Genomic DNA, 72,089 nt, shown 5'->3' on the forward strand with positions numbered 1-72,089 from the left:
AAGAAAACAAATTCGTCCCAAAATTAGATGGTTTGAAGATTAAAAACCCAGAACATGCTTTCTTACTAAGAAGCATCTTCCAAAATCCGATGATTTCCGAGGATAATGGTGAGCCACTGCTGGCGTTTCCACTTCAGTGCTGATGTGGCACTAACAGTATCTTTTATTGTGAAGAATGCTGCTGATGATTAACAGTGGGTTTGTGCATTGTTGGCGGGTGGACTGACCTTGCTGGTTGTTGACCTTGTAAAGGACTGGCAGACGTCCAAGCCAATCCACCCTAAAAGCATGTCTGAGATCCCTGTGATGCTGCACTTGTATGTATCCTTTTAGGTTAATACCAAGCACATTAACACAAAAACCCTCTCTGTGAGCGTAACAGAATATAGTTAGTGTCTAAAATTGTCTCTCAAGGAGGATCTTCTTGTCTAATGACTTATTCTCGTTTAAAATGTAGCACACAAGGGGGGGGGAGCGTCAACGTGTTTAACTTTTTTTTTAAGGTCTGCCAGAATCTCAGCTCGTCATTGGACAGATGCTAACGAGCGGAGAAGTGTTCGGGATGAGCATGAGTCACATCGGGGCACAGAGAGTCCCACCACACGCATGGGCCGACCTCCTGTGGAGCTCCCTAACCCCACCCAGGACGGATGTGAACCAGCAGAGCAGTGATCGGGATGCATATGAGCTCCATCAGGTACAGAGCGTCCCGCCACATGCAGGGTCGACCTGATGCAGAGCTCCCTAACCCCACCCCGAAGATAATCATAGGCTCGACGTCAGCCCTAAGCTGCTTAAGGCACTAGGCTGGTTGGGCTGAAGACACTCATAGTGTAAGCTTCTTTCCCTGTTCCTCACTCTGCTCTACCTGCAGCAGAGGCTCTTCGGCGTCCCCACCTTAAGGTGGACGCCGGCATTCCAATTCTCACATCCACTGCAGCTCTGAAGTGACTGGTGGAGGGATCATAACAGGAGGAGTTTCCACCAGAGGCTCCGCTGGATATTGTCGTGATTTTATGATGCGCTGCTGTGAAGTCGCCCATCGATCTCTGGCTCCTTTTGTTTCCCTTTTGTGCCTCTGTGAACACCCCGTGTTCTTAATGTCACACGGCGACTGGATTTTAGAGCGGGTCTGAGCCCGACCCTGGCCGACGTCTACCTCCGGTGCGTCACCCTGCTCTGTGGGACAGCCGAAGGACAGCAGGGCACCATGCCCACTCTGCCCAATCTCAACAGCCTGGGCAAGCTGTGCAGCTCCAGCCGCAGCCACGGAGTCGACCGCGTCCGGGTGAAGCGCAAGAGCTCGGTCAAGCGCATGTCCATCATTGAGGATGGGCACGTCGCTGAGGTCCTGTACCTCATCCCGAAACAATACATGCAGCAGCTGCCCTTCCTCGACCCGAATGAATATTATCTGAGTGAGAGGCTGAACGAGGTCGCTACAGGTAGGACAGGAGCAAAGATGCATCTGTTTGAAGAATGCATTCACCATCCCAGCTGGGGCCGACTTTCAACACCAGACAGCTTTAATGATGATTGCTTAATCATTGAGATGTAAAAAAACGATCATTAAAATGCAAAACAAAAGTTTTTGCATGGATTTACAGGAAGTATTTTGTTCTACTTTTAGACGCACTTTATTCTATTCTGTCCCTTTTTCTCTTTTCTGCTTTCCCCTTGTCAACAGTTTGTTAAAACCACGAGGGGTTGTTGTTTTGGTCTCGTCCCCCCCCCCCCCGCTTTGCATTCTGTTTGCGAGTAGGTGTCTGAAAGTGAATTGATTAGTCGTTACTAAGAGATTACTTCATTGTAATTGGATGACAGTGAGTGATTACACCTCTTGAGGCTTTCCACATCTGACCGATGCATATGTGTGAGTGCCCCTGTCCACAAGTTATGCAACCACAACTCCCCGACGCCAAAACAGTGTTGCTGCAAATGTTGAAAAAAATTTAAATCAGGAAATTAATCACCGCCCTCTCCATGGTTATATAATATAATGCAAACCCATACTGCTGCTTTTTGCCAAGCAGCAGTACATGGGGAAGCTACATGGTGGCTTACATCAGGATTACAAGATGGGCATGAGGACAAATGGAGATTTTTAGACCTTATGTATTCGTTGACTGAGTGCCAGGCACAGTAGTAAAATCATCATTGCTTGGAACTTGTTTGCAAATCCCACAGACGTCAGCAACTCCGTTGGTTTTGGAGTGGACGTTTGATTTTGGCTAATGGCTCCGGTTCAAGGAAGCTGTGTGTCTGCAAACTGACCCTGGAGACAAAGGTCACAGAGGTCAAGGCTTATCCATTTAACTCCTCTGGTGACATCTAAAATCAATCAAAGTGACCGTGGCAGTCAATATAGCTGCTTATATTATCTGGAGGCCAACACTGGGTAATTTCCTTGCTGCTTTAAATGTTTTTGGACAGGAAAAAGTCTTCCATGACTTTCCTGAGACCCGATAGCTGTAGAAAAACAAAAATAAATTCAAACTCACAAAGAAACAATAGTCCCCATTTAAAATAATCTTTTCTTACATCTCTCTAGTGTTGAAGTGCCAACCCAACAACGCTGTGTTGTGTTCATTGTTTCCACCCAGTAAGCAAGGCTGCAGTATTTCACCAGTTAAGTGCTTTTGAATATGAGTGGCACTTATTTGGCTCCTCGAGAGGTCACCATCTTTGACAATTCCTCAAAGAAACATAAAAAAATGGAATTGATGTTGCAGTGAAAATACATTTTGGTGTATTCAGAGTAGCTGCAACATAGGAATGCTAATGTTGCATGGGTGAAAGTAGGCTTTGTAGAACAGTGCACAGGATTGCTGCTCAAAAGGTTCTTGCTGTTTTTTCTTCAAGCTTGTGAAGTGTTTTTCATTATCCAGAGAATACAAGAGCAGGTCTGTCGATGCTCCAAAAGAGTTGAGGGGTTCATCCTGGTCAATTTAGATGCCAGGCGACGTGTCTGGTGGATTTGTAAAAATTGGCAAATCCTCTCCTCGTGCACAGGGTGTGCAGCTGAGAGTATTTACACATGAGTGTTCATCTACATTTGTGTGTGTGTGTGTGTGTGTGTGTGTGTGTGTGTGTGTGTGTGTGAGTGTGGTTCCGCTAATCCTTATTTTTAATCCCAGGGATAACTGCAGTATATCCACACAAACCACTGTTGTTTACTGTAAATGTGACCTCAGTCTGGCTTCAGCACTCACAGGCAATACTCTGTAAATCAAATGGGCTTTATTATGGTCTATGACATGCTAAATGCTAACAGTGCACTGATATCAGGGCTGTGCAGGGTAATCAATGGATCATCCATAGGTGAGCCATATACAGTAGAAACCTTTTGATAATAGGCTTTGCTGCTCTGGAATTACTCTTGGCAAGCCTTATGAAGCATGGATGTCCAGCAGAGATCATTAAAAGAGGCAACCTGATAACAGCTCCATTACTGTTTTATGAGAAGACAAAGCAGTGGTGGGCCGTGGATTTTCTACCTGCGTCCGCTCTTCGCGGTGTGGCGCGAACAGCTGGCGTTTAAAAAATGTAATTATCAAATAGCTATAACTTTGTGATTCTGTTTAGGCCAGCAGAGAAGGCTTAGCAGGCCCTGAGACGAGGTAACTGGACTCTCTTTGCATTGCATTCAGCAGTGAATTGCCACACTGTAAACCCCTTCTTTTTTTATTTTCTGACTAGCCTACCTTTGGCAAAAAAAGTGCTTTTTGAGAATCCACTCAAATTCATTCCATATTTCTCTCCCTTCATAATAAAAAAAAAAAAAGAAGGTAAAAAATAAAAAATATCTGCCGTGTCTGTCTCCACTTCCCGGTGAGAAGGAAACGCCCCTGTGAAAACTGATGCACGGTGTTGGGTATCCAGCAGGTGGCACAGTTGACACTGCAGTGGATGAATGCCATTTGAATGCATAATGGACCGCCTGCATCAGCACTTACAGAGGTGGTGCTGATGCAAAAACGGTTCCTCCCCCTTAGCCGTACGAGAAGGTACAGCGAGGCTCCAGCAGGAGACAGAAGGAGCATTTGCTCCCTAGCGAGTGAAATAGATTTCATAAATATCCGTTTGTGGGGACGATTGAGATGGATGAGGTTGAGCATACACACCGTTATCGTGAAGAATGTGTTGTCTCTTACTTCATAGCATACAAAAACAGTGCGATAATCTACGCAGCATCATAAGCAAAGCAACAATCATACGGACAAACATCATTTATGAGCTAACTTTCTGAAGTTGTGACAAGAAATGTCCATGTGATCGTTCCAGTGGCAGCTGATGTAAGAGCGGTGTCTTCATCAGGCTCAGCCAGGAACCTGCTCTCTCGTGCTCTTTATAATTGGATTTCAGAGGATCCACTCAAGATATTAGTACAACGATCATGCTATAGGTTATGGTAGGTCTGATCTTCCACCGCCAACGACCTTATCAATCAAGCCACTGTTTTCAACTGTGAATAAAGTGTTTAACACAGCTTTTATTTCATATTAATTATTCATTTGTGTGCTATAACCACCTCCGGTTACTCTCACGAAGACCAACATTTCCAGAAGAAGTCAGTCTTTCACTCATTTTTTATTTATTTTACATCTTTTTTTCCCCCACGTGTCAAATATACTCAGTTGTTTTAAATTTAACCAATCTTTCAGCTCAGCAGACTAGGTACTGTCCTGAAAACAGTAATTGCCCTTTCAGAAAGTCTTTGTCGAGGTGTGTGTTAGATAATACAGTTATTCCCAGCTAAATTCAGTTTATTGCACTTTCTAGTCATGGCATAGAGTTTATCTACGTTTTTGGAGTGACAAACTTCACATCGTACCACACAGAAGAGAAAGAAAAGAAACAGATGTTCTATGTGTGTGTGTGTGTGTGTGTATATATATATATATATATATATATATATATATATATATATATATATATACATGTCAGGAATGTATGTGCTTGATGGGGTCTGTTTTGAGGATTTTGGGGTTACTGTTTTTGGTCACACAGAAGCAGCAGCAGCAGCGACCTGGTTGCTGCAATGAGGCGGCTGGCACAACGGAGGGGCTGGGAGAGGGAGCAGAGGAGGAGGGGGAGGAGGAGGAGGAAGAGGAGGAGGAGAGGGATGGGAGGAAAACAGGCAGTCAGGAGGCAAACCCCACGCTATAGCGCCGTTTTCGGGAGGAGAGCTTAGCAGCGCCTGCACCTCTCTCTCTCTCTCTCTCTCTCTCTCTCTCTCTCTCTTTAGTATCTCAGCTCGTTTTTTTGTTGCTCTTCAGTCTTGACTTAAGAAGGAACTAGCAGCTCATGTGTTACTGGTGATCGATACCCGGAGCCTTTTCTGGTGCAGATTTACCTCAATTCCAATGGTCATGGTCAAAGAAAAAGGTATTCCAGAGTGTGTGTCCTTCTGTGATTTGTTTTGCTTGTTGTGCTGTTGATTGTCTGCAGCGTGTCCAGTTGGACTTGCACTGCCGTGTCACGCGGTTTGAATTCTATTTAGTTTGAATGAATTCTTCGTCTACGATTTGAGAATTTTTAGATGTACAGTTACAGTAACGTGGACATGTTTCGTCTTCATGTGGTCGTGTGTTGCTTGCCAGAAGCATGACTCATGATACATGACCACGTTCTCTCTACTTTAAAGACTTGAACGTGCTACGCCCTGCTCAATACTCCCTCGCAGCTGATGCTAGGGTTGGAGTCTGCTTAATTTGGCAGCGTCAGTCTTTATGTAAATCTATGTTGGAACAAAGCATCTGGCTCGCTGTGTGGCAGCCTGACACCAGAGCGCCCACGGTGATAATGTAAAGGTTAAAAACCGCAGGCTGGGTCTGTGAAGGTAACATGTAGAGGGAGGAAAGTGCAGCGCCGGTGTAGGGATCCACACTGCGCACAGCTATGGACCTGCACTCTCTGTCGCTCTGTCTGCAGCGGTTGCCATGGTGACCATCTAAAAGGTACGCTCCATTGTTGTCAGCTGTGGCCTCATTCATAGCGCCCTGTTAAGAAAGAAAAAGGTTTCCACCTTCAACTGAGGTCGCCCAGCTGCGGGGGATGAATTAGGTGAAGTCAGGGGGCAAGACATTAACATTCCCAGCAATCTGCCGGAGCACGTGGTCGTGAGGGTGACCATTGTTTGTCAGTATGAATCACAGCAAGCAGCTACAGGCACAGTTTTCTATCATAAAAATGTCTGGTTTGAATTCATGGCAACCGTTTTCTTCTTTTCCTTTTGACTTTGAACACTGAATTACAAATATTGTATTTATGTAACTGGCATATACTGAATACATAAATATAATGAAAAGCATACTGCTTTATATATTTTCCCATATTCATGACAGATGGACTCGATCTGAATATCAAAGTAATGAATTACAGTAATAAGTCACTCTTAAATGTGTCTCAATTGAATCGGTTTGAGTTGATCCTCCAGCTTGTGGAGACAAACAGTGTTCTATGTGTGGGCATGTGCTATTTTTAGGATTTGTCTGAAAATATTTGACAAAAAAAAACATGTTTTCAGATTGTGTCTTGACTGGTGTGTAGGTTTGTTTATATATCTGACAGCGCGCTGGTGGCTGGAGGCGGCGACCGGCTCTGCGGCTGCTTCCCTTGATGTGGATTTGACTGCCACAGAGGAAAAGGCCTTTGCCATCATCTCGTCCCCCGTGCTGGCAGAACTCCCGTAACCTCTGGCTGCCACATGTTCATCTCCCACAACCCCTCTGAAAGTTTTTCCGTCGAGTTAACCCGCTGCCTCGCCTGCCAACTCTTGGGATCGGTTTGTGGCGGGAGGCTTGTCTGGGTTTGCCGTCCACATTAAAAGGCCTCTAGCTTTTCATTCCTTGAAACAGAAAGCGATGGCAACTTCTTGTATCCTCCCGGGACCTCATCATGCCACCTGTCTGAGGCCAGGTGGGCTCTGTAACAGCAGGATGCACAGCTGACCAAATACCGGATTATACCGTATACTCGGAATGATGAATCACAGTAACAGGATTGCAGCGTTAGCGTGTTTCGGTCCACTTTGCAGGTGGTTGTCCTAGTTTCAAAGCCCAGAATACCCTTGAAATAGTTTACTATTTATCAGGGCTGTGTGTACCCGAGGCAGTCTGATCTTAAATCTACACGCGCTTCTGAGATCTGTGCACATTTGTACAACAACTTGATTAATTTAGGCTCTTTCTCTCTGCTCTGCTCGGCTGTGCGTAAGAGGCCCCCGCTGACCGCGCTCTGTGTAGTCAGACGAGCATCTTCACGTGTACGTCACCAACTCTCAGAACATCCACAATCTGAACATTTTCCTTTGACATGAAAGTCTGATATCATGTGCCTGTGTTGCCGCTCCTCGGGATTTCGCAGAGTGCTGCAGACAACTGCAGTGGTGCCTTATCTTCGAAGCTCGCCAGTGTCTGCCCCCTGAAAGAGGAGCTAGACTCTTTCGTAGACACACTCTGTTTGTACAGCTGGCACACAGGTCCAGAATATACAGACGAGATAAGTGGTTGACCGGGACGAGGCGGTCAACGGCCTAAAATATACGGGCTGTAACAACAAGAGCAATGTGAAAGTCACATAAAAGAAACACAGACTGCAGCCGTACATTGTGCCAGCCAACAAACATCCTCCCTGTCTGGCTTCAATCGGCCCGATTATCACAGGAAATAAGGCACAGGAGTGTGGGGTCGTAGTGGGCCGTCGCTCAGAGGCAAAGAGCCAAGGCATTCATCCGCTGCACTTCTACACAATGGCTACTGCAGTTCATGAAGCCGCCATTGTCTCCTCTCAGATAAGTGGCCATGGGAGTCCCTCTCTCTGTTTATCAGCGTGGTTTTATTATTTTGTACCTGCCCAACTACAAACGCTCCGCACTGTGCAGTTCAACCATTCAGAACAGGTCATTAATTCCACACACAGGTCCCTGAGGATTAGTTATCCAAGGTTAGGGGCCTGGTGGAGGACGATAGGGTCTCGCCCCCCCAATTTGTGCCCCTGTTTGAAGTGCTTTGTCTGGGACGCTGGTGGTGGGGCAGAGGGGCGGGAGGCAGTGAATACAGCCATACATATTCATGGAGGGGAGGGTTAAGAGCTCCTTGTTATGTCTGGATGATGAAGAGCTCCCAATGCCCTCCCCCATCTGATCACCCTTTGGGATTTTATGGTGGGCATATTTTGTGCCCTTTGATATTCATTATGGGTCAGACCCCCTCGGAATATTTCATCCCAAACTGGTGGGGTTGGAAACACATGGAGTAAAAAGTGTGTTGCTGCACGTCTGTGTTTTGTTGTCTATGCTCATCTTGGCCCAAACGTATTGACATGGATGCCAAGAATGGAGCTACTTTGTTCATCTGTTCCTCTGTCTCTCTTTGCAACACACACACACACAGGCACACACACACACACACACACACAGGCACGCACACGCACACACCCTACTTTGGGGCTGTCTGTACTAACTCTTCTGTCTGTGACTCTTACAGTAACAAAGGCGGTGAACGTCTGAATATTTTATTAGACCTTTTCGTCTCTCATCTATTGTTTAATTGAATTCCCCTTTTCGTAGCGCAAACACAAGCCACTAGTACACGGCTTCGCGAGGCTGTTCCTCTGGGTTCACACGAAAAGGAAACAAAGTCTGAATCTTTCGTAGCAAATCGCGCACTCTCTCCGTCCATAACCCCGCTTTTTGTTATTTACCAGCGAGGCCGGAGCACGTGTTCCAGGGAAATCTGTCCTCGGGGGATTCAAGATGGCCTTCTTCATTTCCCTCCAGAGAATCAACTGCAGCCTTTATTATTGCCAACGCAGCTCGGCTGTGCTTAAATGGGGGGTGGGTGGGATGTCGGGGTGGAGAGAGCAGTCCCCTTTCCTCTACGCCGGGCTTTGGGATGCTCTGCTGGTTATTGTTCCCTCAGTGTGTGTGTGTGTGTGTGTGTGTGTGTGTTTCAGTGCATCTTCATTGTGCGTTCAGACTCATATCAGTCACTTCATCCCCTGGTGATGAGGCAGGACAGATCACTCTGTCAGTACAGCTAAACACATCCAGCCCAGAATGAGGAATGTGAGCAGTGGTCGGAAATATTGTACTACTACTGTATATTTCACAGCAAGTTGCTCTGTGCTAAAGTTGCTTTATGTACCGCGTGCTTACTTATTTATAGCCTTACATCATATACATTCTAACAAACCGAGCGCCATTTTGCTGCCATCACAAGAACCCCTAAAGACTCACTAATGGATTTATTTCAAAACCATGTTATTGCAGGGAAATTGTCATACTTTTGTTAACAGGCATGAGTGTGGAGGCCTGTTAAACCTTTGAAAGAGACCTCACTTATGGATTTATGGCCAACAAGTCCCATAAATAGTTCAATCTAAGCAAATTGAACATCCCTTTTCATGTTGGCTTCCTTATTTTTTTATGAAACACCATGGAGAGTGCTCATCTCGGCCTGACTTTGCCACAGTCTCCTTCCCTTTGTGCAGCCACTGCTGAGGCAAACACTCTCCAGTGGAAGAGGCGGGGTTAAGCTGGAATAACACGCAGTGCTCATAGATTCCCAAAGCTCACTTTTTTTAGGTCCTCTGTGCATGGGATTCAAACATCTGTCTTGGATTTTTGTCAACTTGTTATGACGTTAGCAGTGTTGACTTTTCCATGCTGGGCTGTCCCTGCTGACAACATAACACTCTATGAAATGGTAATAAACGTAAGTCGGAAATACAAACGGGAACAAAGAGAGAAAACAAATTCTACTTTAAAGCTGCTTTATTTTATATTTTAGCACTGGATAAGGTTTAGCGTGTAGTGACAAACCCATAGAGAATGATCACCACCGCGCTCTGCTGTTCACCTCAGATCTTTGGAGCCTGTTTGGTGTCTCTTAATTAATGTATTTCTTTGGTTTCACGGCTAAAACTGTTTTAGTTTTCTGTCACCGCTCTTATCAGCGTTGTTTTCAGACAGCAGGCTGCTGTTTTATGCAAAAAGAATCTAAAAACCCTTTTCACGCAACCAAATCAGCACCAAGCGGCAGTGAAGATAGTGGAGCTAGAGGAGAGGGAATATTGGACTTTCATTAGCCAGGTTGCCAGAAAAACAAGTCTCTCAAAGAGGAGAAATGTAATTTCCAGCAATTCCAAAGTTGTCTTATTCACAAATAATAATGGAATCAATTCAAACTATTTTGTATAGCCCAAAATCACAAATTTGCCTCAGAGGGCTTTACAATCTGTGAATCAAGTTGTCAATAAAATATAATTTCACAGTTTTTCTTGGATGAAAAGTGTGCATGAAACAACTCGTTACATTGGGTATATTTGCAGTTACCCAGATGGCCTGTTTGTTTCTTTGGAGGTGCAATGTCACACACAGAGCTGCTGAGACTCACACTAGCCTGGTTCACCTAGAGATGAGTCTTTGTCCTGCTGAATGCAATCACATCAGAGACAAGAGAGATCCTTCACCCTCTCGCACCCACATTCCTTCCAGCATCTCTCTCGTTATCCCGTCTTCTTCCTTCATGGTTTTTCACAACTTCTCTCACTTCCCTTTCAACCCAGATTAGGAATAGACTGATGCTATGTGAATCGTATCCTTAAAGGTTTTGCACGTTTTTACTGTCTTTTACTGCAATTAAACCCAACCGCCACTGCAACTGTAGAGGTGTGATGCAGGGTAGGCCAAGCTATCAATAATCCAGAGTAATGTCTCCCTTTGGTCCACCATCGATTGGTCATGATGCTATTTCTGTGCTTTTGGTGGTGTCTTATTTTAGCCTTGCAGACTAATGATTTATTGCAGAGCAGAAAGAGCAAAGATCCTTTCATGTGTATTCTAGGTGTGTGGGCGTGTGCGTGTTTTTGTGTGTGCGTGTGTGTGTGTGTATGTGTGTGTGTGTGTATATCTTTCTTTGAAAAAGAAAGAGATAGAAGAAATCAGAGGAGGAGAGAGAGAGAGAGAGGTGCTGCCTTGCTAGTTAATGTTCCTGAATGTGAAATAATCTGCTGGTTTCACAACAGCTGATAAACTGTGTGCAGTGCGGCACTGCAGCAGTATTTACATCCCGTACAGTAGTGCTGGATTAGTGTCCGTCTGTGTCAGCTACGCCCAAACTTTCTCCTGAGGAGCGCCACAGGCTGCAGTAGGAGCAAGCTCAAATCGTGGCACCAGCACCTCGTATAGGTTTCGTATAGTTTTTGTGGCAAGCTGCCACAAAAATGTGGCAGCTTGCCACAACAACTAGTTGTAGTAGTAATATTAATGATATGTGCACTGCCACCCTGTAAATTATATGAAATCAAACATTTTTAGTTTATGTTCCACATTTGAATATGCTTATTTGTCATTGTCTTTTATGACTGTATGTAGAGATAATGACATTTGTTTACAACAACTTTTTTTTTTATATATTTACTGTAACAACAGTAAATATTTCTCTGATATTATTAAGTTATTTTTTTAATTGGCCTTGCTTTTTAATCTTCTTAAGCATTACTACCAATGGGCTTCTAATGGGGCTCAGTGTCTCCCTCCAACACTCTCAACAGTACAGCGGACAGTAGGTGTGGATGGAATCACAACCTTGAGTTGCCCTGGTGAAAGAAATTGCCCGTACATAATATAACATTGCCTTGTTATGAATCATCTGATACAGTCTATGAAAGTGTCTAGAGAGTTTGAATTATACGATATGTCCATGAGCTACGTTTTATGACAAACACTATTTACATAATCAATATTTAAATGGTTACGAGATTAGTCAGTGAACATTGATGTGTATATCTTCACAATATAGCCTAATTAATAGACCTGTGTTTAAGATTTGACCAAGGTAGGTTGATTGACATTTTGATTACAATGGTATTCAACTAATTCTTAACTGAAACCTAACCTATATTGTTAATTATTAGAAGGAGATCAAAAGCTGGGTAGAACGCGCGCCTGGAAGGAACTCGCGCTGGAAGGAACGCGCCTCGGTCCAAAATCATAAATTTTTTTTACCGTGAGAAATTGGTTGTGTGGCGTGAGTGCGTGTGAAAACATGCAAAAGCGTGTGTCACACGGCGAAGCCGTGAGAGTTGGTAGCTCCAGGACCTTAAGCAAGTTGCGTCACCGCTCTCTCTAACACAGGCAGATGCCTCAAAAACTAGTGGCTCACGAGGGGCAACTCGTAAGTGCCCCACCACATGAGACGTGCCATCGGAAATGCTGCCTCTAAAGTAGTGGCAGCTTCCGGAACAGCGGCATCTCCCTCAGGCACCGCGGCATGTGCCTCCAGCACTGTGGCAACTGAGCTGTGCCACAGGAAGTGCCTGTACAAGATGCTGGTGCCGCAATTTGAGCTTGCCCTCTCTCACAGGCTGACATGTAAGGGATCTAAATATAATTTTGGATGCTGCTTGTAGAGATAAAGCAAGATGATAATAGTTTCTCGGTCTTATATAATTATGATGGCTATCACAATACCGAACATTAGGAAAGTGATGTCTAAATCTTTACTCAGATTAAGATCTATGCATGCTGTGCAACCAGCCATTAAAAGTGAGCTATTTCAAGTCATGTTGGCACCACTAGTGGGCCTTTAGGAATACCAATGTCGGTATGTCGGGCCATTTCTTTGGTTTGGACTGGAATATCTCAACAACCATTCTATTGATTGCTATGATATTAGGTACACACATGCATGTTCCCCAGAGGATGGAGCCCACTGACTTTGGTGATCCTTTGACTTTTCCTATAGCACCACCAGCCGGTGAAAGTGTTCATGTATCCAAATGAAATATCTCAACATCTACTTGATGGATTGGCAAACTTGGTAAAGACATGTTTCTCAGATTATGGATCCTAATGACTTTGGCGATCCCTTTGTTTCTCTCCAGTAGGGCCACGAGGTTGACATTTGTGGCTTTGTTTGAACTGTCTCAACAACTATTGGATAGAATTTGGTGTGGATACTCCCCTCATGTAATCAATAGGTCAACATTTTAACTTGATTATTTGTTATGAGCAAACTCATGATATTCCTATCAGACTCTCTGTACTTTGTGTGTAATGGCAATTTTTTAAAGCATGCTAGCGCAGTAAACTAAGATTGCTAACATTGTAAACAATACAGTATATCTGCTAACATCTTCTGTAAATCCTACCAGATCGCCAAAAAACCTACACTCCTGTATCCAAAAAAAACACGGGCCACGGAGTTCAACCACTTCTGCCTCATTGACCTCCTATCCATAGCAAGGATATGTCTGGAGAAGCTGCTGCTTTGTTTCGATCCTCCTTCTGGACTTCAGTATAAGCCAAAGCGGTTTTCAAATACCTCAGAATGAACATTGGCAATAGGCTCAACATCATCAGCAATGACATCCCCCAAAAAAAGAGCTCAGAGATCAGTCATCCGTGAGCTGAAAGGACTCTTGCCCCAACTCCTCCTGTTGTTGAGCCATGTTCAGCCCATTCTACTGTACTGTTCCAGCTGCTTCTTTAACATGTAATCCGTTTCTAACCAGGCCCAACTCACACACATAACCAACACCGCCGCCAGGATAATTGGTGTCCTCCCACCCAACCTCGCAGAGCTTAACAATAAGGCCATTGCACGCATTGTAATCTCAATAGAATAGTACTTCTGCCCTCCGGGCGCAGCTACAGAGCGCTGAGGTGCAGAAGGGCTCTCTTTGGGAAAACCCTTATCCCTGCAGCCATAGCCGCCTTAACAATGGGCCTCGCTGAATAGCCTTGAGTGTGTGCGGTTGTCTATCCGCGCATATGTTGTTACTGTTGTGCTGTAGTATGTATTATTGTCTGACGTGTACAGTGCTGTGGAGAGAAGTTTCCCCTTGAGGACGATAAAGTCTAAGGTAGCATGTTAACGTTGTTGTGAGCAAGTTAGCATGCTGACGTTAGCCCTAAGCGCAGCTGTGCCTACGTACAGCCTCACAAAGCTGCTGGCGTGGCTGTGACTTAGTCTTGTGCAAAGTTGTCTTTTCTACGTTACATTCTTACCTTATTCTTATTCTTGTTGCCCTTGTATTTGCCCACACAGCAGTGTAGTTGGAAATATGAAGGCCTTCACAGGAAGGAATTGAACAATTGAGATATTCATATCACAGCAAACATTTAGCCTGCCCTGTTTTATCGTTATCTGAACTGAGTGCTTTGCTCTGCTTACTGTCAAACACTTAAGGGTCTTCCACAGGGAAGAATGGAACACTTAACCAGCCCAAAAAGCAAGGGACAGGAGATAATAAAAGACTGTCTGACATTACAACTTCTACACATGGCAATAAGAAGCCATATATTATGCATTACAGCATGCATTGGGAAAATAATCAAGGCATAGATGGCAAATGGTCCACGATATTTTCCTTTGAGAATGAACTTACAGGAAACTGATATTATCAATACCCTTTTAGTGTGCCATTTACCAAGCCCTGCTCGCCTCAGCATTTTGGCTCTCCAGCCTCCATTGATCAAGACAGACTATATTTAGGTTGTTGCTCTCTAGAGAGCCTATATGGGCCGTGAACCCAAAGTTGTGCTGTCCTGCTCAATGTTGTTCTTTTTTTACCCTGACAGGCTCTCAGCAGTTTGTCTTTATCTCTGGAGTCTGTGTGATGTTGCACATTCAGATTCACAGCGTGTCGTCGGATGAAGACAACTTAAAAAAACAACAACCTGAAAGCAATGTTACAAGAAACTGCATCGAGCAACCACGATGACTCATCAACGTTACAGCCCAATAGTAATGTTAATGTCTCTTTCTCTTCTCTTGCAGTGGCTCATGCGCAGGACACACACCACCACTCCACAGAGAAGCCCCTGATTCAGTGCTACAAGTGTGGCGAGCCATGTAAGGGAGAGGTGCTGCGGGTGCAGAACAAGCACTTCCACCTCAAGTGCTTCACCTGTAAAGGTACTGTCATTTTATGTAATTAAAGACAGTTGAATGGGTTTCACTGCATTGCTGCTTGTGATTTTGCTCAGCTTTACTCCATGTGAGACCACCCTAAGATTATGATCAAAAGGCCGGTATTCGGTAAATACGTTATGCGTTTACAATTTAAAAACGAGTCCACAGACTGCTTATTTCTTTCTCAATTGGAGAATACTAATGTGGGGGTTGTGTGAACATTGGCAGCTAAGGTGTTAGGTTTTATAATTCATCGCTAATTTCATACTGTAACAATAGTAGGACATTTGCTTCCTTTCGCTCAGTACATGCAGCCTAATGCTGACTTTCTTTTCTCACCCTATGATGTAGAATGACAGGTAATAGAGTCAACAATCTGGTGACCCTTTAGGTAAAATGACAAACAAATGCTAAACAAATTATTCTTTTTCCACGACTGTCCCAAAAAGCATCCCAATCACATGAAGTTGGATAGGAGCTGTTCCTAAAAGCCACAGTGTCCTCTTCCATCCTCCTCTAACAGCCGGTGGCATGACTCATCTTGTCTTCTCAGACCTGCATACTTTTATTGTACCATTCAGACTGCTCTGACATGTGACGGTGCAAATCCTCCGGCATTTATCCTCATTACTGATGGATTTCTGGCATTCTGGCCTGATTACGATGTAGCAGCCCACAGCCGACCCAGCAGTCTTACTCTTGCAGGCTGAACCTGCCTCGCCGAAGCACTTGTAGTTAATCTGTAACTGGAGCACTGTTATAGAGTTCGCTTAGTTCTCCAAGGGCCCAGAATAACACAAGCAAACACTGAGATTAGCACCTAATTCGGTCCTTTACACATGGAGATACATGCCTTCAGAGAGTCAATGGTTCTAAAAGTGTTTGTGCACACTAGACAGTGTTTGCCAAAGCAGACACAAGGACGTCATTATTAGCCAACAGACACACTGTCTTAGTTCGTTCTCTAAATGTATATGTGCTGTTTTAAGTCTCCAACTTGTAGAACTAGTTATACAATCATTGTTAGGCTGAGTTTATTGATATTCATACTGGCATATCCCCTTGGCATACAAATCCCAAACAGATGTTTTTTGCATGTGTTTATCTCATTGCCTGAAAAGAAAAACCTTTTCATTTCCCTGAATTCACTTTGATTTCAATTTCATAAATTGACCCTCTTGAGTTTCCAAAAATGCATTTAATGTAATGGCATGCATCTGTTGGAAAGCGGAGGTGGTTGGACATCACAGTCAAAGGCCACCAAATCTCCGCTGGGGGTTTTCTCTTGACTTGCATAGTTTACAAGCTAATCTCATCACTGGTGAGCCCTAATGCAATTAAATCTGATTCTCTGCCCCACTCGCTCCCATTCATCTCCAGGATTTAAAGTGGCTTATTGCATAAGAATGATTAGGTGCAGTCATCTCAAACATCAAAATATTTTCCCTCCCAGCTGTGGCATTTCCAAAGGGTTATTAAATTCCCAGGCTCACTCTGTGGTGCTGGACTGGTGGGTTTCACAGTTCATGTGACCATTATGCGGTGGAAGTAATGCAAATGCAGTAAGTCTGAGTCGTGATCAAAACATATGTTGTCAGTGAGTCTTGATAAATGGGGAAATTATGTGACGTGAAAAATAAGGGTTTTTTTAAAGCCATGATTTCTTCAATTAGCCAGGACACCGTAAAATGTAATCAGTTACAAAGTCATTGGAATTAAAACATATTTGAAAGTATGGGACAACATGGATATCATAGATTTTTAAATGTGGCATCACATTTGTCCGGACTGAAAAAACAACTGTAAAATGGATTGGCATGAAATTTGGTCCAGACACTCATGTCCCCCTCAAGATCATCTGCAATAACTTCGGTTGTCCTGTAACTTTTTTTCATCATTAGCTCAAAAATTGAATTTATCAAATAAAGCAAATACGCAAAACTAATGACATCCTAATCAGCCTCAGCTGCACTATGCGTTTAGTGCCAATTATCAAATGTTCATGCATGCTGACGCGCTCAACCACGGTTAGCTTCATCAATGACAGTTTTTCGGAAATGTTGAAGTGCCCCATCATTACATGCCAAATGACCTCTTTCACAGCCACTGGCAGTTATTTGGTTATTTACGGATGTTTTTATACGGATGGCAGTCTTATTGTATAGTACTCTCATTTATATAATAACAATGTGCTGATTAATATAAATATGCACGTTGCCCATATGGATGGAATAAAATGACAGATCTGTTGGAGATTTACATTTTGATATGGTGTCATAATTAAACTTAATGTTTACCTTAATGTTGATATGACACACTGATTAACAAGAAAATGAAAAAAAGGCTTGATTTACTGTACACTTTTGATATAAGCATATCACAAAAGTGTTTAAAGCATGTCAAGTTGAAAACTGCCATGTTTCATGAAGGACCAACCAAAAAGTGAAAAGTCATGAATCCGTGTCTCTGCTTGAAATCTACTCCAATATAGTACATCTTTCATTTAGTCAGAAGTAAAACCCGACAACAGCGTCGCACCAACAATAAAATATCTCCAAACTCTCAATTGTTCCCCAATTACTATTTCTGTCTCATCCTGTCTTTCATGTTTGTGTAGATGACGAGGTTATATTTGAATTGAAGGAAGCTTGTTGGAAAATGGCAGTGTAGTACATAGTACTACACTGCCATTTATCTTCAGAAACAGACCAAGGCCATTTCCTGGGCGAGACAATTATAGAATTGTTGTTGCACTGAACACTTTACCTCCATACCGACAATGAAAAGACCTTGAGGTGGTAGTGCTGAATTATCGACCCGAGCCCTCAATGCAGAGTTTCTTCAAAGTGACAAGGTCCAGAATTTATTTTTATTACGACTGTGAACGCTGACGAAAGGATTTGACGTTACGCTTCACATTGTAACGCACACAGCTGTTAAAATGAATTTCTCAGCATCCATTTCCCGAATTCAGCGAGCCACTCAGGATTACACGGACTAGCAAGGCTTAGCAAAGCCGCCGATGCGTGGAGGAGATGGTGACATGGCCAGAGCACTAAATGACCTGTCTCGCAGAGTGACGATGTGTGTGTGTCCCATACAGTGTGCGGATGTGACCTCGCCCAGGGGGGCTTCTTCATGAAGAATGGAGAGTATCTGTGCACGCTGGACTACCAACGCATGCACGGCACCCGCTGCAATGGCTGTGGGGACTTTGTGGAGGGGGAAGTGGTCACCGCACTAGGAAAGACCTACCACCCTGCTTGCTTCGTCTGCACCATCTGCAAGTAAGGCACACAGACTCATTGTACATTAGCTGATAAAGAGTTACCTTGAGCTCAATGTGGTGCATTTGAGTGCAGCTTTCCAGAGCAGCAATCACGTGAAGTGGCAGACAAAAACAATCAGATGGCAGGGATTCCAATAGACGATGTACAGTGCAATGCAGTGTGTCACGTCTGAGTCGTCGGACTAAACGTCCACCTCGGGGACACAGTGTCGACACACATCCACATCATCAAGTCCTGTCATCTTCAGCCCCATCAGACAGCCCGCAAAACCCACAGCTAATAAACTACACTTACGCTCACCTCGGGGGCCACAGCTCACGTCTTGTCGACCGATTGTTCATGTCACCCTTCTCCCAGACGACCGTTCCCCGCCGGCGACAGGGTGACCTTCAACGGGAAGGACTGCCTGTGTCAGTACTGTGTCGAGCCCATGTCTCCGGGACCAAAGGACATCCTGGGCTCCAGCAGTAAGTCGCCGTTTTTTAATAAACACACACACACACACACACACACACACACACACACACACACACACACACACACACACACACACACACACACACACACACACACACACACACACACACACACAGGTTTAATGCACAGGAAGGCAATTTGCTTTCACACAATGGCCTTTTGGCTCCAGGGCAGAATTGGGAAGTTTGCAGTAGGATTCATAGTGAAAGTGGATCAGTTGAAGGATTTAAAACATTTTCAGAAAAACACATTTTTAGTCAAATCTGGTGCTTTTACGTTTGATTCATGCAGGACATTTAACGTAGCTTTTTGTGCTGTGAAGAGTCATTTTCAGGTTTACATAAATCAAGCTTGCTCACACATTATTAGCATGAATCTAATTGACCAAAGAAACGGCCGTATTTATGGCATCTTGAATGTTAATCCTCTTTACAAGCTGCAGCCTGTTGGTTGGTAAGTCAACTTGTGCTGTGCAGCCAAACATTGTTCAAACTAATACAACTTTACCTTTAATACTATCCAGAAGTTTCCAGACTAAAAATGTCAGGCTGAATTTTGGGGAAAAAAGAGGGAAAATGTTCAGGAGGAAGTGTGTAGAACCGTTGGTACTACTCAAGAACTCAAGTTCCACATAGCAGTAAATAAAAGACCTAGACAGGACCTTTCCTGCAACCCAGTTCTGCCTGAATCCATTCATTCTCTCCTCTCCTCCGTGAACACAGCCCTGTGTTGGACCAGCCATGTTTATGAATAACACCAAGACAGGGCTTGCTAAATTATGCATGGCCATGCATTTCCTTTCCCCTGGAACCGGGAATGTGCAGCCTCCTCTTCCAACTCCTCTCATCCTCCTCCTTTCTCTTTCTCTTTCCTCTCTGTTCCTGTTCCTGTCCCCCCCAGTGGTCTATCAGTTGGTGTTTGAAGAGATTTAGACAAGGTCACCTATAAATAAGGCATGCTGATTCTCCTCACGTCATCATCGCAGCCTCGTTATGCCTTACGTAGTTATCGTCCCCTGTGGTTGCAGTGGGCTCTGTGTTGCTTTCATCCTCTATTCATTAAAGAAGAGATGACTGGAAGATTGTTTTAGAAACCAACCTCCTGCACATTTTAAGCCTCAGAATCCCTCTTGGATATGGATGGAGCTTTTAGAGCTTTGGTAGGAGAGATGTGGATGATAGAAAGAGGCAGCTGTCAGAACACTGCTGGTTACACTCTGTCACCATCTAGTGTCTTAGGTCACAACTGAAAAGAGGTCTTGTTTCCTTGCAATCATTTCTCCTCTAGTTAATATTTCGAGCCTATTAAAGGCTGTGTTTTAAATTCACTCAAGCATTCCTTCTCTCTACAGGCATTTCCTTGCACTCTGTTTTTACTTTGTTGTGTTTTTTTTGCGACAACGCTTCACTTAATGCTTCACTTTTGCTTTTTTTTCAGATTGTGCAGGATGTGGTCGAGACATTAAGAACGGACAGGCTCTCCTAGCATTGGACAAACAGTGGCATCTGGGCTGCTTCAAGTGTAAGGCCTGCAGTAAAGTGCTGACTGGGGAGTACATCAGCAAGTAAGCATCTCATATCCACTGAAATTACAGGCTGCTTTGCCAAATTCCGGCTTGCATGAGGTTCACGCATGAGGTTCACACACAATTTGATATTTTACTGTCAAGTCCCTGCTGCAGAGATCTGTCTGTCTTCACTCAGGGACGGCGCCCCCTACTGTGAGAAGGACTACCAGATCCATTTTGGAGTTCAGTGTGAGGCGTGTCATCAGTTCATCACAGGGAAGGTGCTAGAGGTAAGACACACACACACACACACACACACACACACACACACACACACACACACACACACACACACACACACACACACACACACACACACACACACACACACACACACAGACGCATCCCATTCTTCAGCTTCAACATCCCTCTGAGTCGCTCACTATTACAGGCAGATGTCTCTCTGTGCAGCCAGATGTGGAATTTTTAATATACTTTTGGAAACAGATTCAATATTGCACCTGGATTTCATGAGAGTCCTGCCTAAGGTACGTTTGAAAGAGTGAACAACTAGTTTCACTTGAATTTGAGTAATTTTAATTCAAGTACTACCATTACAGCAGATGCATTTGGGAAGTATACCAATAGTTTCAAATGAAAGTTTGCGTTGGTTGTAATGTCTAAATTCTGCTCATCATTAAGACAGAGGATGAAGCCTTGGAATGGAATTGTGAAATGTAGTTTGATAATCTCTGGTGTAATCTCTTCGTCACAGAGCCAAAGAGACTCTGGACATGACTGTATTCAACTAAAAGATTAATTCTTAGCAGATTTATATGTCTTTCCAATTCAGCCTGAATACACTCCATTGCACAGGCTCATACAAGTTCACTTTGCCACAAATTATAAAAATATTACATAAAACACAGAATGTGATCTGACGTTAGGAAGCGATCCGTATTCAGTAAGACTGTACGCCATGCAGATGTTATGAAACTCTTGTTTAAACGTCCGTAACGCTGTCCGAGTCGAGTTCATGTAAAACGTTATCGACGCTCTTCGTGATCACTGGCCTCTTGAACAAATGCTAGCCTGTCTGTTCTGCAGACAGCAAACCACTCAGACGTTGAGTTACGTGTCATTAATGGTATGAAAATGTCACTGCTTGCCAGCCAGCCAGGTTTACAGTAATCCAGCACTAAGGCCGGTCTTTATGACAATAGGAAAAGGCCTCGGCATCTCACTCCTGAGCCGCTGCCAATAGATCAGTGGGGCCAAAGCCACAGCAGTCTCTCTGATAGTCCAATCCCCAACCCGAGAGCTGGGTCTGATACCGTGTAACCATTGGTGGGTTTGCATACTTGCTGCTCCTCTGGGTGTGCAAAGTAAATGGCTTATTATTAATGCAGGGGTAATTAATGCAGCTATTAAAATCTGAGAGAAATATGAGAGAGAGAGAGAGAGAGAGAGAGAGAGAGAGAATTGGGTGGGAGGTGCTGTGAAGGGCTTGCTGCTCTGTAAAATGTGAAAATGCAAATGTTAAGTCAATGGCCTCATATCTCTCGGCCTCGACGATTGGCCACTTGCCAGCTGAAAGGTTACTGAGGGTTGTTATACAGCAGGCACAATTTATTTCGGGTATTTTATCACCCTCGGTCAAAGTCCCATCGGCTTTGCATGCAAAGTGCCTCGTCAATGTAGACGGAAATTCGGGCGCTCTAGCCATCAGATAATTTTATTGGATCACATTATGCCGGTTATCACAAAGAGGGACGCTCAGGGAGAGAAGGCAGATGGGCTGTGTCAAACAGGCAGGTGTTCATATTCATATGGTGGTCATATTCTATAATAACTGAACAATCTTTCAATTTTTTCCTGACTGAAAAAAAAAAATATGACTGGAATACATTAAATGAAATACATTAAATGAAGAAAAAAAACCCACAATATTTACATTAACCCTGCAGACCAGTCTCAGGGAGACACATTCACCAACAGATGCCCACTGTGCAATTTCATCAGCAGTCAGTCTCGGAGGAAGAGAGAGACGTTTTACTGGAGCTGATGACACTATCCCTTGCTCTAACAGGGCTTGGGTGTTAGAGGAGGGAGATGCAGCTGTGAGCCGGTCGAGTTTTGGGTCTATTTCCTGGAAGTGGCAGCTCCACGCTCCACTAGTTTTATTTTCCTGTGATGACAAGTCTGTTCTGTGCGCTCCGTGTTTTCCAGGCAGGAGACAAGCACTATCACCCTAGCTGTGCGAGATGCAGCAGGTGCAATCAGATGTTCACAGAAGGAGAAGAGATGTATCTGCAAGGTGAGCGGACACATCACATGATAACTTTGTTACTCCTCTTTGGTTGACAGAATGTGGAATGGCAGGCTTCTCTGTAGTTTGAGTATGGCTCAGGGGTATGAAACCCGACTTTTTCCTTTCTTATTATCATTTACTGTGTGATTTGTTTGCTTATGCGCCGCGCTGCTGACTCACTGAGTGCTGAGAGTTAATTTCCATTCTGTACTGGAAACAAATTCCCACAACTCTAGCTACGTAGCAATTGAAATGAAGTGAGGTGAAGTCTGTGGTGGTCTGGCCACCACAAGCTGACAGACATTATTCTAAACTCCTTCTTTAAATCTCTGAAACTACAAAAGAGATTCACACAATTCTTTCAAAAGACATATTTGGAGAATGCTGTTGAACATGTCACTTCAAAATCTCCCATAGGTGTTAAGCTGGGTTGAGATCTGCTGACTGCAAAAGTCACATAGCATTGTATCACTTTTTGTTTTGCATTCAGTGACCCCAGTTGTGTAGAAGCATGTGCATTTGTGTGTCCACTCGTTTACGGAGGTTTTTCCATTCGCTCTCCAGGTCCCAGTCCACACTATTACTGCAACATTAGTCCATATAAAATAGTCTTTTGCACAGTCATTTTTTTCCTTATATACTATGTACTAGGTGTGTTTTAGACAGCCTTTAATCAAGTTTGTCAATAACCCATGTGTCACTCATCTGTACAGCATACGGATATTAACGTGTCACCTTTCAAACACACTTTTGGATAACATTTAGTCATATTTGCAAAATGTCTTAATGTGCGATAATGTGAATATATTTTATTTCCATAAGTAAATGTATTTTCTCTCCTTAGGATCAACAGTGTGGCATCCCGGCTGCAAGAACACCACCAGAACAGAGGAGAGACACAGGGAGCGGGTAGGAATTTGGGCATCTCTGACTCCATCGTCCATGACTTTGCCTCGACTGAATGCACCTTTCTTCCTGGAAAAGATAGAAATTCGGAATATGTAACGAAACAGCATGGGCTGTTCCACTCCCCCTGGGAACTGTTAAACCCTAACCTACCGTGGTTGACATAATTTGCCTATCGAGGCGGTATTATGAGTGTGTGTGCGTCTGTGTGTGTGTGTGTGTGTGTGTGTGTGTGTCCGTGTGTGTGTGTGCCTGCCTTTGCATGCGTGTTTAAGTGTTTTGCATTTGCATATTCACATGTTCGCCTTGACGTATATGTGAACTGTGAGTCGGGCTAAAGAGGCGCAACCCCTTGTGTGATGTCCTGTGAACCCCCCTCTCCCTTCCTCCACAGCTATTGCCTCCGTCCCTCTTATTCCTCCAAAAAACAGAAAGGCAGGTACTGTATTCGCTATTGGCTATGAGATGGCATCATCCTGTGTTCCACCATGTACATAGGACACGATGCACTGTATGCTGCCATCTGCTGGAGACAGCATGCAGTGCAGCCTCTGTGTGTCACACGGAGCCATTCACTCTTGTCCTTTTAACACTTTAGTCAGCGCTCATATCAAAGGTGCATGAGACAAAGATATGAGTACATTTGGAGGAGCAGAAACAATGGACGCAATCATAGATGACTAATTTGTCTTTTTCAAATTCCCCATTTACCCATTGGGTGAAAAGCTCATTTAACACTCAGACCTGCTGCTGCCATCCAAACTTTCCATTTCCCATCAACCAGCATGAGGTTCTTAAGAACATAGAATCACAGAGTGAAGCACTCATTCACTTTGCACATTGGCAAATGAATGACCTAATCATGAAATAACATGTTAGTATTTCAAAGTACTTCATGTTATTAATGGAACGTAAATACAGGGTTTGTCAATCCCCTCTCATCGCTCATACAGTATAAAAGCCAAACGTGTTTTGAGTAATTGCCACGGTGATGTGCAGATGGCAGGTGGCTGTGGATCACGGGAGACTGACTGCTTGACAGACGTTGGGACTAACAGCCACTTGTGTGTGTTTTTCTTTTCTTGCAGCCTACGAGGTCGTCGTCCGAGAGTATTTGTTCCAGACCTGGTTCAAGCATACCTGGCTCACCGGGTCACACGATCTATGTAAGAAATGTCACAAATTCCCTTTTTTATAAAGGCCTCTTTTGACAGTTGAGCCTTGCTCAGTGATAGAATGTTCTACCTTAGTAAACCCCATTTACCCCTGTGTGTTTGTGTGTATGCATATTTGTCTTTATTTGTCTCCCTAGGCAAAAGTAGACAATGAGATCCTTGATTACCGAGACCTAGCTGCCATTCCAAAAGTCAAAGCCATTTATGACATTGAGCGTCCTGATCTTATTACCTATGAACCTTTGTACACCACCTCCCTGGATGAGAGAGAGGAAAGAGGAGAGAGTGTGGGAGAGGTAATCACACAGACCGCATGCATCTGTTCCTGCATGCATGCCATCTTTATGCACATACAGCTCTGTGCATTAAGATCAAATTATCCTCTGTTTTGCTGTTGGCTAAGTTTTCCTACAGAAAGACTTTTTCTCATGAAAAAAATAACAAGGAAAGAAACAAAAATAATGCGGTGTTTAAAGCCTGTATACAGTACTGAACTTCTTGTGTCCCTCACAGCTCCACACTGCCAGGAGGGAGCGTTCCCCCTTGCCCGATGACAGAGTAAGATACGTCACCGTGTGCTGATGATGACAAATGATCCTAAATCAACAATGATATTCATGTCTGGCTTTCTGAGCTCTTTTGCCTCTATGGAGCAGGCTAACATTAGCAAAATAAACTGTCACAAAAAACGCTTAGAATTGTTATAATTGTGACTTGTTTGATTCTAGTGCTCAAGAAATATGTCGCCAACTCCATCTGGTGAGGTGAGCATATCATTTTGTCATATTCACTTTTCTCTGTATGCGATGTAAATGCAGCATGCGATGTCTCATTATTCCCTTCAATTTGTGTGATAACCTGTGTGTGTGTGTGTGTGTGTGTGTGTGTGTGTGTGTGTGTGTGTGTGTGTGTGTGTGTGTGTCAGGGCTCTTACGACAGGAGGGAACGCATCCTCCAAAGGTCCACCAGTCAGGGCTCCCTAGGATCACCAGTTTATAATCGACATGGTTACACCCCCACCTTGTCAAGGTCACCACAGCATTTTCACAGACCAGGTAAGCGTGTGTGTGTTGTTCCAGAGTTTGTGATACAATTCTGTGTTTAAAAAAAATAAATTACAAGGTGGATTGGTGAGATCTTTACTGGTCAGGTAGATGACAGTTAAAACACAGTGGATGAGTTCACTGACCCTCCACCTTAAAACTCCCTCCTTCTGATCACATACTTCGCCAAAATTGACTTATGATTGTTTTGTTCAATACATTCTTTGCTTTAATGGTCAATCCATCTTTTTTGCAGAATAACAACCGTAAAGTCAATCTTGCGCCTTTAACAACACAGCTACTGTTTCCATTAAAACATTTGATTTTAAAGTGTAACACTCTTCCTCGTTTCTGACTGTTCATCTTAAATACTCCTTTCCTCTCACTTTGGGTGACTTTTATTTCCTTTTTTTACGACATTTGATTCCTGTATATCCTCCTTTTCTTTTGTCCCTCACCTTCTCACCTTCTATCTCCTCCCAACACTGACCACCTCTGCTGCCTGGCCCTGGGGTTTTGTCCCCTGTCCCACACCCTCCCTCCCTGCAGAGGCTCTGACAGGCATGCAGAAGCTCTGCTCCTCCTTGTGCAGTAACAGTGTGGGCTCCAGAAATAGTGACTCCCGCCCCACCTCCCCTTTCAGACACCACTTCCTCCCCCATAGCCAAGGTAAGGGCCCCACTCCACTCCTCTCCGCTGTCCCCCCGAAGGCAACATTTCATCTCCATCGTCACCTGAAAAGCCACCTCCCCGTCAGTGCCACCATCTCTCATTCTGGATCCAGCGCCATTTCTCATTAGACTATATCTGCCATCCTGAATGGTCAAACACATGCAGCCAAGGCACTGATTCTCACTAACTAGCATGCACCTCTTCAGCTTTGCCTTTCACACCGTCTGCCAAAGTATCTGACAGGCTCTTTGCGTTTGTGTTTTGCATGCACTTGACTCGAGATATATTAGTATATATATACTAGTATAAGACAAGTATATAAGACAAATCCAATATCCAAACTTCCCTGATATTTGGATGATGGATGATTTTTTGCATTGTCAGAATGAGTCTCCACTAAATTGTAAGTCTGAGATAAAAGGAAAGGGTTTTCCGTTGCATGCGGGGGGTTATTAACTTTTTAACCGTGATTGAACCGTGAATTCATATTATTCAACAGACTAACAGACATTGTAGTTCATAACCCATAGCACATTTCCCATTCTCGTTTTTTTTAACTCTGCTCGTTTTCTCCGCTTTTGTATCTTCATCATGCACATAGCATACTGCTCCATTAACTGCATTCCTCAGAAGCAAACCGAATGTCTCCCATTCGCTCAAAGTAGCCTCGGCTGGTCCCGTTGGGTCCTGTGTGTTTCACCGTTCAGACTGTGGTTCCCCGTTAGCATCCCTGCTTATGTTCTGTTCTTGGTTCTTCTCACTGGAGGCACTGACCCGCCGAGTGGCCGGAGCTCCCCCCTCCCGCTCAGGCCCGACAGCCGGCCGGTCACCCCGCCTCTATCTCAGACCCCTAAACATTTCCACCTCCCAGGTAGGAGCTGGAGCGCACCCTGTCACTGCTCGTCCCTATTTTCTCTCTCTCTCTCTCTCTCTCTCTTTCTCTCTCTCTCTCTCTCTCTCTCTCTCTCTCTCTCTCTCTCTCTATTTCTCTCTCTCTCTCTCTTTCTCTCTATCTCAGTGGTTCTCAACCTTTTTTCACTGATTGTACCCCCTGTAAAATATATCTTTTTAGCCAAGTACCGCCTAACCAGCGCAAAGCATTCTTGGTTGAAAAAAAGATGAAATACACAGCGCTGTGCCATCAGTGTATGATTTAATATAGAATATATAAAATTCAGTTTATGAACTTACACTTACATTTGATATTCAATGGTTATTGAATATTTATTAAATAACCATTTCAAAGGATTTTTGAATGGATGCTACTTTTACATATATTTTAAAAAAATCTCACGTACACCCTGGAGTGCCTTTACGTACCCCATTTGAGTCCCACTGCTCTGTCTGTCTGTCTGTCTGTCTGTCTGTCTGTCTGTCTGTCTGTCTCTCTCTCTCTCTCTCTCTCTCTCTCTCTCTCTCTCTCTCTCTATCATTATACTCAATTTAGGATCAGCTTTTACTTTTGCCCTCTCTTCTTTCATATTGCAGGAAAACCGTTGAAATTCAATGTAATCCCGTTGTGCAAATGCTTGACAATAGATTTGATTTTTTTTTCACTGGTAGAGGCACTGTATAACCTGTAAATGTTATTTCTGTCTGTATTTTAATGTTTTCAGATCAGGGGATCAACATCTACAGAAAACCACCTATCTACAAACAACACGGTACCTCTCCTCCTCTAGTAGAGCCTGTTTTACTGTTAAAGGAGAAAGGAAAATAAATATCTGAGTACAAATCCAGGGCAATACTCAAGGTAGTTACGTTACTGAGCTGAGCTCTTTCCTGAAGGAGCTTTCGCTAACCAACTGAAACTGTGTATTCATCTAGCCATGTAGTCACCCCCAGTGTCGGTGTATGAGCACTGTTTGAAGTCTGTCTCCAATCCTCTTCAGTCTGAACTGAAGCTCGTTTTAAACACTGCACTTTCTCTGTCTCAAGTTACAGGAGCAACGTTGTAATTTTCTGAAAGCGAGACTATGTAACTTTTGTACATAATAATGGCATTTGGTTTCCCAGGAGTCATTTCCGTTAAAGGCAACCTGAATGGCAGGACAACAAAATGTCTCCTGCTTAGCTACAATGTGTTTCCCTAATGTTTCACATTTGTGATGCAACGTGAAATGTGTTGAAATGCTTATATCTGCGGCAGGCTTTAATGTGATTTAACAGGAGAGATAAAGTCAGCAAACTGACTCGGTAATGTCAGTTACCCTGTAATATCAACCTGAAGTTGACTAACGCTACCTAACATTAGCCACTACAGTGGTCATACCAGACCAAGTAAGGCAGTAGCAACCAAAACCTTGAGCGCATTGAGTTGAACAAGGGTGCGTTTTATTGCTTCGGGAATCAACTTTTTATTAGTTAGTTGAAGAATCCATCTTCTATTTTTTTCAAAAGTTACATAGTCTGGCTTTAAATTGAGTCTGAACAAATACGTTAATGTAAGCACTTGTGTAGATGCACGCCAGCTGGTTTTGAGACCTTTCTATAACTAAATGGTGTTTTACACTACAGGTGTAGTATTGAGATGTCACTAAAATCCTCCTTGAAACATCCTTAAAACCACATTGACTCTTATCCACTGGCAGTTCATCACCACTTATTTCAGAATATTACATTTAGGGCTCAATCCAAACTTCAGGAAAGACATTTTGTGGAAAGCGTACATTTTAAACCTGGACTACCAAGGATTAAATGAACCTTGAATCTGACGATCAGATGGTGTTAAGAATGTTTACCTGTGGTTAAAACCGTGGCTCCGACACTGATAGATCAGTTCCCATGGTTACCAACCTAGATACAGATGCCATAGCTCGTCAAAGCCAGTCTGCTGATGACATCATCAGATCCGCCACCTTCCCCGCTGCCCATGCTCCCTCTCTGGATGACAGCTCACGGAGTGAGGGCGACCGTTGGCCCTGCTCTCTCGCTGTATTAGGTACAGTAGGCTCCTGATGGGCATGCTTGCACTGCGACCTTCCAGCGGTACAAAAGACACCTCGCCACAACCTAACTCTTCTTGTTTCTCCCTTCCAGCTGCCCCAAAAGCTTTAACTGCATCCCTGCTTCGCTCCGAGCTCACGCTTTTATTCGGGCGTTTCAGTATTTGCCTTTACGTTTTGCTTGCACAAAGCAGAAGCGTTGTTTGGTTTCCGTTGCTGCCCATGTTATTTTCTGCTTGAGGTATAGCATCAGTTTTGCCATTTTATGATGGGTGCCACCAGCTTTACACAATAGTGCCACAAATGACTTGGACAGAGATCACTGAGACTGACTTCAAACTGACTTTTGTCTGTCTGTCTTACATTGTGCTGTTCTGTGTATTTAGCATCCAGTAAAATCTTGACATGAATGATGAAGCGGGAACATCTGTCATGTCAGTGTAGCCAAATATTCCAATAAGCCCCCCTGTTTGTCTGTCTCGTCAACTCTGTCTCACATTTGTGTTCTTCCGTCCTCCTATTGCTCATTGACTGTGCGTAATCCTCCCTGCTCTACAGCCAAATGAAGCCGCCACATCTTTCTGTCCTTCACTAAATTTGAACTGTGGATGGAGCATTTCATCTGGTTGTACTCATAAAAGTACATGTGAAGCATGGTATCCTCCAGAGAGATGTGTGTGTGTGTGTGTGTGTGTGTGTGTGTGTGTGCGTGGGCGCGTATACGTGTTTTAACTTTTGGGTCTTGTGTATGGCACCCATAGGTTCAGAAGGGAGGAGAAGATCCAGAGAAGAGGACGAGGAAGAGGTCTTGAAAAAAAAGCAGCTCCACGAGGAACATCTCAGCAAGGTCAGTGAGATAACCTTAAATCTTCATTTTAACATCTGTTTCTTTCACCGCCATGTGAGTGAAATGAAAGCCATACAACGCATGCTTTGTGTCCTTAACGCTTGTGTCATAGAGTGATTGAATTATTTGAATGTGTGTAGATTCAGTCTGGTTTGGGAAAGCTCATCCTGAAGGAGGAGATGGAGAAAGAGCAGATCAGGGAACGTCATGCACGTAGCCTCTCTGCCCAGCGCTGCGACCCCAAGCAGACCAACTGTGACGCAGGTACGGAGCAGCTTCATCAGCGAATACGCTCTTGAGTTGTCAGCAGTGTACTCTAACAGAAGGACTGTGCTATATTACACTTGTAGATCGCTGCATTTGTTCTGCTGGAACATGTCTGGATGATGAAACGGCTTTTTAAACATCTCTGTTCATATTAATGTTTCTCATTCGGGTCAAGATATTCTTTTATTTAAATTTGAACATTTTGTTACTTTTGTTTCAGATCCGACTTCTCCGACCAAAACTAACTCTCTGCCTGGCTATGGAAGGAATGGACTGCATCGGGTGAGAGCTCACTCATATTCCCAATAATGTTGTTATTATGTAACACAGACATTTGAGTGCAGATAAATGACCATGGGAAACATTTGAATCCCCAAGAAGCAGACATTGCATGTTAAATGCAATATATGTTGTCACCATTGCCGGAAATGCTAATTATACACATGTTTAATACATTTACTAATATGTACTAATATAAGCATAATTCAATCAGCAACAAAATCCCCATGTGTCAATGTTGATGTACTGTCGCCTGTGTCCCCACAGCCCCAGTCAACAGACTTCACCCAGTACAACAGCTATGGCGACATGTGTGGAGGAGGCAGAGGTGAGAGCTGCCACCAGAATGTGGCCACCAAGCAAATCTCTTGCCAATGTCACCAGAGCTTTTCAGCATCAGTAATCAGAAATGGCTTGCCACGTGTACATAAATGGACAAATATTTGCATAATGATTCACACAATGTGTCATCAGGGACAACAGTGTTGTAGATAGTAGCCTGGCAGGGGATTTGACAGCAAAACCATTAACTGTGAGTCTCATTTTCTGTCCTATGTTGTCCTGCAGAGTTTCAGGTATGTCTCTCATCTGCTTTTCCACATGGCATGCTTCCTCACCTTGCATCATGTATTTGCTTGCTCATGGGTTTGCAAAAGGCACCCTGCCCTGAATGCACACCGCCCACTCCAGCCACATGCTTGCATCACTGTCTGATTTAAAGTCAACTACAGGGCATGCAGTGCAGTGATTTAAAATGCCCAAACATGCACTGCCCAGTAGCTGATCCAGTGTACTGTAAATGCAATGTACAGTCATCGCCTCATGTCTTGTTTTGTGTGTTGTTTACCAATGTAATGACTCAAGCTAAATGTCACATTTAATCACATGATTTTAAAATTCACCAGAGAAAAAAAACAATACTGCAGAGACATTCAGAAAACATGTCAACGACTGCCCATCTCGATTACTAATTAAGATACTGAACAATATCCAAGCTACTTGCTCCATCCAGTGAAAACTGTGCCCACAGCCATTAGTGGACATATTCATGCCATTAACCCTGCAGTCCCCTTCCACTATATTACATTTGTGTATGTTCTATTCTTTAGCACATTAAGGATGGCCGTGCAGCACTTGCAAGGATGGACAGGGGAGTATCTATGCCTAATATGTTGGAACCAAAAGCAAGTATCTTCTTCTTTTTGTACTGATAACAACAATGTAATTACACTGAAATATGTTACAACATCTATACATTGTTCACTTGCTTTAGTTCATTTTAACTTGTGAATGAGGACACATTGTGCGACTAATATAGAAATAGTCTAACCTCGACATTTCAACTAAGAAAAAAAAAAGAGGACCAGCACAAAAGAGGAGGAGGAAATTAAATAATTAGCATGTTGTATTCAGCCTCATAGTACGGGGACATTGGTGGAAGAAATAGGGAACTAAAAGAGATTTTACTGGAGGTGAAAGACTCACATTAGCCTGATGATTTAGCATGCTGCTTCTGGAGCTGCCGAGTCACGCTTAGCATGCTGGCTTCTCCATGCTCATCTGCACATAGCTTTGACTCAAAGGGGCTGGATACTGTATGCAGCATACAGTGGAGAATCCAACACCCAGATTGTCATCCAAACAACTCATCTCACTATATACTGCGTAGTATATAAGGCATTGTACATTACGGTGTGGATATGAGTTGGTCAGAAGCCTCAAAGAACTTCTAGTTGCTTATTAATGAGCATTTCAGCCCAAATAACAACGATCATTTGCCTGTTTCTTCTGGTACAGAGGGGATTAGTTATTTAGAAAAGTAGAAGCACCTCAGTTTTCCGGGACGATCATTCAGACGTGGATATATATTGGCCTACATTACTGCTGTTAGTTTTTTTTTCTGTTTGCACTAAATTACTCTCAAAGTACAACCCTTTACATAACTCTGTTTTCATGTGTTTGCCCTTACCTAATCTATTGCACGTTGTCTACACTGAAAAATAGTGTGCACATCATTATGGCACCCTGCATTTGCCCAACGACCTAAAAAACAATTCTCACTCCCAGTCAGCCTCCTGTCACATACCTGTTCTCCCACCCAGTGTTCCCTCTGTCACAGTCAGAACTACCGAAATATCAATATTTTAAAACTATGTTGGATAAAAAAACGATTTGCAGGTTTGTGTAGCTTAGCCCTAGCTCGTAGGTTTGACCTGTTTCACTGACGAGTGTCTCCCTCTGAAGGTGTATCCCTATGAAATGCTCTTGATAACCAGTAGAGGGAGAGCTAAACTGCCCAGGGATGTGGACAGAACCAGACTGGAGGTATCAGATTTCCACCTGACTGCCCGCAATTGATACTGGATTTCTCTACTTTGTGTAAATAACATGTTACACAAATACAACTGTAGCAAGGAATGTGCAGTATCCATTGCTTCTTGTCATTTTTGCAGTGACCCCTTTTGTGGCTTTGGTGCTAACCACGAACAACCCCCCCTCCCTCCTTTGTTTTCTCCACCTTTGTTCTCAATTCTAGCGCCACTTAGCACCTGAAATGTTCTTTGACATCTTTGGAATGGAGATCCAGGAGTTTGACAGGCTTCCCCTGTGGAAACGCAACGACATGAAAAAGAAGGCCAAGCTCTTCTAGCACTCAGAACAGCATGCACATACTGTACATTCATTCAGATAGCACACGACAACTGTAATCTAGATGTAGGTTTTTTGGTTTATTTCCCTTTCTTCTGTTTTTTTTGGGGGGTTTTATCCTGGCATAATCAAGGAAGCCGTGAAATGGACTATTTTTTTTTTTGCTCTGATGCTTCCTGAGAATGATTTGTCCAGAAAGACTTGCACAGAAAACAAGGAATGGAAATCTATTCCATGTTCAAAAATGACAAAGAATGAGAATGAATGATAAATAGGGTCTTATTTCTTTTGACGGCGCTTGTTTTACTTCTTGCTTTGCTTTGAGTGGAACTGCTTTCCTTTCTTTCTTGCTTGTTTCTTCCTACTATTTGTTGCTGTTGATTCCTGTGGAACTTTGTAAGTACAGTAGAACCTCATGGCGTCATTACGAAATGTCCATGCTCGTAGCTTGAACATGTGTCAGCTTTCCTTCGCTTGGGCTGAAACGGTCTTAGTCCAAAGTTTGCAAGAATCGGCTCAGTGAGTCTTTGAAATCATTTTTTTTTTTTAAGCCGCTGGGAAAGCAGTCAGCAGACCCACTAACTGTTTTACCGGATCTACATGGAAACGAATCATCCGAGTACCTACACATCTCCTTCCCTTGGCTACTGTACACGCCAAACATTCATCTGACCCTCACAAAAAGAAAATGTCTCTCTTCTCAGGCTCTCATAAACATGGCCAGACACTTCCCCTTTACATGTATTGGAAGTACAAATATATTTTAATGCCGTATCCGACATACAATAGCCAACACATAGATAAAACACCTAATGTAAGAAGCAACTGTATTTGAAAGTACTGTTTTATAAATGAAAACCCACACTGCCATTTGTTGTATTGAAATCTAAGCCAATAAAGCTTTAAATCACCATGAACCATATGATCCTCAGCTATACCAAAGGTACCTATCGCCTCTTTTCTGTTCTCTGTTTTCTTCTCTGGATTTCACCAATAAACACACAGCGTCTGTGATAGGGTGAGAGGTTTTCTGAGGACTGTTTGACTTTCATGTGGGGGAGTCTACACAAACTCTAATCTGTCCTGTGACGAAATATCTTCTTACATGAGCTGGGCCTTTTACTATGATACAAATATATAAAGTTCAGTTTTTAAATGCTTCTCAGTTTATTGTTAAATATTCCTCTGATGTAAATACACAGGCTAGTGAACAAAAGCTACCAAGTAATTATTTTGTCACTATTCACTATTGAAACTTCATTACAGATTGTGCCTTGAAAGCCCATTTGCAGCACATCATGTACTGTATAAGTGAGCCTTTCCCAGGCATACCACCGTTTTTTTCTTTGAGAATAAATTATAAGGTTTTATTTAATTCAAAACAGCTATTTGTGTTCATATTTCTATATCAATTTGGTTTAAAGTTACAATCTCAAAGATCTCCATTTTGTTTTCTTTGGTGGCGCCCATGGTGACGGATCCCTCTTCTCAAAGATACAAACAAATTCACAGAAATGTTGACACAGACACCCAGTTTGTAATAAAACTGCAAGGCCAATGGTAAGCCATAGATTCGGTCACTACAGGCTCTTTTCACAGCAGCCATTTTACATGTAATTGCTGGGTAAACACAGGTGTGAGGATACTAACTATGGCAATGCTCTGGGATGGTGCAATAAATAGAATGTGAGCATTTGGTATTATATCAATTACACCTGTGTTTACTCTGCTATGACATGTTAAAAGGGCTGCTTTGAAAAGGATGCATTGCGTTACCTCATTCGGCAATAGATAGTGACTTAACAGAAATATATCTGAATTAAAATATTCAAGATCATTTCTTAGAAAAAAAATGTTTAAATCCTTCTTGGGAAACACAACATGTCACTGTGAACATTAAATAGCAATCTGTTTTGTTAGTTTTGTGTGTTAATGCAGTTGCAAACAATGATTATTTAAACACTCTCTCAGATTGATGCATTCAAGTGCAATTGGGAAAAGAGATACCTAAAGACCTGGCAGCTGAAGCAACCTCTTTAATGCAATAAACTACCAAATTATATTTATCCTGTGAATATCCATGTTTTCCTCTTGTCTGTCTCTGCATTTCTGTTTTCCTCGAAAGGTTTATGAAAGCTGTGCAGTAAAGCAGCTACCTGTGAATAAATATCCAAAGTCAGTCTCTCACCTGAAGATTATTTTAAGACACTACTCTGAAGACATTTCAAGGTCAAACTTGTTATTGACTTAATCACCCCACAACGATAGAAAATACAATATTCAGAAAGTCAATTTAATAAATAACTTACCTAGAGCATTTTCAAAGTCTCATACATTTTAGTTTTCACACTATACTGAAATTAACTGAATAATGTCTCCCTGGATGGCAGAAGAAACCATTAAAGATCCCCTCCAGATTTATTTGAAGATAAAATACTCTGCTTAGAATAATATTTTTCCCACAAAAAATAATGAATAAAGATGCATCTGCTCCTTCTGCCACCTAAAATACAGAATAGATGGCTATTGTGGAAGGAAAATGTTTATATAATCACGGACAAATACATATATATAAGGAAATGTTTTATCCACTTAATATCAAATCCAATAAGTAGTTGTAAATCTCATAAAACAGCAGCCCAAGTATTGTTCATTTTAAACAACGAACAGAGGATATCTCCTTCACTGAAAAGATCATCCTCACTGTGTGTGCGCTGGAGGTTTCAAGTTTTCACACAACACTTGTGTAAGTTGAATACTGGAATACGACCGGCTTCCAAACTTGTTGTGATTTCATAAAATCCTACATAATATCCACATAAGCATATTATTTAAGGTAATCTCAGAGAAACTTTCTCCTTCACCAGATGAGTGTCAAAACAGCCTTCTAGAGTCAAACAGTGCTCCTACCTACCTCCTTCTGTACAGTGAAGCACCTACTTGTGGTAACATGTACAGCATGTGTTTTTGGGTGGACGGGGGTGTGTTTTGGAAAATGTCTTTGATGGTATAACACATTTAGCAATGTGTACTGTAGAACAAAATACACAAAAATACCAGAATGGGTCTTCAAATGCTAGACCCGCATCAAAAAATATATCACTTGTACAGTGAATGCTTGTGAAAGCTGCAGTGTGGCCTCATTCAGTCACAGGGGGAATTATTGTGGGACAAATGTGAGCGATTGTGGACATAATGGTCATAATTGCCCTGCTGGACGAGGCAGCACTGACAATAGACATAACTATCAGCTTGTTTAGGTGGCAGCAACACAACAAATGCCTTTTCATAAACCAATCGAAGAGAAAGACTGAAGACAAGGTGGTAAACATACTCCTGTCAGTCACTCAGCTCTGTTGCTGTCGACATCAAATCTCACAATGAACTGCTTCTGCAGCTGCTCTACACCACAAAGAATCTGTCTGTCTGCAGTTGATATGAGCTGTGCTGAATATTTATGCAACTCTCTCTGCAGGATACATTAGAAAAGCACCAAGAGTGTCTAGAGAGGCAAAGGGAAGCAGTGAAATACAGACTGAAAAAACTGGCAGCACGACAATCAGAAATCGCAGTAAGTTGTTGAAATGTTGCCACAACATGCAATCTTTCTGTCTTTATTGTGATATTACATTTGAAAATAAGCTTGTGACCTATGATCAGGCAGTATAATAAACTATAGCTGCTTATGCCGGACTCAGAAAAAGTCTGCAGTGATGAGGGAGAGCATCATACGGAAATATCAGGAGATTCAGGCCGTCCTGGACGAGGACCTGAGGAGGACCCTGTCCCACCTGGAGATGGAGGAGCGGGCTGCTGTCTCGGCCCTGGATGGGCTGATGGAGGAGAACTGTTCTCTGATCCAGGAGATAGAGCAGGACCTGGCCCGACTCACTGTGGCAATGGATCAGACCGACACAGAGCCTGATACACCGGTGATTAAACTTAAAGTCTAGTGGACCAAATATGGTTTGAAATGTAATATTTACCTGCTCATTTGTGTATGGGAACAAACATGTTTACGTTATGCTTTCAACGTTCCTTTAATCTAGCTTCTCTGCTTTTCTTCAGTCTTTCTTTTCATACCCTGAGCAGCAAGACTTGGAGACAGTGGACAGGTATGGAATCAAATCAAAATTGATAATAATGAAGGCGGAGCAACAGCAGGTGATGTTTCTCACCGTGGTCTTCCTCCTCCAGAGTGGTGGATCTGCTACACAGAACAGACCCGAGCAGTGTGAGCCTGGACGAAGTTAAAGCTGACCAGATCCTCAGCCTCACCAACAGCATGCTTCTGCTTATCAGCTCACAGACCCCGATAATCAAGAAACTCACCAAGAGTTGTCAGTTCACACCTTATTTCTATCGTGTTCATAACCACAACTTGACCTCTTTTTTGTAACTTCCTGTATTAAGGTTGTTGAATATGTGTCTCCAGATTCCAGCGAGGTGTGTCTGGACCCAGAGACGGCCCACCCAAAACTGATCATCTCCCCGCAAGGGGACAGCACCACCTACACTGACACCTGGCAGCAACTTCCTGACCTCCCTGGCCGCTTTGACACCACCCTCAATGTCATCAGCTTGCAAGGATTCAGCTTTGGTCGCCATTACTGGGAGATTGATGTGACTGGGAAGACGTACTGGGAGCTGGGCGTCACCTATCCAAACATTCCCCGCAAGGGCACCACTGAAGACTGCTGGCTGGGCCGGGGTGACGAGTCCTGGTGTGTAGAGTTCTTTGATGGGGAGTATACAGCCTGGCACGGAGGTGTTCCCCATCAGCTGCCGTTCACAAAACGCTTCTGTCGGATTGGTGTGTTGTGTAGTTTCCCCGCAGGGTTGGTGACGTTTCTTGAGGCAGACAACATGACACCACTGTTCTCCTTCTGTGCAGGAACCTTCTCAGACTGCCTCCACCTGGCCCTGTGTCCTGGTCATGACCACAATGGCACCAATGCTGAGCCTGTTGTGATCTGTAATGCTCCATCTCCTACTAGTGATCTTTGATTAATATTAGAAAAGTAATTCCTTGCTATAGCACCATTTTCTAATAATGCCCCAATTGTAAAGGTTTATAATTAAACAACACTAAGAATCTATGCTAGCAGCTCTGTGAGGCTTAACACACGGTGGTGTTTTGAGCTATTTGAGCTCACGCTAACATGCTGATGTTTAGCAGGTACAATGGTAAGCATAGTTTTGGTATAGGATAAGACACAATTGCTAATTAGTACAGCTAAAGCTGATACAATTTTGTTATTCAAGTATTCGGTCATAAACCAAAGTACAGGACAAATGAATAGTCTGATCTGATGATGGTGCTACGAGAAGTCAGCAGAGCAGGAAAGTTGTTGAAATTCATCCTGACGGGGACATGAATGTCTCTTCCAAATTTCACGGCAAACCATCCAAAAGATGTTGAAACATTTTGACTTAAGCCCACAAATGACAAACACATGGTGGTGCCACATTAAAAATATGATTCATCCTCTGGGGACCATGAATGTATGTGCAAGTCAATACACTCAGGCAGTAGAGGAAATGTCATAACACCAAAATTCATCCTTTGGACACTTTGGATATCTGTACAAAATTTCACGACAATCCATTTTTGTTCACATAATTCTATGAAAACCAAAAGTGTCATCTTCATGGTAGCTCTACAAAAAAAGTGGGATCACCAAAGTCAGGAGGAATACTCTTCTGGGGACCATGAATGTCTGTGCAAAGTGTTATGCCAATCATGTTTAAGATATTTCTGGTCTATTTTAGTGAAATCTGTCAGCTTGTGAAATATCTTTCTCCCTTGTCTTTGGTAATAATACATTATAAATGTTATCAATCCCATTTTACAAATACTCTTGTGTTTCCCACTTTCTAATAATCTACTCAGACTAACACTGAAAATAGTAATAAACTGGTGATAAATGGGTTTTGGACCAGATGCTCTGCAAACATATCCCACAAATGGTCTAACGGTCCAGTAGCGTCTTCCACATTCATTTGTAATACTCACTTATATTATTAAGAGTTTACTAAACAGACAAAGTAGACGTCATGCTGGAGGAAGATGAATATAATCCTAATAATACAGGTCACTTAATATTGTTTTTATCTGATCAATAAACCCATTACTTACAACTGATAACGCCTTTATAAAGGGTGCCTTATAAGAAAATGGTACCCTTATTAAATACTGTAGTACTGAATAGCTCCTCTTTGAAATGATGGAACGCATTCCAGGTGACATAGAGGCACAATATGATGAAAATGTCTCGTGGGAAGATCTCAGAAGAAATCATGTTTAAGGAGAACACTACACACTTCTATCAGCTGCTGCATCAAGTATATTGAACTTTCAAACGAATGTACAGAAATATTACAAGCAGTGTGGCCCGTCATTAAGTTCCCTAAACTAAGAAAAAGGACCATGAAAACAGTGCTTGACGCATATTGAGTTTCAGTTTTACTAAAGCATAAACAGTTACTGATACTGTTAAACAAGTACTGCTATTGTATATTTGAATGAACATACTAGTATTACATCTGACTGATTTAGTAAATGTAGAGATCTAAAGAGCACACAGTACTTTATCATGAAATGCACCCAGTATGTTTGGATCCAAAGTCCATATTCAAACAAACAATTGGCTTTGTAAATATGCTCTCTGAGCCGTTGTGTTACATCTGAGCACAACGCTCTTCCAATTACATCAAAATCAATTTCAATGAATTTCAATAAGAAAACAGTTTCAATCATGCCAGAGACATTAATCTTGATTTTGCAGCATTTATTTGTCCATTTAAAGTGTTCCCGAACATGACATATTATCTAAAAAAACATCCCAGAGCACAGTTAAAATCAATAAAGGTTAGTCAACAGCAGAAAAAAGCCTCTGAATCAAAGGTTAGTGTACTTACACAAATGTTTTAAAAAGTGTGAGTGATCGGCCGGGCTGCGCACTCTCCTGGATGTCCTGTGATCCACTGCCATCATGAACCTAAAGCTCCTCTTCTTATGCCTCGTCTTGGCGGTGCTCCTCGTACCTGCTGAAGTATGTATTCACTTTCTTTATTATTGTGCAGCAATAAGCAAATGCATTGGCCCTTATTTACATTGTTGCAATGATTTTTTTTAAGGCATTTTGCTGAGATAAAACTTCAGTAGAGCTTGTTGTCCTTGTTTCTGTTTAAAACCCCAAATGTACTACATTTGCAACTTTACATTATCTTTTATTATTATGACTCTTATGTGGTGTCATCAAATTATTATTCAGCTGAAACGTAAAAAGCACAAACACAAACACCATCCTGATCGTGATCGTGAGGGTCATGGACCTGGCCATAAACACCACAAAAAGAAAGGAAGGGTTGAGGAAATATTGAGAGGTAAGTGCTACTTTTTATTCATTTTAAAATATTTCATACATAGATCAATATTTGACATTTAGTTGTAAAAGGAAAGAGCAAGAGGGAGACAATAATGCTATATATATATATATATATATATATATATATATATATATATATATATATGTATATATATATATATATATATATGTATATATATATGTATATATATATATATATATATATATCATTAAGGGAAATTATGATTTCAGACTTGTTCTTTGGGATCCTGGAGAAAGCTAATGATGATGATGATGATGATGACCAAGGTAATTCAGAATGGGTTTTCGAACTTCAAGAGCCAGAAGGTGAGCGAGTGAACACTCTGTCAAACTATGTACACATGTCTGCGTAATATCACCTGTTTTCTCATAAACGTTAGCATTCCATTGGAAAGCTCTAATCTAAAGCTCACGTTCCCCTCTTCACTTCTCTCATTTCTCAGGCCTATGCGACCCAAACCCTTGCCGCAACAATGGAGTTTGTGAGCAGAAAGGCAAGAGGAGGTTTGAATGTGACTGTCCCAAACCTTTCAAGGGAAAGAAATGCCAGAGAGGTTTGAAGAATCCTTATTTGTTATCTTGTTGTGGTTGTCAGACTGGTCATATATGTACAATGAGCAAAAATTAATGAAAACTACCGCGTCGTCACCTCAGGTCCCAAACACTGTAGAAAAGGTCGATGCGGGCGTGGTGAATGTGTGCTGACTTCCACTCCCCCGTTCTATGAGTGCAAATGCAAGGAGCCCTTCCAGCCTCCACGCTGCACACACTGTAAGGAGTATTTATTTCTCCAAATAACATTGAATACCTCTTTTCCACAAATTTATTCAGATCGCAAAAGCAAGCTTTCACTGTTAACCATTTTTCTCCAAAGTATCACTCTGTGAGCCCAATCCATGTAAGAATGGTGGAACATGCATTAAGGACGGCAATGACTTTGACTGCATGTGCCCGACGGGGTACAGAGGACGTTTCTGCCACGTTGGTAAATTCTTCGCCCTACATTATTGTTGTCCTTTTCCCAGTCCAACATATGCATCATCACAACTCATATACTGACTGAGTGAGGTACATTTCTTAGGCCCGAATGACTGCTATGTGGATGACGGAGAGTCATACCGCGGCAATGTGAGTGAAACTGATGACGGCCAGGAATGCCTCTACTGGAACTCTCACTTCATCCTGGAGAACGGAGCTGATCCCTTCAACTCCTTTGAGGACAAAGACGGACTCGGCCCTCACAACTTCTGCAGGTCAGGAGAAAATACATAAGTGCATTCAAATAGCAACGGAAACCTACAAGAGGATGCTCACTCACACATTCTCTATGACACAGAAACCCAGACGGAGACGATATGCCCTGGTGTTTCTTCAGACAAGGCAGCAGGTTGTCATGGGACTACTGTGATGTCACAGAGTGTCTTACACCAACAGGTCAGCTGCACAGCATCAGGCAACTTTATGATGAAGAGTCAACAAAACCAATTGTTATCTTCTCTTATCTTCTTGTGCATGTGTTTTCAGGTGTGGTGCCAACTGAAATTGACCCTACAGGCGCTAATCCCACTGATCCCTCGCCTGCCACACCTCAAACCACTGCTCCCTCGCGCCAACCTACCACATCTCCACCCCCAGCGACCGCCAAACCGACAGCTTGCAAACCCTTGACGACTGTGAAGCCCACCGAGGATCCACAACCTTCTCCCACACCGGCTGTAGGTACTCCCACTACCACCGCTCCACTGCAACAGTTCGCCACCTGTGGGCAGCCTCAGCCAAAAAAGACTGTTACCCGAATTTTTGGGGGTTTGAAGGTCTCCCCCGGGGCCGCACCCTGGCAGGTGTCCCTGCAAGTGAGACCGAAGAACTCCAACAGCCAATTCAGACACACGTGTGGAGGAGTACTCATCGAGAGCTGCTGGGTGCTGACAGCTGGACACTGCATGTAAGCACTACTAGCTATCTACATTTGTATTATTATAGAATAGCTTTCACATTTTGTGTTAATGATTATGGAATCCTGTGTTGTTTGCACAGTGAACAAATGAAGGACATGCAGGTGGTTGTGGGAGGTCTGTCGCTGAATATGGACGAAACAACAGAGCAAACCTTAAAAGTTGAGGAGGCTATTCGACATGAGAACTACAGAGAGAGCCTTGCAGCTGTTTACAACGACATAGGTGATCCATCTGTCTCTCTCATTTATTATGAAAAAAGCAATGATAATACAATATTAGAACCCTTTCAGCATTTTTAGTTAACTGAGGATGGGATGTGAGAGTAAAATAGCACCATTTGTATTGATAAGAAGAAGAAGATGTGATGTACTGCATTCATAGTCCATGAAGTACATTTTTTATTTGATTTTTAAAAAGTAATGAGATTGTGATGTAAAAATACAAGAGGTGAAGTACTTTATCATTTAATTTTTGTGTGACTTTTATCCAAACTACATTCTCAAAGCCTTATTGAGGCTGAAAGGCACTGATGGAGTTTGTGCCAATGAGACCCAGTTTGTGAAGACAGCCTGTCTGCCCGATGCCCAGCTGCCTGATGGGATGGAGTGTACAATTTCTGGATGGGGTGCCACTGAGGACTGTAAGGCTACATTTGCATAACCACTGAAATTAGAGATAACTTTCTGTAATACAACTTTTTTGTTAAAACTAACTTTTTTCCACCTTCTCTCTGCAGCTCAATATGGCTCCAACCACCTGCTGGAAGCCAATGTCTTGCTGATCAGCCAGGAAAAGTGCTCTGAACCCCAAGTTTATGGCAGAGTGTTGGATAATTCTATGTTCTGTGCTGGCCACCTGCAGGGAGGGGTGGACTCCTGTCAGGTTTGTATACAGGAAATATGCATGCTATCATTCAAAAAACCTGCACGTCTTAAATTGTGTGCATTTGCTATCTGTGTTTTCAGGGTGACTCTGGAGGACCACTGACTTGTGACCAGAACAATGCCAAAGTTATTTATGGTCTGGTGAGTTGGGGGGACCAATGTGGAAGGAAGAACAAGCCTGGGGTCTACACACGGGTCACTCACTTCCTGGACTGGATCAAGTCAAAGACTCAAGCAGCATCTCCATAAACAACTAGGCAGCATCCCGCCGGTGGAGCAAGTCTTACTCGTCATGATTCAGCATTTGGGTTTTGTGCAGTTGTACCTGGTATTTAGCTTTTCAGTACAACATAATTTAAAAACCAAATGCTAAATACTGCCTTCTTAAATAATTTGGAAAAATGTGCATTGTTATTGAAGATGAATGTGTTGTTGAACTGACCAAACTGACTGTTCTGTGCCTCATGTCTTCCCTGTGTGTCCTCACCCGGGTCAGGATCAGGATAATGAGACTCCTAGTGTTGGAATGTTTATTTACAATTTTTTTCATGAATATGCCTTTCAATAAACAAGCACACAAATGTCAATGAAAATGTCCTATAGGTGACTTCACCAAAGAACAAAGGTGTTGTTTGAGGTTGCACCCGATACCACTTGATGAAATAACATGAAAAGTTAACATAGAAACGATTACATGACTAGCAGAGACAAACAAATATATTTATATATGTATCTATAAATATATATATATATCTATTTATTAAACATCAGCATTATAAGATCACAACAATATCACATCTGAACTTGTGTCTAAAATGCCAGATTGGGCCTAAATTTGGCAGCCATCAAATTTAATCATTTATAACATGCATTTAAAATCAACAATGTACGAAAAAAATATGGACAGACATTGAACAATCTCATATAGTTATGCATTACACTAATACAAGTAACTCGAGTGCAAAGAATTGTGGGAGAAGGAAGAGCTCTTTCTGGTGGATGAAGTTCAGCATCACCGTCCAGTTCTCCAGATGATGTAGTTTCATGTTGATGACTTTGTGAGGAGAAAAAGGTGTAAATGTATACATAAAGGAAGCTTAAATTCTTCAGAGGCAGATTATTATGACACAGTTAATTATTTGTATGCTATCTAAAAGGTTACATTTACCAGACTGAGTGCGTCCTTGGCCTCTGGTCTTTCTCTGAGGTTTCAGATGGCCATAGATAAGTTCCTCCTTGAAATCATCAGGATACAAATACTTTATTCATTTATATATAATCAAGGACTTTAATACTTCTGTGATTAAGAGAATATATTGCTATAGAGCTGAGATAAGGAACATACTTGTCTCATTATTAGCAGCAATTGAGAGCGCAAGGCTTAAGGTCTGAGGTAAATTGTACAAATGTTGATCAGACTTCCACATGACAGCTGCGGGTTGTGTTTTGCCGCTTGATCTCCTTGATGACGTCACATTTGTAAAAGCCCAAAGGAATATGTTACCAGCCGGGTGCGGTGGCGCGCGCCTGTAATCCAAGTTACCGGGAGGCTGAGGCCGGCGGATCGCCTGAGCTCAGGATCTCTGCACTGCAGTGCACTATGCCGATCGGGTGTCCGCACTAAGTTCGGCATCGATATGGTGCTCCTGGGGGAGCCCGGGACCACCAGGTCGTCTAAGGAGGGGTGCACCGACCCAGGTCGGACACGGAGCAGGTCAAATCTCCCGTGCCGCTCAGTAGTGGGATCGCGCCTGTGAATAGTTGCTGTAGTGCAGCCTGAGCAACACAGTGGGACCCAGTCTTATTACACTCTTTCTTCTGTTCGACAAACAACTGAGACAACAACAATGTCTTCCTATGTTGCAGCAGCTTCATCACTGCTTCTATATATTCTAGTTCCCATAGTTCATAAACCAGTTGTGTGTTTGTCCTACAGCGCCTCCACCTGGATTGAGTTGGCAAATGGGTCACAATTGTTTTCTGAGTTTTGAATCATCAGAAGCAAACTGTCTGTATAGTTTCAAGAATTTGAAGGAAAATGTCTTTCCATCAAAGGGAAGGGTGTATTGTGGGGAATCACATATTGATCAAAAATAAGCAATGGACCTAAAATATTTAGCCTCAATCATTATGAAACCTCTTAATTCAATCATCTAATTTTCTCAGTTTATCATGTCTTCCTCATATCTTTTCATGGATTTTCAGTGTCAAACTATGTTTTGTAGTTGTAGTGGATCCGCCCTCAAACAGTCTCGTTCATTTGAACCAGACGTCAGTCATCTGGATAATTGCGTGTGCACATCCTCTTCAAAAGGGGGAGGAGTCTAACACAGATTTGATGATTTTCAAACGCTACAATGGCAAATAAGATCAGAGAAAGAGCGTCTCTTTTCAACGTGGAGGAGCAGGAGATGATCATGACTACTACATATGATGAATTTAAGACCATAATCATGGCAAAGTCTAATGGTGCGTTCACATCCAAAGCGTAGCGAATATTCGCAACACTTCCTGTTGTGAACACAGCATAACGCCGCCTCCGCTGGTCGGGCTAGAGTCACATAAGCATCGCGAAATAGCAGACAAGTTAAATGCGTAAATGTTTGGGAAATGTATCGGCTAATTTTAAGTGCCTCATCACCCAAATCAATCAGATTATATTTATTTAAATGTACCTGCTGGCAGTAGTATACAAATTAATATATACTTGTGAGGATATATGTACTGTATACGCGTATGTATCATATATGTGTATATACACCATGTTTGTTATATGCTGTTCTGCAGGAGAAAGAGTTGGAGTTCAACTGTGACTGCGGTGCCACCACTTCGGGCCAGCGCTCGTCATTTCTAACCCTGACATCACACCCATAAACAAATGACCAAACTCCTGACCCCAGTGCTCAGTGGTGATACTGGTTAGCCCAACAAACTGGGCTCCACTGACCCAAGGGAGGGATTATAAAGTATTTAACATCCAAATACCAATGGAAACCCCATATTTTTCTCTAACACCTTGTGCTAATATTTATTTTGAAGAATCAGAACCATTTATTGCCATGTATGTTTTCACATACAAAGAATTTGTCATGGCCAGTGGTGCATAACATTAAACATTAAACAATAAACAGAGTGCCTGAAAGGAATCAGATACATATTCACCAGGTCGGCCAGTGTCTACAACATGAAAGTCTTTCATTATTTTAAATACGTCGGTGGGTTTGTGGTCAGATTTGGAACTAGAATACTAGAAGACCAAGAATTAATTACATGTTTAATTTATTATGTTTTTAATAGCAGTTTTTTTCCACAGAAAGGGAAACCGCCTGCGTTCTGTGGGTGTTTAAAAAATAAAATGTCTGTGTTACGTATGGCACCTGTGCAAAGTTGTTCATGATAACGGCTGTGTCTCTCTGCAGCGCTGAAGGCAAAAAAGATACGCGTTCCGTCATGTTTCTACAGTAGCACAGCAAGGACAAACCGAACACGAACACCGGCTCTAAAGCTTTTAGCATACGTTACCCGAGGGCCACACTGCAAAAAAGGAATTTCAAGAAAGTAAAAAAAGCCTTGTATCAAGAAAATAAGTCATATTTAATTTTATGGTTTATGGTTGGTTTATTTTATAATGAAATAAACCAACTTTGATTATTATCTTAGGTATGTCAAAGTGAGGACCAGATAGTTTCTGTGACATCCCCCACTGTACACCGGGATACGCAGACTCTGTTGAAGAGGTACGGTACTTAATGTTGTTGCGTTGCATTGTGAAATGCCTACATTTACATTGGGTTGGGACAGTTGCTAATATTCAAACGGTTCATCAGAAGGTTCCGTGTCCTATCTGTTTCTTGAAATTCACACCACAGTTTCTAGAAATCCATATTAGCGTGTGTTGAGAAATGTATTTCAGATGTTGGATGTAATAATAATTTTCAAGAGACTTAATAATACATTTCACAACAAATCCTATCTTGTTTTTAGAACATTAGGTTTTGATGTGTCTTCACATGTTTCAATTATTTCCTCAGTCTGACATCCATTTATCACTAACATATTATATATAACTGTATATTATTTTCTCTAACCAGAGTACAACGTGACTGTGGATCCCTTTTATATGACCAAGTACGATGCGCATTAACCGTTTATCTGTTCCCCGAAATCATGAGTGTGTTGGGCCCACGCCTGCGTAACTGTGCTCTATAACTTCTGTCGTGCCAGGGACACCTTGTGCTAATATTTATTTCTCTCTGTCTTGCACCTGAAGCGCTTCACGTTTAATCCATCCTTCCAGCTTAGGAAGGTACATGACCCAGTCGTTACCCTCAGAGATATGGTGGTGTCATCCAACCAGATAAAGAAAAACTAAATGACCTGATAGCAAACAAAAGCTATGTGTGCAAAACTCTGATTTACTGACTTTCTTTTCAGAGTGGTGGATGCTACAGCCTGTCCAACACCATCAACCACATCGGCCTCACAGCAAGGAGTGGTAAAATAATCATTCATTTTAATTCATATTTATACTTTTAGACTGGCAGTCTATGCAACAAACGTGTGCACTGTCATTATCGGTGCCCAGTTCTCGGACAACTGGCCGAGATGATCAGAAAGCAGAACGCCAGGAGGCTCTGTTCAAAGCTGCCTGGGAAGAATCAGACACGCGTTCACCAGGTCAACCAGTGTCTACAACATGAAAGTCTTTCAGCATTTGAAATACGTTGGTGGGTTTTTGGTCAGATTTGGAACTAGAAGACCAAGACCAAGAATTAATTACATGTTTGTCTTTTTTAATAGCAGTTTTCATTTTAATAGAATTGATTGATTTGTGTTGTAAATAGTTAGTTATATTGTTCATTTGTTTGTCTTTTTTATAGCAGTTGTTTTCATTTTAATAGAATTTATTGATTTGTGTTGTAAATCGTTTTTAATAAATGGTAAGGCAACGTTAACGTTGGCTGTCTGTGACGTGTCTGGGTGTTCTGGTGAAGGGAACCTCACTGATTTTACACGAGTCACATGCTTTAAAGTTAAGGTTCAACTGCCATTACTTAATATAGCCCAAAATAGCATAATCCATAGTAAGTGTTTTATTGCTGAAACGGGAGACAGCTGAGGCTAGCATCATTAGCTATAGATGCTATTCGCGCGCTAGCGGTTTCGCGCCAGTCTTGTGACAGTTATAAACAGTACTGTGTTAGACTGTATATTTTCAGGTTGCATGTTCACAGTTCATGTTACATGTTTTTTCTTAAACAAACAAGTTAGACAAGCCAAAGAGTGACAGTCCACATACATAGAAGATATTGATTTGGAACTGTCTTGTTTTGTTTACAGGAGAGACAAGCACAATAAATAAATCTGGAAAATTCTGAATGGAGACTCACATCATTCAGTGTGTAACATAATTTGGCGGGGCAGCCAGAAGAGCAACAACTGTGTATATGGTGCAAAAGGTGATCCCCATGTTGCCCAGGTTGCTGTGCAGTCTCACTGACAGACTCACTTTCTCTGTCACTTGGGCAATCACACCTGAGGGGAAGGTCCTGAATGAGTGGTTTGGCCGCTTAGTAATCTGCTCCTGCATGAAGCTGAGTTATGACCAACCTCAGTCCATGATCGATGCCCCTGAAAAGATGTTGACTCAAGAGGAACTGCTACCTGCGGACCCTGAGCACCCCATTGATGAAATACATCAGGCTGTGCTAAACCTGCACTCCATTTCAAAGAACCTCTGGGCCGAGCTCAACGCTTTTCAGGAGGATCCCTCAGTCTGGAGCAGATTAAACTGTCCTTCACCTTGGACAAAGAGACAATGATGCCTCAACATTTACCAGTGGACAGTAACAAGTTGGTGGAGGAGGAGGAGTTCATGTTACTAGCTAGCATAGCTACAGCCCACTACTCTCATTGATTATATTTTAATTCTGTTACAATGTTGATGCTATTTTAATTCTGTTACGATGTTGATGCTTTTTAAATTCTGTTACAATGTTAATGCTATTAAAATTCTGGTTACAATGTTGATGCTATTAAAATACTGTGTTACAATGTTGATGCTATTATAATTCAGTATTACAACGTTGATGCTATTTTCTGCATCCTCAGTCTCAGATGTGAACATTTCTTCATAGTCGGTTCTGGACTTGATCTCAGGCCTTGTTCATTGGTTAGTTTCACACACAAAATGTCTGGAAGAAGCCTGGAAGACGTTCAAATCAGGGAATGAATAAATACCCACAATTTTTTGATCTAGTCATGGTCACGTGAAAGTGCTGTCCCATTCATATTTACTCCAGTTCAAGCCCTCACAGCCTCTCACACTCAACCACTTACAAGGTGACATCAGTAAAGCCTAGTTTATGGTTCTCCGTCACGTCACGTTGAGCATTCGAAGTTCTGCGTCGAGGGACCGCGTTGCTCTGCAATTAACTGCCATGCCGCCAGGGGGGGGCGGCTGTGTGGTTTCAGAGGTTATAGCCGAATTCCGGTCACAGTAAACAATGGCGACCAAGTTGGAGCGGCTGCATTAAAGTTGGAGCTCATCAATATTGAAGAGCAAATGCTTATATTGCAAATGTTGAAGCGCAGGCGACAGAGAAGACGTTTGCGGAGGTGGTCTGTACGACCACTAAAGCCTAGTTTATGGTTCTCCGTCAGGTCGAAGGCGTACCTACGCCTCTAGCGCCACCTAGAGGCAACAGGAAGTTACATGTTTTCTACTTGTACACCGTGCTCCTCACAGATTATTCAGATCCCTCTCAAAATGCGTCGGAAGAGACTTAAGACATTGATAATGCATCACCTTGGAAGATTGTAAGGATCCGTTGAACGGCGTAGCGTCGGTCCATCGCAGAAGTTCGATCCTTCGCCATGACCGAATAAACCGATGTAACTCGACTCCACATGATAAGATCCTTTCCAGGTTTCACATGTTTGATCAGCCTCCAGGCCTGAAGACATGTGCAGTCTAATTTTTAATTAGAGTCATAGCGCCACCTAATGGCAACATGAAGTAAATATTTCTATACTTTGGCTTGCTTCTCTTAGTCGGTCAATCAGATCAACTTCCAATTACTTCTAGACAAACATAAGACTTTCATGATGTCAGCCCCTAAAGCTTTTGATTTTTTGTGTAACGCTGTTGCCGTGGCGCCCCATCCTTCGCGGTCAACAACAAAGTCACTTTTGAGGGACTAAGCATGCTCGAAACGTAACTAAACTTGGCACACACATTTAAAGGCAAAGATGTAGTTGCCTGATATGACTTGAATGACTCAAAACTGGAACTTCGGCTCGATAGCGCCCCCTACAAATATTCAATTAATCAGCCCCAGCGCTACGGTTGACCTACATGTATGAAACTTGCTAGGAATATGTAACACATGTAAACTTAGAAATAACTCTCTTGGGACCATGCTCTAAACCGTACAGGAAGTCAGATAGCGCCCCCTAAAAAAACGTGTTTTTTTTGACAACCTGTGAGTTGTGAAAGCCCACAGTTTTTGCCCCCTATCACCAATTGACCTGAAATTTGGCACACATGTCCGGTTGTGTCTGCCCTACAAAAAAGTACGTGGTCGCACTATAGTCCGCCTACTTAGAATTTCCACCATTTTGAATTTTGATAAAAACAATTTTTTCCTCAAATCTTCCTAAACGCTGGCTTCGATTTTTACAAAATTCTCTGTGGATAATTAAAGGTTCAATTTCATAAAAATATATCAAAAGCTTGTTTGTATCTCATTGTGTTCAAAAGAAAAGGAGCCATTAACTTCTTAGGGGTAAATTCAACTAAATTCAACAAAGCAGCCCTCGCAGTACGTTCAACATAGATATACAATATTTGATAGGCGTATGTACCACATATAAACTTAAAAATAACTCTCTTGGGACCATGCTCTAAACCGTACCAGAAGTCGGACAATTTCATTTTTGTCCTTCATTTCTAGTTCAAATTGCCATAGTTTCCCAGTAGGTGGCGCTCTGACTATGAGTTCATATTGGCATGCAGAAGTCTTCCAGCCATGCCTCTCATAAAGCATGTTAACTTTGGAACAGTTTTGACAAAGTACAGTGGAGTTACAACAGCTTGCTGCATGATCACGAACCATATGCAATAGTCGTCACACCACTTCCACGTCGTTCCATGAAACCTCAAGCTTTTGATCACTTTTAATACATATTTTTATCTTTTATATATATACTTACATGTACAAAATTTATATACATATATTCCATTTTCCAGAGGTCAACCTTTCTGCGAAAAAGAGGAAATACGTGTCTGTCATCACATCAAATGACAGAACTCAGTTTGCGCTTCCCAGATCTTTCTGCCATTGAGAACGAATTCAAGCTGTTCTCGACTCTTGATGATGCAGAAGAAGTGAAGAGAGTCTGAACTAGAACTGATGGAGATGCAGTGATGAATCTCTGAAGAACCAGCTTCAGTTTCTCTCCCTACCGACTTCTACTGGAGCTTGGAAAAGGCCAAATTTCCTCTGATGTGATTTATATATACGTATATACATATATATATATATATACATATATATATATACATATATATACATATATACATATATATATACATATATACATATATATATATATATACATACATACATACATATATATATATACATACATATATATATACATATATACATATACATATATATATATATATATATATATATATATATATATATATATATATATATACATAATTGACCTCATTTGATTCATATAATATATATATATATATATAATATATATATGTGTGTATATATATATATATATATATATATATATATATATATATATATATAATCTTCCTTAGCGAGCAGCTGTGACTGGGCGACCCGCCGTCGTCCCCGACGTGCTTGAAGCGAGGGCCCAGTCACAGCTGCTCGCAGCTTTAATTATTATTATTATTCCCCTCTGATCACTTATGTGTAATACACAAAAATAATGATATGCAAAGACCACAGTGAGCGTTTTAAATTTAGTTTTTTTATTGATCAACGAGAGGTTTGACTGACACACAACATCTCTAATCACACAACCATGTTCCCGGTTTGTTGCACACATACACTCATAAAAACAGAATGGTAATTTCATACTGCCTTTGTACACCTGAGAGTATATATGTTGGTTCAGGCCACTTAAGAACAGGGTCCTTTGACACCGGCTGCAGGCAGGACGAGTGTCACGACATCTTAGAAAAGAGAGCAGGGACATCGTGGCAGAAAAGCAATCTGAGGGATGAAGGAATGTCAGACGTACACATTGCTCCATGATGTGTTGTGGCAGGGATTTCATTGGTATTTAGACGGTTCCAAATTGTAATTGGCATTGATTGCAGAGGCCGTGTTTTTACATTTTTTTTATATAAACTGGGGGTATCCGTTTAGAAACTATCAGACAGGAAGTAGTTTGTTGCCATGGCGAGGATGGGAGCTCCTGTTGGGACACCGGGGAACGGCCCACTGGACCCAGCGATGTCAATGTGGGAGTACGGCAGAGGGGCGTTAGAATCCACGCCATGCTGCGTCGGAAATAAAGAAATAAAAGTTAGTCACAGGCAGTCAAGGTTCTATTGTTCACACTTACAGATAAATAACAGCTCAGTCTGACAATATGCGAGCACCTTGTCGAGCCCCGCGACCAGGATGAGGAACGCTGCAGGGGCCTGATGTCCTCGAGGTGTCATGGTGGACGGCAGGTCGTTGCTCTGCAGAATGTCCTCGTACTCAGACTTTCCCTTGTGGAAGGCGTAGTCCTCTCGTCTGATGCTGGACACCTCGAACACGTCGCCCAGCGCCTCTCCAGCTGCACGAGAGCGGACGAAGACCAAGAGTTAGTTGTTGGTGGAAGAAATAAAGCCTCAAATCACCATGAAGCAGTCGTGCTGGAACTTATTTACTGTTTTACAAGTCAAAATGGCGACATCTGCTGGGCAGCCAGAGTTACTGCAGTTATATAAAGACTATCCAAGATGTGTAGAGACATGGGTGGAAAATAATGTTCAGTCCAGGGGGACATTTGGGCCAAATTTGAAGAATCCCCCCCGAGGCGTTCTGGAGATACTGTGTTCACGAGAATAGACCGGACGCCTCCGGTCATGACAGTCGTGGAGGCATAAAAATGAGCTTTCACCGTTAAACTGTTTTCTTCTTCTTTTATTAAACATTTATTCAATAATTTGCACAAGTACAATTTCATAAATTGACAGTAGCAAATGGCAAAATACATCGTTAATCCAACAAGTCAGGGGCAACTGCAGAGAGGAAGAAAAAAAAGACGAGGCATACAATTAAATAAAAAAGAGGAAACTAAGCACGATTGTGTAATTACAAACATATATTACTGGCAACGCATGAACTACAGTTCTCATGGCCTTTTTTTTTTGGAACAGCCTTTCAGAGTTTTTATACATAATTCAAATTCTTTGCAAAAAACACAAAAAAATAGGTTTTTGGTTTGTAAATTTACATTTGTGAATATAAAATTTAGCAAAGATGATTAATACATTCATGATTTGTCTTTTCCTCAAATTTTCTGTCATAGCTAACAAATCCAAATATAACATGTTCATTAAATAATATAACATCTTTGTACAAAACATTGCTAATACAGTCAACAATTAGTCAACAGCAGAAAAAAAGCCTCTGAATCAAAGGTTAGTGTACTTACACAAATCTTTTAAAAAGTGTGAGTGATCGGCCGGGCTGCGCACTCTCCTGGATGTCCTGTGATCCACTGCCATCATGAACCTAAAGCTCCTCTTCTTATGCCTCGTCTTGGCGGTGCTCCTCGTACCTGCTGAAGTATGTATTCACTTTCTTTATTATTGTGCAGCAATAAGCAAATGCATTGGCCCTTATTTACATTGTTGCAATGATTTTTTTTAAGGCATTTTGCTGAGATAAAACTTCAGTAGAGCTTGTTGTCCTTGTTTCTGTTTAAAACCCCAAATGTACTACATTTGCAACTTTACATTATCTTTTATTATTATGACTCTTATGTGGTGTCATCAAATTATTATTCAGCTGAAACGTAAAAAGCACAAACACAAACACCATCCTGATCGTGATCGTGAGGGTCATGGACCTGGCCATAAACACCACAAAAAGAAAGGAAGGGTTGAGGAAATATTGAGAGGTAAGTGCTACTTTTTATTCATTTTAAAATATTTCATACACAGATCAATATTTGACATTTAGTTGTAAAAGGAAAGAGCAAGAGGGAGACAATAATGCTATATATATATATATATATATATATATATATATATATATATATATATATATATACATATATATATATATATATATATATGTATATATATATATATATATATATATGTATATATATATATATATATATATATATATATATATATATATATATATATATATATATATATATATATCATTAAGGGAAATTATGATTTCAGACTTGTTCTTTGGGATCCTGGAGAAAGCTAATGATGATGATGATGATGATGACCAAGGTAATTCAGAATGGGTTTTCGAACTTCAAGAGCCAGAAGGTGAGCGAGTGAACACTGTCAAACTATGTACACATGTCTGTGTAATATCACCTGTTTTCTCATAAACGTTTGCATTCCATTGGAAAGCTCTAATCTAAAGCTCACGTTCCCCTCTTCACTTCTCTCATTTCTCAGGCCTATGCGACCCAAACCCTTGCCGCAACAATGGAGTTTGTGAGCAGAAAGGCAAGAGGAGGTTTGAATGTGACTGTCCCAAACCTTTCAAGGGAAAGAAATGCCAGAGAGGTTTGAAGAATCCTTATTTTTTATCTTGTTGTGGTTGTCAGACTGGTCATATATGTACAATGAGCAAAAATTAATGAAAACTACCGCGTCGTCACCTCAGGTCCCAAACACTGTAGAAAAGGTCGATGCGGGCGTGGTGAATGTGTGCTGACTTCCACTCCCCCGTTCTATGAGTGCAAATGCAAGGAGCCCTTCCAGCCTCCACGCTGCACACACTGTAAGGAGTATTTATTTCTCCAAATAACATTGAATACCTCTTTTCCACAAATTTATTCAGATCGCAAAAGCAAGCTTTCACTGTTAACCATTTTTCTCCAAAGTATCACTCTGTGAGCCCAATCCATGTAAGAATGGTGGAACATGCATTAAGGACGGCAATGACTTTGACTGCATGTGCCCGACGGGGTACAGAGGACGTTTCTGCCACGTTGGTAAATTCTTCGCCCTACATTATTGTTGTCCTTTTCCCAGTCCAACATATGCATCATCACAACTCATATACTGACTGAGTGAGGTACATTTCTTAGGCCCGAATGACTGCTATGTGGATGACGGAGAGTCATACCGCGGCAATGTGAGTGAAACTGATGACGGCCAGGAATGCCTCTACTGGAACTCTCACTTCATCCTGGAGAACGGAGCTGATCCCTTCAACTCCTTTGAGGACAAAGACGGACTCGGCCCTCACAACTTCTGCAGGTCAGGAGAAAATACATAAGTGCATTCAAATAGCAACGGAAACCTACAAGAGGATGCTCACTCACACATTCTCTATGACACAGAAACCCAGACGGAGACGATATGCCCTGGTGTTTCTTCAGACAAGGCAGCAGGTTGTCATGGGACTACTGTGATGTCACAGAGTGTCTTACACCAACAGGTCAGCTGCACAGCATCAGGCAACTTTATGATGAAGAGTCAACAAAACCAATTGTTATCTTCTCTTATCTTCTTGTGCATGTGTTTTCAGGTGTGGTGCCAACTGAAATTGACCCTACAGGCGCTAATCCCACTGATCCCTCGCCTGCCACACCTCAAACCACTGCTCCCTCGCGCCAACCTACCACATCTCCACCCCCAGCGACCGCCAAACCGACAGCTTGCAAACCCTTGACGACTGTGAAGCCCACCGAGGATCCACAACCTTCTCCCACACCGGCTGTAGGTACTCCCACTACCACCGCTCCACTGCAACAGTTCGCCACCTGTGGGCAGCCTCAGCCAAAAAAGACTGTTACCCGAATTTTTGGGGGTTTGAAGGTCTCCCCCGGGGCCGCACCCTGGCAGGTGTCCCTGCAAGTGAGACCGAAGAACTCCAACAGCCAATTCAGACACACGTGTGGAGGAGTACTCATCGAGAGCTGCTGGGTGCTGACAGCTGGACACTGCATGTAAGCACTACTAGCTATCTACATTTGTATTATTATAGAATAGCTTTCACATTTTGTGTTAATGTTTATGGAATCCTGTGTTGTTTGCACAGTGAACAAATGAAGGACATGCAGGTGGTTGTGGGAGGTCTGTCGCTGAACATGGACGAAACAACAGAGCAAACCTTAAAAGTTGAGGAGGCTATTCGACATGAGAACTACAGAGAGAGCCTTGCAGCTGTTTACAACGACATAGGTGATCCATCTGTCTCTCTCATTTATTATGAAATAAGCAATGATGATACAATATTAGAACCCTTTCAGCATTTTTAGTTAACTGAGGATGGGATGTGAGAGTAAAATAGCACCATTTGTATTGATAAGAAGAAGAAGATGTGATGTACTGCATTCATAGTCCATGAAGTACATTTTTTATTTGATTTTTAAAAAGTAATGAGATTGTGATGTAAAAATACAAGAGGTGAAGTACTTTATCATTTAATTTTTGTGTGACTTTTATCCAAACTACATTCTCAAAGCCTTATTGAGGCTGAAAGGCACTGATGGAGTTTGTGCCAATGAGACCCAGTTTGTGAAGACAGCCTGTCTGCCCGATGCCCAGCTGCCTGATGGGATGGAGTGTACAATTTCTGGATGGGGTGCCACTGAGGACTGTAAGGCTACATTTGCATAACCACTGAAATTAGAGATAACTTTCTGTAATACAACTTTTTTGTTAAAACTAACTTTTTTCCACCTTCTCTCTGCAGCTCAATATGGCTCCAACCACCTGCTGGAAGCCAATGTCTTGCTGATCAGCCAGGAAAAGTGCTCTGAACCCCAAGTTTATGGCAGAGTGTTGGATAATTCTATGTTCTGTGCTGGCCACCTGCAGGGAGGGGTGGACTCCTGTCAGGTTTGTATACAGGAAATATGCATGCTATCATTCAAAAAACCTGCACGTCTTAAATTGTGTGCATTTGCTATCTGTGTTTTCAGGGTGACTCTGGAGGACCACTGACTTGTGACCAGAACAATGCCAAAGTTATTTATGGTCTGGTGAGTTGGGGGGACCAATGTGGAAGGAAGAACAAGCCTGGGGTCTACACACGGGTCACTCACTTCCTGGACTGGATCAAGTCAAAGACTCAAGCAGCATCTCCATAAACAACTAGGCAGCATCCCGCCGGTGGAGCAAGTCTTACTCGTCATGATTCAGCATTTGGGTTTTGTGCAGTTGTACCTGGTATTTAGCTTTTCAGTACAACATAATTTAAAAACCAAATGCTAAATACTGCCTTCTTAAATAATTTGGAAAAATGTGCATTGTAATTGAAGATTAATGTGTTGTTGAACTGACCAAACTGACTGTTCTGTGCCTCATGTCTTCCCTGTGTGTCCTCACCCGGGTCAGGATCAGGATAATGAGACTCCTAGTGTTGGAATGTTTATTTACAATTTTTTTCATGAATATGCCTTTCAATAAACAAGCACACAAATGTCAATGAAAATGTCCTATAGGTGACTTCACCAAAGAACAAAGGTGTTGTTTGAGGTTGCACCCGATACCACTTGATGAAATAACATGAAAAGTTAACATAGAAACGATTACATGACTAGCAGAGACAAACAAATATATTTATATATGTATCTATAAATATATATATATATCTATTTATTAAACATCAGCATTATAAGATCACAACAATATCACATCTGAACTTGTGTCTAAAATGCCAGATTGGGCCTAAATTTGGCAGCCATCAAATTTAATCATATATAACATGCATTTAAAATCAACAATGTACGAAAAAAATATGGACAGACATTGAACAATCTCATATAGTTATGCATTACACTAATACAAGTAACTCGAGTGCAAAGAATTGTGGGAGAAGGAAGAGCTCTTTCTGGTGGATGAAGTTCAGCATCACCGTCCAGTTCTCCAGATGATGTAGTTTCATGTTGATGACTTTGTGAGGAGAAAAAGGTGTAAATGTATACATAAAGGAAGCTTAAATTCTTCAGAGGCAGATTATTATGACACAGTTAATTATTTGTATGCTATCTAAAAGGTTACATTTACCAGACTGAGTGCGTCCTTGGCCTCTGGTCTTTCTCTGAGGTTTCAGATGGCCATAGATAAGTTCCTCCTTGAAATCATCAGGATACAAATACTTTATTCATTTATATATAATCAAGGACTTTAATACTTCTGTGATTAAGAGAATATATTGCTATAGAGCTGAGATAAGGAACATACTTGTCTCATTATTAGCAGCAATTGAGAGCGCAAGGCTTAAGGTCTGAGGTAAATTGTACAAATGTTGATCAGACTTCCACATGACAGCTGCGGGTTGTGTTTTGCCGCTTGATCTCCTTGATGACGTCACATTTGTAAAAGCCCAAAGGAATATGTTACCAGCCGGGTGCGGTGGCGCGCGCCTGTAATCCAAGTTACCGGGAGGCTGAGGCCGGTGGATCGCCTGAGCTCAGGATCTCTGCACTGCAGTGCACTATGCCGATCGGGTGTCCGCACTAAGTTCGGCATCGATATGGTGCTCCTGGGGGAGCCCGGGACCACCAGGTCGTCTAAGGAGGGGTGCACCGACCCAGGTCGGACACGGAGCAGGTCAAATCTCCCGTGCCGCTCAGTAGTGGGATCGCGCCTGTGAATAGTTGCTGTAGTGCAGCCTGAGCAACACAGTGGGACCCAGTCTTTTTACACTCTTTCTTCTGTTCGACAAACAACTGAGACAACAACAATGTCTTCCTATGTTGCAGCAGCTTCATCACTGCTTCTATATATTCTAGTTCCCATAGTTCATAAACCAGTTGTGTGTTTGTCCTACAGCGCCTCCACCTGGATTGAGTTGGCAAATGGGTCACAATTGTTTTCTGAGTTTTGAATCATCAGAAGCAAACTGTCTGTATAGTTTCAAGAATTTGAAGGAAAATGTCTTTCCATCAAAGGGAAGGGTGTATTGTGGGGAATCACATATTGATCAAAAATAAGCAATGGACCTAAAATATTTAGCCTCAATCATTATGAAACCTCTTAATTCAATCATCTAATTTTCTCAGTTTATCATGTCTTCCTCATATCTTTTCATGGATTTTCAGTGTCAAACTATGTTTTGTAGTTGTAGTGGATCCGCCCTCAAACAGTCTCGTTCATTTGAACCAGACGTCAGTCATCTGGATAATTGCGTGTGCACATCCTCTTCAAAAGGGGGAGGAGTCTAACACAGATTTGATGATTTTCAAACGCTACAATGGCAAATAAGATCAGAGAAAGAGCGTCTCTTTTCAACGTGGAGGAGCAGGAGATGATCATGACTACTACATATGATGAATTTAAGACCATAATCATGGCAAAGTCTAATGGTGCGTTCACATCCAAAGCGTAGCGAATATTCGCAACACTTCCTGTTGTGAACACAGCATAACGCCGCCTCCGCTGGTCGGGCTAGAGTCACATAAGCATCGCGAAATAGCAGACAAGTTAAATGCGTAAATGTTTGGGAAATGTATCGGCTAATTTTAAGTGCCTCATCACCCAAATCAATCAGATTATATTTATTTAAATGTACCTGCTGGCAGTAGTATACAAATTAATATATACTTGTGAGGATATATGTACTGTATACGCGTATGTATCATATATGTGTATATACACCATGTTTGTTATATGCTGTTCTGCAGGAGAAAGAGTTGGAGTTCAACTGTGACTGCGGTGCCACCACTTCGGGCCAGCGCTCGTCATTTCTAACCCTGACATCACACCCATAAACAAATGACCAAACTCCTGACCCCAGTGCTCAGTGGTGATACTGGTTAGCCCAACAAACTGGGCTCCACTGACCCAAGGGAGGGATTATAAAGTATTTAACATCCAAATACCAATGGAAACCCCATATTTTTCTCTAACACCTTGTGCTAATATTTATTTTGAAGAATCAGAACCATTTATTGCCATGTATGTTTTCACATACAAAGAATTTGTCATGGCCAGTGGTGCATAACATTAAACATTAAACAATAAACAGAGTGCCTGAAAGGAATCAGATACATATTCACCAGGTCGGCCAGTGTCTACAACATGAAAGTCTTTCATTATTTTAAATACGTCGGTGGGTTTGTGGTCAGATTTGGAACTAGAATACTGGAAGACCAAGAATTAATTACATGTTTAATTTATTATGTTTTTAATAGCAGTTTTTTTTCCACAGAAAGGGAAACCGCCTGCGTTCTGTGGGTGTTTAAAAAATAAAATGTCTGTGTTACGTATGGCACCTGTGCAAAGTTGTTCATGATAACGGCTGTGTCTCTCTGCAGCGCTGAAGGCAAAAAAGATACGCGTTCCGTCATGTTTCTACAGTAGCACAGCAAGGACAAACCGAACACGAACACCGGCTCTAAAGCTTTTAGCATACGTTACCCGAGGGCCACACTGCAAAAAAGGAATTTCAAGAAAGTAAAAAAAGCCTTGTATCAAGAAAATAAGTCATATTTAATTTTATGGTTTATGGTTGGTTTATTTTATAATGAAATAAACCAACTTTGATTATTATCTTAGGTATGTCAAAGTGAGGACCAGATAGTTTCTGTGACATCCCCCACTGTACACCGGGATACGCAGACTCTGTTGAAGAGGTACGGTACTTAATGTTGTTGCGTTGCATTGTGAAATGCCTACATTTACATTGGGTTGGGACAGTTGCTAATATTCAAACGGTTCATCAGAAGGTTCCGTGTCCTATCTGTTTCTTGAAATTCACACCACAGTTTCTAGAAATCCATATTAGCGTGTGTTGAGAAATGTATTTCAGATGTTGGATGTAATAATAATTTTCAAGAGACTTAATAATACATTTCACAACAAATCCTATCTTGTTTTTAGAACATTAGGTTTTGATGTGTCTTCACATGTTTCAATTATTTCCTCAGTCTGACATCCATTTATCACTAACATGACCCACTGTATATTATTTTCTCTAACCAGAGTACAACGTGACTGTGGATCCCTTTTATATGACCAAGTACGATGCGCATTAACCGTTTATCTGTTCCCCGAAATCATGAGTGTGTTGGGCCCACGCCTGCGTAACTGTGCTCTATAACTTCTGTCGTGCCAGGGACACCTTGTGCTAATATTTATTTCTCTCTGTCTTGCACCTGAAGCGCTTCACGTTTAATCCATCCTTCCAGCTTAGGAAGGTACATGACCCAGTCGTTACCCTCAGAGATATGGTGGTGTCATCCAACCAGATAAAGAAAAACTAAATGACCTGATAGCAAACAAAAGCTATGTGTGCAAAACTCTGATTTACTGACTTTCTTTTCAGAGTGGTGGATGCTACAGCCTGTCCAACACCATCAACCACATCGGCCTCACAGCAAGGAGTGGTAAAATAATCATTCATTTTAATTCATATTTATACTTTTAGACTGGCAGTCTATGCAACAAACGTGTGCACTGTCATTATCGGTGCCCAGTTCTCGGACAACTGGCCGAGATGATCAGAAAGCAGAACGCCAGGAGGCTCTGTTCAAAGCTGCCTGGGAAGAATCAGACACGCGTTCACCAGGTCAACCAGTGTCTACAACATGAAAGTCTTTCAGCATTTGAAATACGTTGGTGGGTTTTTGGTCAGATTTGGAACTAGAAGACCAAGACCAAGAATTAATTACATGTTTGTCTTTTTTAATAGCAGTTTTCATTTTAATAGAATTGATTGATTTGTGTTGTAAATAGTTAGTTATATTGTTCATTTGTTTGTCTTTTTTATAGCAGTTGTTTTCATTTTAATATAATTTATTGATTTGTGTTGTAAATCGTTTTTAATAAATGGTAAGGCAACGTTAACGTTGGCTGTCTGTGACGTGTCTGGGTGTTCTGGTGAAGGGAACCTCACTGATTTTACACGAGTCACATGCTTTAAAGTTAAGGTTCAACTGCCATTACTTAATATAGCCCAAAATAGCATAATCCATAGTAAGTGTTTTATTGCTGAAACGGGAGACAGCTGAGGCTAGCATCATTAGCTATGGATGCTATTCGCGCGCTAGCGGTTTCGCGCCAGTCTTGTGACAGTTATAAACAGTACTGTGTTAGACTGTATATTTTCAGGTTGCATGTTCACAGTTCATGTTACATGTTTTTTCTTAAACAAACAAGTTAGACAAGCCAAAGAGTGACAGTCCAGATACATAGAAGATATTGATTTGGAACTGTCTTGTTTTGTTTACAGGAGAGACAAGCACAATAAATAAATCTGGAAAATTCTGAATGGAGACTCACATCATTCAGTGTGTAACATAATTTGGCGGGGCAGCCAGAAGAGCAACAACTGTGTATATGGTGCAAAAGGTGATCCCCATGTTGCCGAGGTTGCTGTGCAGTCTCACTGACAGACTCACTTTCTCTGTCACTTGGGCAATCACACCTGAGGGGAAGGTCCTGAATGAGTGGTTTGGCCGCTTAGTAATCTGCTCCTGCATGAAGCTGAGTTATGACCAACCTCAGTCCATGATCGATGCCCCTGAAAAGATGTTGACTCAAGAGGAACTGCTACCTGCGGACCCTGAGCACCCCATTGATGAAATACATCAGGCTGTGCTAAACGTGCACTCCATTTCAAAGAACCTCTGGGCCGAGCTCAACGCTTTTCAGGAGGATCCCTCAGTCTGGAGCAGATTAAACTGTCCTTCACCTTGGACAAAGAGACAATGATGCCTCAACATTTACCAGTGGACAGTAACAAGTTGGTGGAGGAGGAGGAGTTCATGTTACTAGCTAGCATAGCTACAGCCCACTACTCTCATTGATTATATTTTAATTCTGTTACAATGTTGATGCTATTTTAATTCTGTTACGATGTTGATGCTTTTTAAATTCTGTTACAATGTTAATGCTATTAAAATTCTGGTTACAATGTTAATGCTATTAAAATACTGTGTTACAATGTTAATGCTATTATAATTCAGTATTACAACGTTGATGCTATTTTCTGCATCCTCAGTCTCAGATGTGAACATTTCTTCATAGTCGGTTCTGGACTTGATCTCAGGCCTTGTTCATTGGTTAGTTTCACACACAAAATGTCTGGAAGAAGCCTGGAAGACGTTCAAATCAGGGAATGAATAAATACCCACAATTTTTTGATCTAGTCATGGTCACGTGAAAGTGCTGTCCCATTCATATTTACTCCAGTTCAAGCCCTCACAGCCTCTCACACTCAACCACTTACAAGGTGACATCAGTAAAGCCTAGTTTATGGTTCTCCGTCACGTCACGTTGAGCATTCGAAGTTCTGCGTCGAGGGACCGCGTTGCTCTGCAATTAACTGCCATGCCGCCAGGGGGGGCGGCTGTGTGGTTTCAGAGGTTATAGCCGAATTCCGGTCACAGTAAACAATGGCGACCAAGTTGGAGCGGCTGCATTAAAGTTGGAGCTCATCAATATTGAAGAGCAAATGCTTATATTGCAAATGTTGAAGCGCAGGCGACAGAGAAGACGTTTGCGGAGGTGGTCTGTACGACCACTAAAGCCTAGTTTATGGTTCTCCGTCAGGTCGAAGGCGTACCTACGCCTCTAGCGCCACCTAGAGGCAACAGGAAGTTACATGTTTTCTACTTGTACACCGTGCTCCTCACAGATTATTCAGATCCCTCTCAAAATGCGTCGGAAGAGACTTAAGACATTGATAATGCATCACCTTGAAGATTGTAAGGATCCGTTGAACGGCGTAGCGTCGGTCCATCGCAGAAGTTCGATCCTTCGCCATGACCGAATAAACCGATGTAACTCGACTCCACATGATAAGATCCTTTCCAGGTTTCACATGTTTGATCAGCCTCCAGGCCTGAAGACATGTGCAGTCTAATTTTTAATTAGAGTCATAGCGCCACCTAATGGCAACATGAAGTAAATATTTCTATACTTTGGCTTGCTTCTCTTAGTCGGTCAATCAGATCAACTTCCAATTACTTCTAGACAAACATAAGACTTTCATGATGTCAGCCCCTAAAGCTTTTGATTTTTTGTGTAACGCTGTTGCCGTGGCGCCCCATCCTTCGCGGTCAACAACAAAGTCACTTTTGAGGGACTAAGCATGCTCGAAACGTAACTAAACTTGGCACACACATTTAAAGGCAAAGATGTAGTTGCCTGATATGACTTGAATGACTCAAAACTGGAACTTCGGCTCGATAGCGCCCCCTACAAATATTCAATTAATCAGCCCCAGCGCTACGGTTGACCTACATGTATGAAACTTGCTAGGAATATGTAACACATGTAAACTTAGAAATAACTCTCTTGGGACCATGCTCTAAACCGTACAGGAAGTCAGATAGCGCCCCCTAAAAAAACGTGTTTTTTTTGACAACCTGTGAGTTGTGAAAGCCCACAGTTTTTGCCCCCTATCACCAATTGACCTGAAATTTGGCACACATGTCCGGTTGTGTCTGCCCTACAAAAAAGTACGTGGTCGCACTATAGTCCGCCTACTTAGAATTTCCACCATTTTGAATTTTGATAAAAACAATTTTTTCCTCAAATCTTCCTAAACGCTGGCTTCGATTTTTACAAAATTCTCTGTGGATAATTAAAGGTTCAATTTCATAAAAATATATCAAAAGCTTGTTTGTATCTCATTGTGTTCAAAAGAAAAGGAGCCATTAACTTCTTAGGGGTAAATTCAACTAAATTCAACAAAGCAGCCCTCGCAGTACGTTCAACATAGATATACAATATTTGATAGGCGTATGTACCACATATAAACTTAAAAATAACTCTCTTGGGACCATGCTCTAAACCGTACCAGAAGTCGGACAATTTCATTTTTGTCCTTCATTTCTAGTTCAAATTGCCATAGTTTCCCAGTAGGTGGCGCTCTGACTATGAGTTCATATTGGCATGCAGAAGTCTTCCAGCCATGCCTCTCATAAAGCATGTTAACATTGGAACAGTTTTGACAAAATACAGTGGAGTTACAACAGCTTGCTGCATGATCACGAACCATATGCAATAGTCGTCACACCACTTCCAAGCCGTTCCATGAAACCTCAAGCTTTTGATCACTTTTAATACATATTTTTATCTTTTATATATATACTTACATGTACAAAATTTATATACATATATTCCATTTTCCAGAGGTCAACCTTTCTGCGAAAAAGAGGAAATATGTGTCTGTCATCACATCAAATGACAGAACTCAGTTTGCGCTTCCCAGATCTTTCTGCCATTGAGAACGAATTCAAGCTGTTCTCGACTCTTGATGATGCAGAAGAAGTGAAGAGAGTCTGAACTAGAACTGATGGAGATGCAGTGATGAATCTCTGAAGAACCAGCTTCAGTTTCTCTCCCTACCGACTTCTACTGGAGCTTGGAAAAGGCCAAATTTCCTCTGATGTGATTTATATATACGTATATACATATATATATATATATACATATATATATATATATACATATATATACATATATACATATATATATACATATATACATATATATATATATACATACATACATACATATATATATATATATATACATACATATATATATACATATATACATATACATATATATATATATATATATATATATATATATACATAATTGACCTCATTTGATTCATATAATATATATATATATAATATATATATGTGTGTATATATATATGTATATATATATATATATATATATATATATATGTATATATATATATATATATATATATACATATATATATATATATATATATATATATATACATATATATATAATCTTCCTTAGCGAGCAGCTGTGACTGGGCGACCCGCCGGCGTCCCCGACGTGCTTGAAGCGAGGGCCCAGTCACAGCTGCTCGCAGCTTTAATTATTATTATTATTCCCCTCTGATCACTTATGTGTAATACACAAAAATAATGATATGCAAAGACCACAGTGAGCGTTTTAAATTTAGTTTTTTTATTGATCAACGAGAGGTTTGACTGACACACAACATCTCTAATCACACAACCATGTTCCCGGTTTGTTGCACACATACACTCATAAAAACAGAATGGTAATTTCATACTGCCTTTGTACACCTGAGAGTATATATGTTGGTTCAGGCCACTTAAGAACAGGGTCCTTTGACACCGGCTGCAGGCAGGACGAGTGTCACGACATCTTAGAAAAGAGAGCAGGGACATCGTGGCAGAAAAGCAATCTGAGGGATGAAGGAATGTCAGACGTACACATTGCTCCATGATGTGTTGTGGCAGGGATTTCATTGGTATTTAGACGGTTCCAAATTGTAATTGGCATTGATTGCAGAGGCCGTGTTTTTACATTTTTTTTATATAAACTGGGGGTATCCGTTTAGAAACTATCAGACAGGAAGCAGTTTGTTGCCATGGCGAGGATGGGAGCTCCTGTTGGGACACCGGGGAACGGCCCACTGGACCCAGCGATGTCAATGTGGGAGTACGGCAGAGGGGCGTTAGAATCCACGCCATGCTGCGTCGGAAATAAAGAAATAAAAGTTAGTCACAGGCAGTCAAGGTTCTATTGTTCACACTTACAGATAAATAACAGCTCAGTCTGACAATATGCGAGCACCTTGTCGAGCCCCGCGACCAGGATGAGGAACGCTGCAGGGGCCTGATGTCCTCGAGGTGTCATGGTGGACGGCAGGTCGTTGCTCTGCAGAATGTCCTCGTACTCAGACTTTCCCTTGTGGAAGGCGTAGTCCTCTCGTCTGATGCTGGACACCTCGAACACGTCGCCCAGCGCCTCTCCAGCTGCACGAGAGCGGACGAAGACCAAGAGTTAGTTGTTGGTGGAAGAAATAAAGCCTCAAATCACCATGAAGCAGTCGTGCTGGAACTTATTTACTGTTTTACAAGTCAAAATGGCGACATCTGCTGGGCAGCCAGAGTTACTGCAGTTATATAAAGACTATCCAAGATGTGTAGAGACATGGGTGGAAAATAATGTTCAGTCCAGGGGGACATTTGGGCCAAATTTGAAGAATCCCCCCCGAGGCGTTCTGGAGATACTGTGTTCACGAGAATAGACCGGACGCCTCCGGTCATGACAGTCGTGGAGGCATAAAAATGAGCTTTCACCGTTAAACTGTTTTCTTCTTCTTTTATTAAACATTTATTCAATAATTTGCACAAGTACAATTTCATAAATTGACAGTAGCAAATGGCAAAATACATCGTTAATCCAACAAGTCAGGGGCAACTGCAGAGAGGAAGAAAAAAAAGACGAGGCATACAATTAAATAAAAAAGAGGAAACTAAGCACGATTGTGTAATTACAAACATATATTACTGGCAACGCATGAACTACAGTTCTCATGGCCTTTTTTTTTTTGGAACAGCCTTTCAGAGTTTTTATACATAATTCAAATTCTTTGCAAAAAACACAAAAAAATAGGTTTTTGGTTTGTAAATTTACATTTGTGAATATAAAATTTAGCAAAGATGATTAATACATTCATGATTTGTCTTTTCCTCAAATTTTCTGTCATAGCTAACAAATCCAAATATAACATGTTCATTAAATAATATAACATCTTTGTACAAAACATTGCTAATACATTGTGGGACATTTTTCCATAACATTTTGGAGAACTGACAATGCCAAAAAAGATGAGGCACCAGCACAACAATACAGGAAACCACAAAGTGACATGTTGAGAAGAATACAGGCAAAAGCAATATTACATGGATAAAGAATGGTAAATTATAAGAAAGCATAATATAATTGGCCGAGCACATACAACGTAAAGGCAGATATTGAGTATCGCAATTCAGTGGCGGGCCGTGTATTTTTTACCTAGGCCTGCTGTCTGATATCGTATACATAAATACGTGCACGACGGGATGCTGTTTGGCGCACACTTTGTGGACATCGGCGCCATGAACAGTTATCTCTTGCACAGCTGTTCACGTTGAGGCAGGACCCCACCCAGACCAAGCCCTTCACCCACAAGGCCTTCAGGGAGCAGTTGGCCAAGGAGATGCTGGAGTTTGCCCCACCCTCCACCACTTGCATGCCCGTGTATATCGGCAGCGAGGAAACACAGGTTAGGAAGCATTGCAAGAGGTGCCTTGATGCTGGAATGCCCAGGGTGAAGACATCCGTGATTTACAGGAAGTGTAATGCTCCTCTCTGCTCCAACTCCAAAAAAAACTGCTACCAGCTGTGGCACGATGCACAGTGACTTCCTGATGGACGTGTGCAAGTAAATGGACAATTTGGTTTGTGTATTTTTACAGTTTAAAAAATCCAATTGGGTAAATAATGTAAATAGTTTATTTGTTTTATTTGTTTTTAATTTGCATTGTGAAGGAAATGTTTGCAGTTTTCTAAAAGTAGATCTGCTCCGTTTGGATTCAACATTCAGTTAATTTGTGTGGTTATTTTTGGAACGGGAAAAGAAGTCTTGTTGAGATTTCAAAAAGATAAAAACTGCTTTATTTGCATGTATTGAATGACATTAGTGGTGGAGACGTGAAATGTATTACAGTAACTTACTCTAACAGCTTTAAACAGCCTGAGGACTTTAGTAACTTGTAACTGAATCTCTGCTTTTAAGTTTAGTATTGTATATCATATTGTCTGGTGTTCCTGTTGTGTAGAAATAATTATTTTCTTGTACAAAGATGGTCGTTCTTTGCTGAATGCAAATCTGATTTTACCCCAAAAAGACCCAGTTGTGATGTGATGGGATCAGAACTGTGGTGAGTTCAGGCTGAAACCACCAAGTGAACTTTTTACATTTCTGTTTGTGTCCAGATGAAACAAACTAGACACAAGGTGTTGATAAGTGAGCTTCAGCGCTGTTTTCAGACCTGAGATGGAACCAGGCTGCTGTTTCTCCCTTTATGCTAAGCTAGGCTAACCACATTCTGTCTGTAGCTGCATGTTTACCACATAGACTTCTCTTTACTCACTTGGCGAGAAAGGGCAAGGGATCACTTTCCAAGCATGTCGATACACAAAAACATCGCCTGTTTTTTTTCCCCCTGGATGACTGTATTTTACTTACAGTAACTCTAACTGGGGTCATATCTATCTCTCTTGGTGTTGCTTTGATTAAAATGTGGATGAACACAAAATACCACGTTGATTACTTGTTCCTGTGTTACTGCATACTGCATATTGTTGAAGAACTTGTAAATAGTGGCATACTTCTTTTTTTGCCTGTACAGTTCTGCTTCTATATGTGTGTGACTGTTGAGACGACACTCTTTTTGTACATGACTGTCTTTTTATTTGAGCATATTGATTCTGTCCCTTTTCATTCTAAAGTTGAGTTTGAAGAGTTCAGACATGCCTGCAGTTTGACTTTAATAAAGCTGTACTCTGTCTCGGTGAAAGGCTCTCGCTGCATGGGATTCATTTGAACGCATTCAGTCAACTACTTTGAAATAAAAATGCAACACATTAAGATAGATTGAAATGTTGCTTCCAAGCGTGGTAGAAAGAACGCAATTAATCATAATTACCCACAGTTCATAGCAATGTTATGTTAAACACATAGTTCCAAAAGGAAGAATGGAGACGTTAAAAAAAAAAGGTAAACAAAGAGACACGTGGGCGTTTAGCCCGATAAAATACATTTAATCAGAGGAATGCAAGCAGAAATTATATTTATAATATTTATTTACATTCATCAAACATTTCAATTTAACAACACGAGTAAACAGATCATTTAAAATGACTTCTCATCTCGTGAGGAAGACGTTCAAATCAGTGAATAAAAAGTATAAAATAAATACACAATTGTACACAATATTTGGTTATGTAGTCACGTGATGTGTTGTAGCAAAGTGCTGTCCCATTCATATTTACACCATCAAGCCCTCACAGACTCTCACACTCAACCACTTAGCAGCTGACATCAGTGAGTCCCTGAGGGTTCAGGGTTTGAGGGTTTAGGGGACATTGGGATTGTCCAATGTCTCAATGTCTAGTTTTAAGTCTTCTTCAATACAGCATGAAGTTCATTTAGTAAATTATGGTCCATTTAGAGTCAAACAGACCATAATGCAGAGTATGCTTTAGGGGCGGGGATTACTGTGATTGACAGGTCTCTATCATATTAATACTAATTATTACTAGCTTCGTGTATCCAGTGGTTCACATTCACAAAGAAAACATGTTCAATTAGTTTACAACTCTGTTAATGATTCAATTATAAAACCGGTAAATAACGTGAATATAAAAGATATCCATAAACGCGTCAGTAATGAAGGTCCTATGTTTCTTACTGTCGAATATCATTGATTACAGAACGAGCTCCTGTCGTTAACCTAAAATACTTATTTTATAACATTGATCATTTTATGAAAATCACAACTTAAACAGATTCCAGTACTTCTTCTTTGAAGTCACCATCATGTTATACAATTGTATTAATACTCTATATATTTAATAAGAGAGAAGAGAACATAGATTTGATTTGATTTGATTTTTTATTCATTCATTTGAGGGGAAACCTGGTCACCAGGAGTACACCCATCATGAATAGGACTAATTGGAAATTAGTGTGTACATTTTTGGAGGTCATGTCATACAATTGTATTAATACTCTATATATTTAATAAGAGAGAAGGAAACATAGATTTACTTTTAATTTTTTTTATTATTCATTCAAGGGGAGGACCTGTAGTAGACCCATCAGTAGTAGTCCATAGTGTTTTTTGATTATGTGGGAGAAACCTGAGTACCAGGAGTAAACCCACGCGAACACAGGGAGAATATGCAAACTCCACTCAGAGACAAGGGTGGAGGTGTCTCTGTGAGGCTGCAGTGTTAAATCACTGCAGCCACTGTACTGTCCTTGATTGGTTCCAGCTGTCTGCCCCACACCTGCCTGAATAGACTGGCCTGGGTAATTGAACCGTGCCATACTACCTCAACCAGAGGGGTGTCCTCAGCAGCCAGGCTGTTCTGCGCCACTAGGGAGAGCGGTCTCCTCTCCCCATTCAATTAACATGGACTCACCGACTGCTATATACCATGCAGTGGGCGATGGCTCGGGAGTGTCTCTTGCTATCACGGAGACCTCATTATGTCTGTCTTGTATTCTAGTTCGTTGTTATTTGTCACTTTGTTAAGATTTTGTTTCCCCAATGATATGTACAGGTTAAGATGGGGAACAAAAGCTTAGCAAAGTGATAAATAACAACAAACCAGAAATCAAGACAGACATAATGAGGTCTCCGTGAAAGCAGGAGACACTCATTATGTATGTTTTGAATTGTAGTTTGTTGTTATTTGTCAGTTGGTTAAGATTTTGTTGCCCCAATGATATGTACAGGTTAAGATGGGGAACAAAAGCTTAAC

General features: G+C 41.7%; 4 protein-coding genes across 4 annotated transcripts; all 4 read left to right on the plus strand.

The window, feature by feature from the left end:
- Window positions 1-1,210: 1,210 nt before the first annotated feature.
- ablim1a (actin binding LIM protein 1a) lies at window positions 1,211-34,669 on the plus strand (the record flags this gene model as incomplete). Its single annotated transcript, XM_079229670.1, has 22 exons — window positions 1,211-1,445; window positions 14,790-14,927; window positions 18,028-18,211; window positions 18,572-18,681; window positions 20,129-20,255; window positions 20,395-20,488; window positions 22,428-22,515; window positions 23,354-23,418; window positions 24,504-24,581; window positions 24,728-24,886; window positions 25,319-25,354; window positions 25,516-25,645; window positions 27,072-27,176; window positions 27,922-27,969; window positions 30,018-30,097; window positions 30,238-30,361; window positions 30,585-30,646; window positions 30,911-30,971; window positions 31,211-31,218; window positions 31,753-31,827; window positions 32,888-32,968; window positions 33,180-34,669. The coding sequence occupies 22 exons, from the start codon at window positions 1,211-1,213 to the stop codon at window positions 33,291-33,293; spliced, it is 2,202 nt and encodes a 733-aa protein (XP_079085796.1). The 3' UTR covers window positions 33,294-34,669.
- A 1,818-nt stretch (window positions 34,670-36,487) lies between these two features.
- Window positions 36,488-38,299, plus strand: LOC306746818 (E3 ubiquitin-protein ligase TRIM21-like; the record flags this gene model as incomplete). The annotated part of the gene is made up of 6 exons (XM_079229799.1): window positions 36,488-36,616; window positions 36,768-36,863; window positions 36,991-37,224; window positions 37,361-37,407; window positions 37,490-37,632; window positions 37,728-38,299. 6 exons carry the CDS (start codon window positions 36,488-36,490, stop codon window positions 38,297-38,299), a joined length of 1,221 nt encoding a protein of 406 aa, XP_079085925.1.
- Window positions 38,300-40,287: 1,988 nt separating this feature from the next.
- On the plus strand, window positions 40,288-43,795 carry LOC306746819 (hyaluronan-binding protein 2-like; the record flags this gene model as incomplete). The annotated part of the gene is made up of 12 exons (XM_079229800.1): window positions 40,288-40,347; window positions 40,938-41,010; window positions 41,148-41,258; window positions 41,359-41,475; window positions 41,579-41,689; window positions 41,786-41,957; window positions 42,041-42,138; window positions 42,229-42,649; window positions 42,742-42,884; window positions 43,168-43,302; window positions 43,399-43,544; window positions 43,628-43,795. The coding sequence occupies 12 exons, from the start codon at window positions 40,288-40,290 to the stop codon at window positions 43,793-43,795; spliced, it is 1,755 nt and encodes a 584-aa protein (XP_079085926.1).
- Window positions 43,796-55,000: 11,205 nt separating this feature from the next.
- LOC306746821 (hyaluronan-binding protein 2-like) lies at window positions 55,001-57,889 on the plus strand (the record flags this gene model as incomplete). Its single annotated transcript, XM_079229802.1, has 11 exons — window positions 55,001-55,106; window positions 55,242-55,352; window positions 55,453-55,569; window positions 55,673-55,783; window positions 55,880-56,051; window positions 56,135-56,232; window positions 56,323-56,743; window positions 56,836-56,978; window positions 57,262-57,396; window positions 57,493-57,638; window positions 57,722-57,889. 11 exons carry the CDS (start codon window positions 55,001-55,003, stop codon window positions 57,887-57,889), a joined length of 1,728 nt encoding a protein of 575 aa, XP_079085928.1.
- Window positions 57,890-72,089: the final 14,200 nt, after the last annotated feature.

Source organism: Taurulus bubalis (genome assembly GCF_910589615.1).
Source record: "Taurulus bubalis genome assembly, chromosome: 14".
NCBI lineage: Eukaryota > Metazoa > Chordata > Actinopteri > Perciformes > Cottidae > Taurulus > Taurulus bubalis.